The sequence below is a fragment of the Magnolia sinica genome, chromosome 13 (genome assembly GCF_029962835.1).
Source record: "Magnolia sinica isolate HGM2019 chromosome 13, MsV1, whole genome shotgun sequence".
NCBI classification, from domain to species: domain Eukaryota; kingdom Viridiplantae; phylum Streptophyta; class Magnoliopsida; order Magnoliales; family Magnoliaceae; genus Magnolia; species Magnolia sinica.
In genome coordinates, this window is record NC_080585.1 from 20,078,185 (window position 1) to 20,150,273 (window position 72,089).

At 38.2% G+C, this 72,089-nt stretch overlaps 1 protein-coding gene and 1 long non-coding RNA gene across 6 annotated transcripts; one reads left to right on the top strand and one right to left on the bottom strand.

Annotated features, from left to right (window-relative positions):
* Positions 1-293: 293 nt before the first annotated feature.
* On the top strand, positions 294-27,670 carry LOC131223134 (putative L-ascorbate peroxidase 6). Of its 4 annotated transcripts, XM_058218444.1 has the most exons (11): positions 295-508; positions 761-869; positions 4,794-4,921; positions 7,201-7,271; positions 10,022-10,064; positions 10,158-10,254; positions 10,512-10,595; positions 21,622-21,744; positions 25,474-25,545; positions 27,295-27,422; positions 27,524-27,670. In XM_058218444.1, the coding sequence occupies exons 1-10, from the start codon at positions 334-336 to the stop codon at positions 27,395-27,397; spliced, it is 1,005 nt and encodes a 334-aa protein (XP_058074427.1). In that variant the 5' UTR covers positions 295-333; the 3' UTR covers positions 27,398-27,422; positions 27,524-27,670. The 4 variants fall into 4 exon arrangements, with proteins under 4 accessions (XP_058074429.1, XP_058074427.1, XP_058074426.1 ...); XM_058218443.1 differs by having other exon boundaries at positions 27,295-27,670; XM_058218445.1 differs by having other exon boundaries at positions 296-508; positions 21,622-21,743; positions 25,479-25,545; positions 27,295-27,670.
* Positions 7,185-7,632, bottom strand: LOC131223135 (uncharacterized). Of its 2 annotated transcripts, none has more exons than XR_009160304.1 (3): positions 7,447-7,632; positions 7,321-7,416; positions 7,185-7,290 (listed from the first exon to the last, which is right to left on the bottom strand). It is a non-coding gene; the product is annotated as an uncharacterized LOC131223135 (long non-coding RNA). The 2 variants fall into 2 exon arrangements; XR_009160305.1 differs by having other exon boundaries at positions 7,196-7,296; positions 7,329-7,416.
* Positions 27,671-72,089: the final 44,419 nt, after the last annotated feature.

Here is a 72,089-nt window from a genome sequence, read left to right on the forward strand (position 1 = left end):
CGCCACAATCACAAATATAAAATTATTTGAACAATCCAACCCGTGATTAGTGGACACACTGGTTTGTTGAAACCGGACCATCGGATTTTTTTTTTTATAACCATCCAATAAATGTCTCCCAATCCGACGGCAAGATAATTAAATAGGCGTTCTTTCGGTCATCTAAAATTGGAACATGATACGGATGGTTTAATTTGACTTAATTTCATGCCAGGTATGCAATAATAAGTGACTGCGCATCATCCATCACACTCTGCCAGAGTATCAAACTTTTTCTCTTAATCATCCGTTATAAGATAACGTGAATCGCTTCTGTCCGTCCGTCCGTAGGAGATGACGATGCGTTTCGATACTTCCCTTCTCAGCTCCCTCCATCCCTCAGTCTCTCCCTCCCGCCATTTCAAATCTCCCGCCAACAGCACAAAATCCCCTCCTACGCAATTCAAATCCCGCGGGAAAATAACGGTCCGCTCTTCTTCATCAGCTACTACACCCAGCCAAAATCCAGGTAAGACGGAGAATTCCCTCTCCTGAAAACCCTTCCTCTTTTAAACGCTCGTTTCTTGTAAATCCGTAGCCTTCGATCCGAACTCGCGTCTCAAAACTCGAATTCTTTTGGCTGCGCTGCAACAAATATCATGATATTTCATGATTAATCAGTCTAATTTGGTGTATACTATCATGAAATTTTATGATATTTGTTACAACCAAACGCAGCCTTTATCTCCAAATCTTTAATTTTTAATTATTTGGGCTGCAGATAATAATAGCTTGGCCACTTTTTATGGGAGGAGAGGACTTATCTCTACGGCAGCGCTGCTTCCATTTCTTCTCGAAATGTCGGAGGGATTTGGTGTGAATTTACAAGGGTACGTTTTGCCGCATTTTATTTCCTTTATTATTTTTATGATTTTAATGCTGCATACTTTTCTTTAATCACTGTCGTGATTGCCTACAGTCAGTGGTGGGTTCGCTTAGGGGTCGTTTGGATGGTGGTAAATGGTTTACATTGTAAATGATATTCTAGTAAGGGCCTGTTTGGATTCGTGTATTGTATTGTATTTGGGTACTGTTCATGTATACATTGGACGATTGTCAGAATACATCCTTATCACCATGCCATTATTCAATGTTTGGATAGGAGGTATTGTGCGGGCAAGTATACAATATCTTTTACAAATCAATGTTTGGATACGAGGGCGTATTGTCAACTACAGCTTATCCATGATATATTGATATGATACGAGTGATAATGATGATCTAAAACGTAAAGAGGATGCTAATTTCAAAAGCATGCGGCAGCCCTGACCATCCACACGCACGTGCCACCTTAGAACACGTACGCCAGATCAGAATCAGATCTTTCCATCATGTGGTCTACACTACACGGTTTAGATTTTCTGGCCATTTCACACCTCAGGCGTGCCATATCTGACATCACACACAGCAAATGGACGGCCGGAATATGTTGTAACCGTCCGTTTACTGTCCAGTGTGACCCATCTGAGGAATAAAGCAGCCTGCCGATGAAAAGCTCTGATCGTAAACCTGCGTTCCATATTAGCACGTGTTCCTTCGTGTATAAAGTATGTGGGCAGCATCCCCAGCCGTGTGGCATTAGCAAACTTCTCTGAAGTTAGTAGAATGTCGTCCAGGTTTCCAGTTCGTACGAGTGGAGCCATCATCCAGTGATCCAAACTGTTCAAAGGATAAAATCCTCGAGAAGGTAAACCCCTCAAAATGTCGGTCCTACATGGATGGCTGAAAAATAATCCACTGTATAGATTCAACTAATAGAAGGCCTATGCCCATCATGAAAATCTAGAATTGCCCAATCTGAGAGAAATTAGTGTACACATAATCTGTGTTGAGGCCAGTCAGATCGACGGTTTGGATCATTGAAAAATGGGCCCCTACTGGTACAAACTGGAAGATTGGTGCATCTGACTTACCCAAAAGTGAGTGGTGGGGCTGGAAACATTCAACGAGCTCCTGTTCCTTCTAAACCTCGTGATCTTCACCTTTGGATTCTCATATCTCTCACCAAAAGAAGAAGATGACGATGGAGATGAGGACAACACAACAAAACCATCTACATCACCGTTCATCATCCCTGGCCCACCCTTCACCTTCCCCATCCTCTTCCCCCAGAAGTATGCAATGTAAGGGCCTGTTTGAAAGTCGTCCGTGTTTACAACGCAATGATGACGTTGTACAAATGGCAGCAGACAGCATTGACAGTACAATACTGGCAGTCAGAAATTCTGGCTCCGCCATGTATTCGCGCGCTTCGTATACCAAGGTCGGCTAATCTTAATCAAACATTGCTAATGTCACATCAGACCCGTTAATATAATGCAATACACCCCTAACCGCGAATCCAAACAGGCCCTTAAATCACTTAAAGGCTGTAAATGATTTACAACCTGTCTGTTTGGCTTTAAGTTGTAAATGAATTATTAGTAAATCATTTACCGTGTTTGGATAGCCTGTAAATGGTAAATGAAATCTGCTTTATAGGCTTTCATTCAAAAAAATAGAGCCGTTAACATCTCCTCATTTACTAGTAAATGAAAACTCGCCTTTTTGCTGGTAAATGAGAAGGGGGCTTTGCTAGCAAATCATTTACAAGTAGTTTCTAGCAAATTAGTGCATCCAAACACAAGTAGTAAATGATTTGCTAGTAAATCATTTACTACTTGCCCCATTTACCACCATCCAAATGACCCCTTAAGCAGTTAAGCTGCGACATTATTTTCCATGTTGTTGTGTCAAGTGTGCACGACATCCAAGTCATTGTCAAAGGTGGGCCTCACCAGGCAGACCATCGTTTACAATGATTAGGCTGGTCAAATCATGTATGGTAACGATGGATGGTTGGAATTGGATCTTCCAATGATATTATTCAACATAACTTGTGGCACACCTGATAATTGGGTGGCCTGATTTTCACTCCTGGCGACCTTCATGGTAATATCCACCTTATGCACGGCTTGGATCTCGTATGTACTTAACATGCTGGCACATGTGATGAATTTGAGCTTAGGCTAACCTACTGCCCATGTGGCATGTACCACAAATCTGAACTGTACTAAATAGTTGGACCCACTGTGAATGGGTCACATGCCCACCATCAGATTGATTAGACCACTGAATTTTCATTAATGGACCCTTTTTTTTTTTTGTCGAATTTGGACTGATCGCTACTTTTTTTTTGTACCATTCATTAGATATAATCCAATCAGTACTTTTTTTTTTTTTTCTTCTTTTTTCCAATCTGTATACAGTGTGTCCCACTGCTTGAGCAGTTGGGATTTGCAGTAGATGCCATGTGTACGGTAGTGAAGAGTCCCTGAGATTGTAGTTGTTTTATAATGCCCCATATCTTAGCATTCTCCTTTTTAGGGTCTTATTTTGTTTTGCCTTTACTTCTCTTTATTATTCTTATCGTAAGATTATATGGGGGTGAAGTGGAATGCTATTACCCCGCATGCACCAAGAAATTCTATGAAGTTCCTCCTTACTGTACATGTGGCAAACACGTATAATGACTAGGACTCTTTATATGGTGGCACTACATGGATGTGCTATAATCGAAGAACTGTTGTGATCGGACAGCTCTGACCTCCCTGTTGTTCAGAGTTTTGCCTGTTGCATATTTCTGTGTTTTGAGTGAATTTCAGGCGATTGATTCGATGGCCAAATATCCATATCCCTGATTTTTGAGAGTATGCCTCATCCATGTGGTGTGTCATAAAATCAACAGTCAAGGTCACCATAAACTAGTGTCATGTGTACAATAAAGATGATTTAGCACTCACATCATGGAACTCCATGACATGTAATGCACAGTAGCATTCCTCAGGGCTGAAATATGAGGTATTACACAATGCACAGTGCTAGAGTTTCTACTCCAGCATGCTTGAGTTCTTATTTTGACTAATGTGGCCATTGGTTCATGACCCAAGTCAGTGATATGATAGGTCCACTACGGATGGTATATGCACAAATCCCCAGATTGGAAGATCCTGATCATTGAATCTTTGGCCATTTTGGGTTAGATGTGGATGGTTGCTGTATTTTCTTTTTGAACTATCAATTTTCGTTAAAAAAAATATTGCAAGGGTTATGATTTTCCCATCTGAGAAATTTCACTGCCTGGGCCATCAAGTGGGTCCAATTGTATCAACACTTTGAATCACTGAAGCATGAGACCCCACTTCTAAAAACTGAAAAGCCAAGCATACTGTAGAAACTCTTGGTGGAGCATTGTATGATAGTACCTCATGAGATATTCTCATTTGCTTCATCCAAGGTGGTTCAGGCATGCAGTTTTGGCTATGCATTTGTATGGGTGTCGGCGTGTTAGGTCTGGACTGGGAACTTTTTCAGTGTGAAGTTCACCTAGTACTTTAATATCCCAATGTCTTTCACATGTTCAATGACTTTATAGGATTGATGATCATGCGGAGACTTAAAGAGCTTTGTTTACCAACTCATGTCCAACTGTCGATCACAATGCAAGACAGAAATAGTATGGATTCATCTTCGGTGTATGCTAGCAATAGAGAGCGGTCAAGGCAACCTTAGATACTCCAATGTCTGTAATTTGATCTGTTGTTAGATATTCACAATCAAGTCAACAAAGCTGTTTTATAGCTTTATACATTTGAAACACAGTATACATGTTTGGCATTGGACGTGCATTTTGCTGGTTTATTTTATAGTTGTCTCAGGTTCAAGACTTCATGTGACATAAACTGACATTTCTTTTTCTTGATGGATGTTGGAAGGGTAGATGCCAGTGAATCTTCAACCATTCAAAGCGAGATTAGGAAGGTATTGTCCAAGGCCAAGGCTCCTGGCGTGCTTCGCCTGGTTTTTCATGATGCAGGAACATTTGATATGGATGAGAATTTAGGTACTGTTTTAGAGGCATTGCCGTTGGGACGTGTTATAACAGTAGAATCGGATACTTTGGACAGTTGAGAAGTCGTTGACAATGACCATGACTACATGTGCCACCATACTTGGCTGATATTGTGACAATGAAAGATACCAACAAGCCAAAACTCATTTGGCTATTTTACAGTTGGTTTAACTTGTTCACCCATTTGATTAGTCAGGACTCAAGAATGGGGTTTTCTTAGTTGCTCTTCGACTGGCCAAATGCCGCATTCCTTTCTTAGAATGGGTGAAGTTATTTTGCTTCCGGGCTCTTTAATTTGATAATCCCCTTTAGTAGACCAGATTATATATCACAATGTAAAACATTTTGGGTACTCAAAGTCAAATACTTACCCAGGGAGGGAGGGAGGGAGGGAGCACTGTTATATATCCTTCATACTCATCCTATTTTCGGGCCCTTCATCCTCAATCAATCTTCTCTTTTTTACCGTGGCTTCACTGGTCTTTCTTACAATGACCAAACCATCTCAATCTACTCTTCATCATTTTATCTCTTATTGGGATTGCTCCTATGTTCCTTCCTAGTCTTCCCACACTTCCTATCAACATTCTCACTTCTGCAACACTCAAATCTCTACTCATGGTGCCATTTGACTATCCAACACTCTGCCCCATATAACAAAGCTGGTTGAATATCTGTCTTGTAAAATTCAAGTTTCATAAGCATATGGTGATCATACAACACTCTAGAGGCAATGATGATACATTAGCTTTCTAGGTTCTTAGGTTTTTAGGTTTTTCTGTTTGTCTTCTTTTCTTTCTTTTTTCTTTTTTTCCTGTTGTCTTTTGCTGTAGCAGTTTTAGGGTGTCATTTTGTTTTTTTGGGTTGAATTTTCTGGTTCTTGTTTGCGTTTTCTTCCTTTCAATAATATTTCACCTTTCAAAAAAATAAAATGATGATGATACATTATCATATTTATCTCGAAGTATGATTTCATAAAGACACTTACAATTGCATTAAGAGACTCATACCTTGATCCATTTCTGGCAATAACTCTACTAGCACATTCATATTTTCATATATTGTACTACATTTATTCCTATGCTTATATTCCTCTGCATTCACATTTTTACAACATTGATATTATACATGTTATTTTAAAATCTACCAAGCATAACTTGTATGTATAATGGCTACCAGAAATTACAAAGTATCCACAGTCCAGTTTCGAGGTTGCCCTTTTCTTTTCTCCCTTTGGTTTTCCTTCTCTCCATTTTTTTACCTATCCTTTGATGGAAAAAATCACAATGGCCAACCTGATTTTGGAGTCGACTACCTGAGCCATTTGTCATAGGCATGGAGGGTAATGTAGGGACTTGGCCATTTTTTGTTCTACTTGTACATATAGAGAGGCTTGTACCTGGTAGAAGAGTGTAGAGACGCCTGGAATGATCTAGAGTCTTGCAGTGTTGTGTGGAGAATTTTAGAGTATAGAATGTGGTAGAGTTGTGTAGAGATCTGCAGAAGGTTTTAGAATTCTCTAGTTAGTTTTAGTAGCTTGGAGAAGTTTGGAAGAGTGTAGAGGTTTTCTAGAGTGTTCTTGGCCATTGGACAAATGCCACATGGCATAATCTATGCCATTGATGTAAAGAATCTAGAGGGTCTTAGGTCTATATGATGGGGAGTCCCCGTTACCTGGGACTCAAGTTGTAATCTTCTCTCCATAGTCTAATACAATCTTTTCCCATTTCACTCTCTTGTGTTCTCTTGCACTCTTTCATCCTAGTTAGTTCTTGGTGTCTAGAACTTAGTAGTGCAAGCAGAGAATGGGCTTTAGATCTTAGTAGTGCAAGTGGAAAATAGGCTAAATCGAGTAGCGTTGGGACATTGCACAAGTTCCACACGGTGAGAGTGCTATGGAGTTAGCAAATTTATGACACTACTTTTTTTGCTTCTATTGATTTAATCACATAAAATGATCAATCAGCTTCTTTTGATTTCCTTTCCTCGAATGGGAAATTATCCATAATCTTTAAAAAAAATAAATCTTAAGTACTACTTTAGTAAAAAAACTTATTGATATTAAGCTCTGGTTTTTTCAGAATAGATTGTCATCAGCCACATTTCTGTTAACTCAAAGACTCATTAATGTTTTGAAAAAAGAATGTGAATTGTGCTTTTGAGCAAACACATTTCATTTGAAGCACATACACTTCTTTTTCCATAACAGTATGTCGATTTCCTTTTCTAATTTCTTCTGTATTCTCTTTGCTCAATTTTTTTGCTTGTAGGTGGTATGAATGGTTCCATAGTTTATGAACTTGACAGACCTGAAAATGCGGGCCTTAGTAAATCTGTGAAGGCATGCTGTCTCTCTCTCTCTCTCTCTCTCTCTCTCTCTCTCTACATACATAGATACATACATATATACATACTTACATGTCATTCATAGTTTATGAACTTGATGGACCTGAAAAAATCTGTGAAGGCATGCTCTCTCTCTCTCTCTCTCTCTCTCTCTCTCTCTCTCTCTCTACATACATACGTACATACGTACATACATACATGTCATTCATAGTTTATGAACTTGATAGGCCTGAAAATGCCGGCCTTTGTAAATTGCAGAAAGCATGCTCTCTCTACATATATACATGCCTACGTAGGTACGCATACACATACATACACACATGTATATACATATTTGTGTGTGCGCGCCTTGATGACAATGTTGACACTACTGGAAGTTCTATAGTGTTGAGCAAATGGGCCCGCCAGCCTAGAGCCCAAAAAACACGCTGATCCAAAACTCAGGTGGGCTACACCAGAGGGTACAATATAAAATCATGTCTAAAAAAAAATCTAATATCACATGGTTTAGTCCACTTGAGTCTTTTAAACCCTTGATTTCTGGTGTCTCACTTCATCCTAGTGCCATGCGTTTGATGAATGGATTAGATGGCACATATACATTATGGTGGGCCACACAATCAATCTCAAAGGGTTTATTGGTTGGGCATCCCCTTCCAACTCTCCCCTATGGTGTGGCCTACTTGAGTTCCATTTGGAGCAATTTTTTGAGCTCCAGGTAGAACCTGAGGGTGTGCACTCAATGAGTGGAGTGGATCTCTAAAACACATCATGGTGGGGGCCGTGGGGCCTACTTTTCTCCAACTACGGCGACTTCCCATAGTGCCGATAGTATATACGTGTGTGGTGTGTGCAATCATATACATGGTACTGGTACCACCATTGTTAATGGTAGTACCAAGCTATTGTAGGTCCACATGATGTGTGCATCACATCCACCTTGTTAATGGTAGTACCAAGCTATTGTAGGTCCACATGATGTGTGCATCACATCCACCTTGTCCATTAAGTGTGCCCTTTGATTTTAGGACATGGGGAAAAAAATCAGCCCAATCAATTTCCACATTGGCAGAAATAGTTGGGAGGGGACACTCACCCATTAAAATCTTCCAGATTTATTGTGGGGCGGCCACTTTGGTATCTATATACCATTGATCCATGCATTAGACGCTCCCCACCAGAATGAGTGGCCACCTTGAAAATTAGGCCATTTCAAAGCTCGGGTGGGTTGTTCCACGTGAATTTAGAGATTTTAGGCATGACTTTGCATTGTTCCCTGTGGTGTGGTCCACATGAGTTTTGGATCAACCTAATTTTTAGGCTCTATGGTGAACATGAGGTGCAGCATGGACATGATGGACATGGTGGATTTAATGCACACATCACGTGCTCCACGATAGCCCGGTATGACCACAAATTGTCATGCACTTGTGGGTAGTGATGTATTCACAAGAAATTGGTACCACCACTAGCAGTGATACTGGGTAATGGCCCACGTGCTGACATCCAACCTGTCCAACAGGTGCCCCTTACATGATGATCAAATGCCCCAGAAGTTAAATCAATCTAACCATCGCATGGGTCACACCATAGAAAACTATGTAAAACTCCACTACAACCTCCAAATTCAAATTGCAGGGTGTACCTGATTGTTAGATTGGCCTGATTTTGGGCAGCCATCATCAATTGTGGGGCGCTCTTGTTGAATGGGTTAGATGCCATACGCATGACACCTGGACCCTACCACTAGTTGACCCCAGCTCGAACTCGGCTCGGCTCGGTTCGGTCAGCAGCTCGGGCCAGTTCGAGCCGAGTTCGAGCCAAAATTGAGCCTTTGCAGCATTTTCACAAACACATGCAGTGCACTTTCAGTTTCTCACTGTTTGTACAACAACAGTAGCTGTTTACAAGTATTTCATCAAACACCTTATAAGCAACATCAAAATCAAGGAAAAATGGTATTTGTTTCATATACATACCTTCCTTGCCACTAGTCGACACTTCGTTGAGTCATTTCATGAAACACTTGGTGAGCAACATCAATATCAAAGTAACCGAGTCACCGAACTAGTTCGATCCGAGTTCAATTTGAGTTGGAGTTCGATCCGAGTTGAGTCGAGCTCGGGCAAGCTCGAACTCAGTTTGAAATTTTTTCGAGCTAAAAAAATCAGCTCGACTCGACTCAAACTCAGCTTCGAACTAAGTCGAATCGATCTTTTTCGAGTCAAGTCGAGCGAGCTAACCGAGCTAACTTGATTCGTGTACACCCCTACCTACCACTTAAATTTGGATTTAAAAAAAAAATTGGTGGTACATTCTTTCCAATGGTGTGGCCTACCTGATGATTAGATTGACTTTGATTTTGAGTTGGGTACAGAACAAACCCATCGGAAAGGTTGGATGTCGCACAACCACGACATGGGGCCCACAATAGCCCCCGTACCATGTGAGTGTTCTCCCTGTGCGTGCTCATGTGTAAGCATTCTCCTTGTTTGTTTGTGTGTGTGTGTGTGTGTGTCTATATTCATTTGTTTGTATGCATGTGTATGTGTGGGAGCATGCATGCAAGTTTCCATTTGTATTAATACCTGCATTCTAGGTTTCTTTAAGTGCCTAGGATCTTTGCTATGTAAGTGATTTTACCTCTTTGATTTATCATTCATCATCTCTTCAACCTGATTCTCATGTGTCAAAATTTTATATCGTTCATCAGCTAACTCCTCAATGGATGCATTTGTTATTTAGATTCTAGAGAAAGCGAAGGGTGAAGTGGATAAAATCCAACCAGGTATCTGATGTAAACCTTAACCATGGAAGGGTCCTACATTTTATGGATATATCACGTCTTGCCTCTACATGTTCTTTGATTTTCTCCTATCAGTATCCTGGGCCGACATGATTGCGGTGGCTGGAGCTGAAGCAGTTTCGGTTTGTGGGGGGCCCATCATTCCCATTCAGTTAGGAAGGCTAGATTCAATGTAAGATCGCCCCAACCATTTGGTTTATTTAAAATTTAAAAAAGAGTGTTTGAGGCAAGTCTTTCCCAAGTCATTCATGTTTTTGATAAGATTTTTTGAAATCTTGATTGAGTTCTCCGAGCTTTTGGCCGAGGCATGTTAAAACTCAGCAGAGTCAAATAGGCAGTTGAGTTCGTAAACAAATATCTAAACAATGTTATTCAACAAAACTCACATGTTTGGATTTTAGAAATTGATTGTGTTTGTGCATTATGCAGGGTGCCAGATCCAAAAGACAAACTTCCCCTGGAATCTCTAGATGCTTCTGGTCTAAAGAAAAGCTTTCTAAAAAAAGGCTTCCGGTGAATTTTTTGGCATGGCACTCATAATTGCATTTTTCCTCAAGTGCTTGCTTGTTTATGTATGTCACTTCTCATACATGTGCTAGACATTTAGCCATGGAAAAATCTAATTGAAGTGCAGCCCACCAACTTCTTATCTACTGTGCAACACTCAAATTGAACAGGTGGCACATTGGTCTGCACACTCAAATTGAACAGGTGGCACATTGGTCCATGATGGACCACTTCTACTAAATCATGCACATTCGAAGATCATACCCATCGAATTGGTAGACCTTTTACCATTCAATGTTGACCATTGCCAATATTCTTTCTTAATCCATTTTTAGGTCACAAATGGGAAAGTAAGATCATCCAATCACTAGGGTTTTTCTATTGTGGCCATTACATGGTGGGACAGACATGATGAACTATCTAAATCATGCTTTCCTTAGTAAATGGTGGTGGAGATTTGTGGAAGAGCCCGGTTCATTGTGGAGGGATGTGATTGCAAGAACAGATTATGAATCCATAGGGTGTTTCCTAGCCATGCATTGAAGATCAATGGTTGGAAGTGTGAAAAGCAATTGGCAAGTTGGGAAGGTGATACGAAGGAGTTAATAGAGACATCCTTAGCAGAGTTGAGTCAAATATTCGAGAATGACAATCTTTTCTCAGTTGGGAAGGGTGACAAATTAGTTTATGAAAGGATGTTTGCTTGGATGGGTCTTCTCTTATAGTGGTGGTTTGGGCTCTATGCTTGTTAGTGCTCAAGAAGGATGAAAAAATTCAAAGAGTGCTATGAGGTGGTTGGGGGCATAGCGGTTTGGGGAATCACATTGAGAAGGAACCGTTCTGAAGAGGAGTTGTTTTGTATGCAATTCTTCTTAATAGACTTTGCCAAGTCTTTCTTCTGGGCCTTGCATGCATGGGAGGAAGTCTCTCCTCTTGTGTGCTAGAGTGTGGGATTCTCCCAATTCCCATGCCCTAGAGTCAAGGTGTTTGCATGGGTTGCTATGGCAAACAAATATTCACTTTGGATAACTTAAAGAAGTAGAACATGGCTTTCCCCAATATGGGTGATAGAAGAGGAAGGTGTGAAATGATTTGTTGATTCATCGGAATATGGTGAAGGAAATGTGGAACTAGGGAGAACAATTGGACCCATGAATATCATACTATAGTGGTAGACTATAACATATGATACTACTTCTCTAAGGTATATTTGACATGCAAATGTAGTTTATTCCAATATATAGAATGCATTATCTTAATATTTCAAACAAAATATTTTAATGTACTATCTTAATAAGAATAAGCAGGCTCGAGTCTGCGATTTAACAGTCCAAGAGGGGTTTTTTATTGGACCTAGAATTACCTTTCTTTTAGAATTTTTGAACCAAATAAAGTTGACTTGGGCAAATTACAAGGTAAACTGTCAAGCTTGAGAACATGAAACGGAAAGAAATGGATCATTGTTTTAATTGTACCTATAAGCATTAACATCTTCTTGCTGCTTGTGTTACTTGCATGTGGACATGGATGTTGTTGGATATGGAGAAGTTGACCTGCCTTATATGGCAGCACATTTATGCAAACATATTAATATGGACATTATATTTAAGAATACTTAAAAATAGGACAAGCAGAGTAAATAGATAAAAATCTAGGAAAAGTTATTGGGAGCTTGTGTAATGACAAGTATGTCTGTGTTAAAACCATTTGATACCACTAAAAAAAAAAAAACTATAGATGCCAATTTCCTTGTTCTTAGAGATAATGTGTGTGCGCATTGTATTATTAGTGTGTGAGCTGTTTATTTTGGTGCTCCCTTGGGACACCATATTTTTTGTATTAGGATTCTCTCTTAATAAAAGAAGATTAGATAGAGGACTAATTTATGTTCACTTTCTCCCAAACCTCTTCTTCTCTTTCTTCTACATGCTATTAGAGCTAGGGTTTCATCAACCCTAGATCTAGTTACCTTGCCCCCTTCCCTTCTTCCCTCTCTTCATATTTCCCTCTCTTCTTTTGCTTTTTCTTTCTTTTGCTTGAAGAGGCTCAAACACTGACCCCTCTTAGGCGTCCTTATTAGCTGAACCCAAAATTGTCACAACCACACTGGCTGATAGGGCTTGTAGGCACCACCGACAACCATTAAACAATGTAGCCACACTACCGGCTCATATGGTGAGGTTTTGTGGATTGTTAGATGATTTCGTTTATTTTATTTATCTCTTTGAATTAGTTTTGTTTGAGATTGTATTGGAATGGGTGATTAGAAGACTGTCATGAATGTGGGGTTGGGGAATGAAGAATGTCACCCGGCATTGGTGATTACAACTGTAAATTGGATGTGAAAAACTACTTGAAATGGTTGCAATCGGTCATGATGTTTATTGGTAGTAAGAGAAAGTTGGACTATATAACTAGGAATAATAGGGAACCGCTGGTAGATGTTCCACCCCATGGCGATTGGGGAAGTGATAATCTAACTGTTATGTCGCGGTTGCTCCACGCCAATGTTGAGACTCAAATATTGCATGTTTATCCTCTGAATTGCACTAGTTTCTTCTGCATTCAAATGTTAATTTGATATACTAAACTATGTTTTCCACATGCGAGGTGGTTTCGGAACGAAGAAAACGTATGTGCTCAAATTGGTGGAATTAAAGCTCAAAGGAAGTCAAGATGAAGAACTGAAGATTTGGAGGCTGTTCATGATGATATCAAGTGCCAAAGGTCTAAGGAAATCAAGGATCGAGACAATGGAAGTGAAGGAAATCAAGTTGCAAAGAATGGAAGAAATCTGTAGAGTTTCGATCGATCGAACATGTGTCGAGTTGTTTCGAGTGAAGGTTCGATTGATCGTGAATTGTTCGAATTAATTCCAAAACTTGTTGGACTATTTTTTGAGATGTTCGATCGATCGAGGATGGAGTTCAAGTGATCGACACAGGATCTAAAATTCAAAAAGTTGTTGTTGGACAGTTTTGGGACTCTCGAGTGATGGGTTCAATCGATCTATTAATCGACGACAATGTGTGCGACTGCGTAATTCAAAGTCGGTTAGTGATTTTTGTGAGGTGGTGTGTAAGATGGCTTGTAAATCATATAAATAGGGGCTCATAGAACGTATTTAGGCATCTTCTAGGGTTTGAGGAGATAGAAAGCTCGGATGAAGCGCCGACAACGTCCTTTCACTTCGATTTATTCATGAGTTCTAGTAGATCTTTTTGCATTTGTTTTGTTTTTAAGTTAATTATATTTAGTTAATCTCTTAGTTAAGACTAAGGGGTGAAGCTTCTAGTTTAATTGCTATGTTTTAGTTTATGGATTCATACTTTGGGATTTGAATAATGATAATTAATTGAAATAGTTTTGAATTTAATTTTAAGCTTTTGTGTTGTTCCCTCTTTGATTCATTGTCTACTCCGGTTACATTGGATGCTTGGAAGTGCAATTACAATAATTGTTTAGAGAAAGAATCAATCTATAAAATTCATTTATCTATTGTAGACTCCGAGCACAATAGATGTTTTGAATTCCCCGCGATTGATGTCCGAGGGCTTCATGAGAGAATCGTTCAATTGAAATCATACCTTGTTGGATGTTGTAATTAGTTTAACTGTTTGATCTTCTGATTAGAACGAATTGGAATTCGACTCTAGTTGAGTTATAGAAGATGAATCGGATGAACTATGCATTGTGATTGCTAGAAGAGGATCCCTGGATCCTTAGTGTTTATTTTTATTGTTTTTACCCTTAACCTATTCGTTAGATTAAAAACCCAGACAAGCCGTTTAGTTTCATACTAGTTCTAATTGTGTTTCACATTCCTTGTGGATCGACCTCGGTCTCACTAAGTTATTACTACATCGCAGCCCTGCACTTGGGGTTGTCAACCCTTGGGTTTGATCAACCCAATATCAACTGTGGATTGATGTTTCCGAAGACTGCCAATGAGATGGGATGCAGTTGCCAGAACACATTCCTGAGATGATGAACTTGCTTGTATCTACTGGTTGTGCTGCGGAATTAAGAATATGCAGCAATGAGAGTCTTTTGCGGAAGAGTATTATGCTTCTTTTCGGCAAAAATAGGAAGAGTTGGATCAATATCAGGTGACTGTTTCCACACTTGAAGTACTTTGTGAGCAAGAAAAGCAATGATGAGTATTCAAGTTCTTTTTCCGGTTTTCAGGTGGTAGGGTATATTTGGAGGATGTGCAGAGTTCGTTGGTTCCAGAGATATCTGCCTTTCTAGTTGGGTCCAAATCATCATGAGGAGGAAATCTAGAAAAGGGGAAACTATGATTAGCTTCTTGAAACAATGATAAGGACAAGCTTATCTGTATGTATTGTGATTGGCGTCAACATACTCACAAACAATGTTTCGATCTTCACCCTCATTTTCATTATATAATCCCAAGAATACATCTAATTCTGCTGAGATTGAGGGGGAGTAGACTTCTATTGGCCCAAATTCTAGTGACATGACTATTAGTCAGTTTATTTTGTGATCTTTGTCGATCAGCAATGAGATATGAGCATGAATTGACAATTTGAATCCATCCATGGCTTTCTGGGGAAATCTCCAACTTCGAAAATTTCAAAACAATTGCTATGGTCAATGTTGGCTTCTCAAACAGGTATTTGAGAGGATCCATACGAGCCAAGAGTTTGACTACATGGGCCAATTTCCAACACTTGTTACTACTTGTGATTAGATAGTCTTGATTTTGCTCCCCAATTGATCATTTCAAGACATACATTTGGCCAATCTCTTATCATTTGATATCCACAGTTTGAATGGCAATTTTGGACCCATATTATCAAGGGAATTTTAGATATTTAATAGTAGCTTAGGTTTTTGCTTTTTCTTATTTCTGAAAGATAATTGGGGAATCCTCCACTTGATTGATCAAGTCCTATCATAAAATTGCATTGGATATACAATAATTAAGGCCCGATTGAATTTACTCGAGTAATTTGATGTTCTTAAATTGTTTCTTTATGGAAAAAAATACATAAAATTCAGTGAAATTTTTTTTGGTTAAACTAACTATATTCGATGCGTCATTTATAAAAATTTGGATTATTAACCCACTTATCACTTATGTACTAATAAACTTGTATGTTGAATTCTGATGAACCAAACAATGGAAATTAGTACTTTCCTCTGTGGTTATGAACTATTTTGCATTTCAATGCCGAACGATCTTTGAATTTCTATTCAATCTCCCTTTAACCCGTGAGATAAAACTAAAATAAAAACTATCTATAATCATTAAACACTATACCATCCCATGTTTCATAGGGTTGTCTACAAGTTGGGTTGTAGAGTACTTGTACCTATAGGTTGATCGTTGTTCAGGTTTTGCTAGGTGGATACTTTTGGATAAGGCTCTTTTTCTTTTTGATGTCCCCGACCTAGATCCAATCTGATGCAGGACATGAAAATTAACTATGATATGCGAGATTTCAGGCTTAAGATCACGTTAGTTCAGAAACAATTACACAAATTTTATATCCCACATGAAAGTCCAAACATTCAATTAAGGGGAATCTATGCGGGTCTAGGCCTACACATGATAGGGCTGGATCAATAAAAATTATAAACCAAACAATACTCAAAGATAAGAAATAATCATCCACGCATGCATAGTAATCAGTCCCTAATCCAAGGGATTCAGAAATTCTAATTTGGGGAACTCTAAGGTAAGAAAATTGGCGAATAATTTAGGGAAAACGTAATTTAGGGCTAGGATTCATGAAAAATGGCTATGATAGGATAAAAGAAGATAAAAACCTGAGCCAAAAGACGATCCCGCGTGTGGACAGAAACAATGGCCAAACGGACGTGCGTGTGATCCTGGCCGCACGTGTGTAGGGGCCACTATTTAGAAAAAGGCCACCTTGGCCCTGGTTGGCCAGGGATGGTCTCCAGAACCTCCAAATCTCAGCTCGATCCGATGTACGGTTTGTGCATGGTGCTCCGCTGAAGTTTCAACTCGCTTGCGGGCCGAAATCTGGAAACTTGCTGTAATGAAGAAATTTGATGCAACAAAAGGACGAATTCGAAGTACGGATGGTGGGGGAAGATGGAAAAAAAAAGATGATGGATAATGGGGGTGAATCGGGATCGATGTGGCTTCGCACCACGGTAGTTAGCTCTTCGAAAAGGGAGGGCTTCGCACCCACTTTTGAATTCTTCCACAACTCACGAAGAGAGCAGAAAAATAAAGTAGGAATTTTTTTTATTAACTTCAATGAATGAAAATAACTACAAGGGGTGCCTATTTATAGGGAGAACCCTATACCCAAAAACTCGAACCATGTGCGACACCTATTACTTGGCGATGAAGTAAGCTAAAATAAAAACCAAACGAGGAAATCTAAAGCGTTCACGATGTTTTAAATAATAACAATAAGCAAAACTTAAAATATAAAACCAATCCGACGAGTGGGCCACGATCATGAGATCCCATGGTGGGCTTTTCTTAACTATCGGACCACTTTTTTGAACCAAAACTTGACTTCTAGTTAGGAGGCCCTCCCTGGACGTCGTTATCGAGCCAGATCGATGGTGGGGTCCTCCTTCTATGTACGTACGTGCGTAGGGGGGCGGCGTGAGTGCGCGTGTGCGCGTGATGTCCCCATCAATTCTCCCCGGCTGCAAAGATTTTTCCGCTGGCGAAATAAAACTCTTGAACCGCTCCAGAATGTCAGGATCAAGTCTCTGAAGCTCCTCAGTGAGCCACGTGCTGTCTGAAGTTGGACGTGACTTCCATTTAACCACGTGCTTCTGAAACCTGCTGTCCAACGTTGAAACTATCTGATGGTCCAGGATATCCTCTATTTCCTTTTTTGGTGTGTGAAGGTTAGGTATGAGAGATAAAAGCTGGGAAAATGAGTCGGGAAGGATAGGTATGAGAGGTAGAGGTTGGGAAGATGGGTCGGGACGGGTAAGTATGAGAGGTAGAGGCTGGAAACATGGGTCGGGATGGGTAGGTATGGGACGTAGAGGCTGGAAAAATGGGTTGGGAAGGGTAGACATGGGAGGTAAAGGCTGGAAAAATGGGTCGGGACGGGTAGATATGGGACGTAGAGGCTGGGAAAATGGGTCGGGAAGGGTATGTATGAGAGGTAGAAGCTGGGAAGAAAGGTTAGGAAAAGTAGATATGGGAGGTAGAGGCTGAAAAAATGGGTTGGGAAGGGGCCATGGTTCAAGGGATAAATATAGGGAATCAGGATGGGTGGGCAAAGGGCCGGATAAAGTATCAGTGGTCCCTTGAAAAGTAACTAAATCCTCCACATCGGATGTGAAACTAATTCCCATGGAAGGTGAAAGATCTACCTCATACACATTGAGACCGTTTCGTTTTATAATTTTGACGGGTCCAGCGCTACACGCGTGTAACTTACGAACGACCCTCGAAGGATACCGCTTGGGCCTGATGCAGACCATCACAGAGTCTCCGATATTGAATCCTTTGAAACATTTATATTGGTCTGTAGAAAATGTGCAATGTTCATTATTAGTCATGATCTTCTGCCTGATTTCTTGATGCCATGAATGAATGTGATGCGCAAAAGACTCTGCAGACTCTAACGGCCTATTGGACAGTGACATAGGGACAAGATCAATAAGTTTCTTAGGTTTATAATCAGTAACGACTTCATGAGGACTTAGACCTGTGGACTTATCGACAAAATTATTCAACGTAAACTCGGTTGTAGGTATTACGGTGTCCCATGTTTTGGTGTGCTCTATATCCCTCCTAGGGGACTCATCCGGTAGATCATCAGGACAAACATCATGAAACTCATCCACTACCGGAATGACCTCAGTGGGTAACTCTACACTAACATCTGGTGCACTTTCTCTAGTCACAAGGCTGCACATGTTGTACCCCTCAAAATAGTGGTCTTGATGTCCCTCATGAGGTGGGTACAAGGGTGCACGCCCATAACTGATTCCTTGGCCAACTCCATTCATTGGTCTATCCTTTAGGCCACGTGCCTGAGATTGGACATCTACCCCAATGGTGGGGTTTGTCCTGGTGATGGTCTTTAATCGGGCAATGCATTCATCAAGATGCTCAAAGCATTGGTCCATTTCCAAGCGCTTAATTATAAACTCCAACTTCTGGGGCAACTTGTTTAAGGACTCTTGCAATTGTTCCATGTTTAGTGTAGGGTGCCAACTAAAATTCAGCAATATAGTTGTCAAAATATAAGAGATTTTTTTTTTTTTTTTTTTTTTTTTTTAAATTTTTAAAAAGAATCAACCTAGTTTCTAAAAAACGAAAAAAGGAAAGTTTCTAAAGAAACAAATTAGGAAAGCTTCTAAAAAAAACAAATTAGAAAAGTTTCTAAAAAAAACAACCTAGTTTCTAAAGAAAAAGAAAAAAAGGAAAGTTGCTAAAAATAGAAAGTAAGTTAGTTTCTAAAAAAGAAAAAGGAAAGTAAATTAGTTTCTAAAAAAGAAAAAGGAAAGGAAATTAGTTTCTAAAAATAGATTAAGAAAGTTTCTAAAAAATTAGTTTATAAAAAAGCAGAAAAGGAAAGTTTCTAAAATTAGAAATAGAAAACTAAGTTAATTTCTAAAATAATTCAAATAAGGGGATAACAGAAAATTTCAGCAGCTTATTTCAGGGTTTATGGACCTCTAAACAGCTATATATGATAAGAATTGATGCGTAATGGACATAAACAACCAAACCTTAAACATGTAATGAATTCCCCTACAAGAACCCTAGGCTCTGATACCAAATTTGATGCAGGACATGAAAATTAACTATGATATGCGAGATTTCAGGCTTAAGATCATGTTAGTTCAGAAACAATTACACAAATTTCATATCCCACATGAAAGTCCAAACATTCAATTAAGGGGAATCTATGCGGGTCTAGGCCTACACATGATAGGGCTGGATCAATAAAAATTATAAACCAAACAATACTCAAAGATAAGAAATAATCATCCACGCATGCATAGTAATCAGTCCCTAATCCAAGGGATTCAGAAATTCCAATTCGGGGAACCCTAGGGTAAGAAAATTGGCAAATAATTTAGGGAAAACGTAATCTAGGGCTAGGATTCATGAAAAATGGCTATTATAGGATAAAAAAGGATAAAAACCTGAGCCAAAAGATGATCCCGCGTGTGGACAGAAACAATGGCCAAATGGACGTGCGTGTGATCCCAGCCGCACGTATGTAGGGCCCACTATTCAGAAAAAGGCCACCTTGGCCCTGGTTGGCCAGAGATGGTCTCCAAAACTCCCAAATCTCAGCTCGATCCGATGTACGGTTTGTGCATGGTGCTCCGCCGAAGTTTCAACTCGTCTGCAGGCCGAAATCTGGAAACTTGCTGTAATGAAGAAATTTGATGCAACAAAAGGACGAATTCGAAGTACGGATGGTGGGGGAAGATGGAAAAAAAGATGATGGAGAATGGGGGTGAATCGGGATCGATGTGGCTTCGCACCACGGTAGTTAGCCCGTCGAAAAGGGAGGGCTTCGCACCCACTTTTGAATTCTTCCACAACTCACGAAGAGAGCAGAAAAATAAAGCAGGAATTTTTTTTATTAACTTCAATGAATGAAAAGAACTACAAGGGGTGCCTATTTATAGGGAGAACCCTATACCCAAAAACTCGCACCATGTGCGACACCTATTATTTGGCGATGAAGTAAACTAAAATAAAAACCAAACAAGGAAATCTAAAGCGTTCACAATGTTTTAAATAATAACAATAAGAAAAACTTAAAATATAAAATCAATCCGACGAGTGGGCCACGATCATGAGATCTCATGGTGGGCTTTTCTTGACTATCGGACCACTTTTTTGAACCAAAACTTGACTTTTAGTTAGGAGGCCCTCCCTGGACGTCGTCATCGAGCCAGATCGATGGTTGGGTCCTCCTTCTACGTACATACGTGCGTAGGGGGGGCGGCGTGAGTGCGCGTGATGTCCCCATCACAATCGGGTCTTTGGACCTTGGTTTTGGGTTGGGTCCAGGTCAAATAAGGGCATTTACATGGTCATGATGGATGGGTTGAATCTAGTGCTATCGATGGGCATTGGCCTGGGCCTAGCAAATGCAAAATTTTGAATAGGCCTGACCCATGGTGTTAAAAAATGGTTACGTTACAGCTGTAATGGCTATCACGTTATGGTAATGGTGGTGCCCATTATGTGATACAGGGCCGTAATGCTTGATTAAAAAAGAAAAAGGCCCGTAATGGCCATTATGGGCCTGTAACAGGCCAATATGTTTTTTTCTTTTAAAAAAATTGACCGTTACAAGGCCATAATGACTGTTATGGCCCATATTGTAACAGCTGTACAATTAAAAATCCAGGCCTCAGACAAACCTAGGCCTGGCCTGTTGACAAACCTAGTTAAATTGCACACACGTGCCCTTTGAAACATGCCTAGTGTGTGAAACAGGATCTCTTACATGTGTGTGGTTTAGCAAACCTCATTCCATTGCTAATACATGATATTACTAATAAAGTTAGTGGGCCCGACCCATTCTTTACTGGATCCAAGATGGTGGACCTGACCTGGTTGTAATTAGTCCCAATTTGTAACTGGGACCAGAGTGTTGGACCTGTATCTGACCATATCTCTGAATGGGTCTGAACAATTGGACCCAGACCTTTTAAATCAGTTCAGATCTGGTATGGTCCATCGGGTGTCTATAGGTCCGGATACTTGTTGACAGCCCTAATGTTGTTTAAGTGCATCTTATGATTCATGCTTGACATTTTCCAAATAGTATTCTTGTTGAAGCATGCATTATATTCTATAGGACACAAATCTAATCACAATATTTGATTCATATATGCCCACTGGTCACATCATTTCTTGTATTAATTCCATAATGTTTTTCAGCTAGTTTTCTGAAATCTGTATATAATTGAAACATGCCTGCTCTTGCATTTATTATATCTGAAGATACATTGTCATAATGATCCTTTTGCATGTTTTATTTCAATAGAAAATTACTCAATATAAGATTTACACATGCAGCACCCAAGAACTTGTTGCGTTATCTGGTGCGCATACTCTTGGAGGTAAAGGTTTTGGAAATCCCACTGTTTTTGACAGCTCGTATTTCAAAGTACTTCTGGAGAAACCATGGACGTCATCAGGTGAATAGCTTGGATTTTATTTTTTTTTTCTTGCACCAGAGCATCTAACTTCAAAGATTTTCAACATCAGATAGTTTTTCTCCTACATATATATTTCTGACATTTGTATTCTATACGACACCAACATGGACACTTACTGTCAATGTCAGACAGCATGTGGTGTGCACCTGTCAATGTCGGACACCATGTTCGCAAAGCAACCCCAACAATGAAGCAGGCTACTACTTGCGTGCATGTCTTCACTGCTTGCAAGAAGTACCGGCAATGCTTGCTTTCCCCTCTTTAGCATCTCTAATGTTGAGATTCAAAGAGTGTCTGACACATCTTGTGATCAGAACCATTGATCTGGTGGGATGCTACTTCATGGGCCGTAGCCCAAACATCTGCAGGCTATAAACCTATGTTAGCCATCACATCAATCGTATGCATATGGATGGATTAAAAAAGGTTGTGTAGGAAAATGAGTGAGGTGTACATTCAACGGGCAAAGCCAGGCAGCTATGACTTTCCATTCACAATCATTCTTGGGCTCTCGCCTTAGATGATTGCTTCATGTTCGGTGATGATGCTCGAGATTCTCAAACAACCTTTTCTTTCATTCTCATCAACCATGCCTAGCAAAACTTGTGCTGTTAATGTTAGTTCGTAGAGTGTAAGATGTACCCATTCATGCAGAGATATATTAAGCAAATATAAATGTTATATGGATAATACCGGAAAAGGAAGACGGAAAGATACATGAAGGCATCTTCCAAACAAGGAATTATAGGATACACAACCCAAGGCTTTGTGCAATTTATGCAGGTTTTCAAGACAAGTGCAACCCATGCTTTGCTTTGTGTTTGAAGTATTGGTATTGCACCATATATCGCACCCTTGGAATACAATAATATTGCGTAAACATTAGGAAATATCAATCTGTATTGCATAATGTATCTTGGTCTGAGGGAAACATTGGAAAACTTTGGGAAAGTGGTGAATTTTTCAGTGAAACTTTAGGAGATGTTAAAGGACACATGATTACATGCTTGGAACTCAAAAAATTACAAAAGAAAAGATAAAACTATGTATAAAAATTACAAAAGAAAGATAAAACTATGTATAATTGTAGTTTCCCGTTGTTTAGGAGACGTTGTGCTAAGTTTGAGTTGCATCTTCTTCTAAGTACTGGTGTAATAAGGGTAAACTGCAAGGAATTAGATAGAGCAAATGGCCCACAAATGAAAGGATAGAATGTGGTGTATTAGATGGTTCATTGGGAGAAATAGTCGAAAGCAAAAACAGAATAGACTATAGAGGCCTGAGTATTAAGAGCCTTAACGATAGGTACGTACAAGAACACAATTTTATAAGGAAGAAGACATGACAAGAAAGTTATATTACAAGTGATCAAAGTATCAAAAGTCACTTTCATCAGTCAAAAATACTAAGAAGATGAGGTGTGATGTAGAGAAGATTAATTGAGAGAAACCAATTTCATTAAGTTCTCTTAGTGGAGGGTACAAGAGGGAAAATATCGCATCCAATTTCATTAAGTTCTCTTAGTGGAGAGTTCAAGAGGGAAAATATTGCATATATCGTGGGTAATATTTGCATAAATCGTGGGAAATATTGCTAATGATCGCAGTTATCACGGGAATATCAAGAAATATTGCAGATATTGTGATATATTGGCATGTACCAACAATAGTATCTATGAACTAAATTGGCAAGAAGAAGAGAGAGATGAAAGAGGAGGAGAAAGAAAGTGAGGAAGGGTTACAGTTGGATATCTCCACACGTACACATGCTCCTTCATTTGACGGTGTAGAGGACTCAGAAGAATGATGATCTTCTAACAGATTAGGAGGATTTGTGGAAGTCATTCTTATATGCATTCATTTTCCATGTATGGAATGTCTGGAGTAAACCTGCACGGGTTGATTTGCATATTACATAGGTATCTCTCCAACACCAGTAATAGTAATGTCTGGTACGAGGGGAAGAGTAGTAGTGGAACTCTCTTTAATCTATAAAGACTTTCCTCCCCCAGAAAAATATGGAGTTTGTTTAGAAAAATGTGACATCAACTGACACATACCGTCTATAAGAAACAAGATTCTAACATTTGTATCCTCGTTGGGTATGAGAATATCCAAGAAAGATACACTTGATAGCCCTTGGTCCAAACTAATCATGAACATGATCAAGTTGATGCACGAAATACACAACCAAATATTTTTGGAGGAATAGAAAAGATAGGAACATGAGGACACAAGACAGAGTGGATTTTTCATCTAAGATAGACGAAGGCATCATATTTATTAGGTAGCAAGTAGTTGACACCGCATCACTCTAAAATATTTTAGGAACCTTCATATTCAATAACAATGCTCTAGCAACTTTAAGTGATGGTTTTTACATTTAGCTTCCCTCTTTTGCTGTGGTGTGTGTGCATATGACGTTTGGTGAATAATGCCATGGGATGTAGAACACACACCTCAGAATTGAATTGCATTTGAACTTTTATATGAAATTCTTTAGAGCAAGAAAATACTTCTGATCGATATTTCATGAACTATAATTATGTCATTCTAGAGTAATCATCCATAAAGATAACAAAATACTCGAAAGTGGACAAACTAGTAAGATGAACTGGACCCCAAATATCAGAATGTACTAAATAAAAAGGTTTATCACTTCTTTAGGGATTTTGATATTCAAAAACACAAAACAAAGAAATCAATATACTATTTACAATGGATTCGAATGTCATTTTTTCTAACATGATTCTACACTTAAGAAAGGTACAAAAGAACAAGATTATTAAAGGACCCTTGTATGTTTTTTAAGGTAATTTTTTCGAAAGACAACAAAAGAAAACAATGGAAATAGACAAGAATCCTTTAATATCATGATATGTATACCACATATCTTTTTTCAATTGATAATATCATGATATGTATTACTTTTTTGGTACATCTTGATGGGAAATGGATGATTAGTGAGTTTTAAATATTTTTTGATTTACTTATATTTTTTCATTTGTTTTTTATATGTATATTTTTAAAATCAGAAAAAATCTTACGATTTATGATACAATTTGCGATTCAATACGATTCAACCCCTTTTATGATTTGTGATATGATAACAATTTTGACAACATTGCTTGATAGGACAATTATAACCTTCCAATTTGTGGCCTACATTTTAGAAAGTTAAGAATAGAAATACAACAACAGTCCACAACTGAATGGCTATGATCTCCTAATCTGGGAGACTTTTGGGGCATGGTCTATCCACTCTAAGGATGCAACAAAATAATGGGCTTGATTACTGAAGCGTGGGCCTTTGCTTATCAGAATTAAAACTGTGTAATACAATTCCTCCAAAATAGCCATGCTGACTCGAATTTGGATAATATTTTAATTTAGCTTCTTTTTTTTTTTTTTTTCTCTTGTTATTAGCTATTATATCCATTTTACTCTGTAACTCTATGAACTTTTATTTAATTCAATATTCGATAGTCTAATGCATTGATATTTATTTAATTGAAGATTATGAATAAGCTGTGCACATCTTGGCATGTTATTGGGTCTGTCATGGTAGTCATGTTTGATGCTTTACAAATATTGGATGCTAAGATGCTTATTGCTGTCTAAAGTTAACTAGGTTCCATCTTTAATGCATGGTTATATGTCCATTTCTTTATTTTAAGCCTTTTTTTAATTGCATTTACCTATTCTTTCCATGCAGCTGGCATGTCGAACATGATTGGGCTTCCATCAGATCATGCACTTGTGGAGGACGATGAATGCTTAAGGTTCTCAATTTGTTCTTTTCCTTTGAATAGGATATTTCCTATCCTAATTTTTGGGTTATGATCATAGTAAATATTAAAGAAAAGGATTGTTTTTTTTTAAAGCCACATAAATTGCTTCTTTTGAAAATTGTTCGAGAAAAACTCACTAAATATAGATACAAGATATTTAGACATTTCTCAATATTTCAAAAATACTTTTTGAAGAGGAAAGTAGTTTCGGTGCACACGATTGGAATAGTCAATTTGCCAATTGAGACATCTCTGTTGTACATTTGACATATTGTACAATGATCAGTAACATTGATCTTGTGGCTGTCCTTTGGATGGATCAGATGTCTCAATAATCATATCTTCCAATCAGTGGGCTGCAAATGGACAGTCAACATGGTCGATAAAAAGGTGAGCAACAGTTCTAAATTGACAGGCTAAACCCATTATCAATCAGATTGTTACTATTAGGTATGGTCCATCCACATGATGGGCACCAGGCTGGTGATCCAGATTCCATACACATTTGCCAAGTATATGATGATGGGTCTGCACTTCATGGAATCTCCGTGGTGTTTCTCCATTCCAGAATCATTTCATAGTGTTTTATATTTTAAGCAATACTCTCTTAAGTTTTTGACCCGAAGTGGCTAAATCCTAACAAAGCTGGCTAAGAAAACCTCTCAATGCCTTTTCTCTTTGTTGGAAAAGGAAGATAAAGAACACAGAATTAAAAGTTTTACTTTTCTACTTCTCCTGCCATCATTTATTTATCAAATACCTTGTGAATTTCAGATTGGTTATCGAATCACACTTCAATTACATTTTTTTTTTTCTTCCTTTGAAAAACAATTTTGCATTTTATTTTTGTATAAAAGCCTGCTTTTTTGCTAAACAATAACCCCCCCTGAATTTACTGTATTTGTAAAAACCCTACACCTTTTGCAGTGTTGTCATAAAAAAACCACTGCCATTAGGTTTTTAATTAACCCTGGTTGGTTTATGTGTGAGAAGTTGATCTTACCCCTACTTTAAAACAAGAGTTTTACTCATTCCACACGTGTAGGATCCGTGTGTGATAAGCTTTCTTTAGATCTTCTGGCGTAAAGTCAGGCCATTTCACACCTCAGGTGGGCTTGGCATTTTGAAACAAACGAATGTCTACAAAAAAAAAAAAATAAAATCAATTACGTGGGGGGCCCATCAGATCAATGATCAGATCTCAAGTGTACCATTGGTTCCAAAGGTCATTTGAAACGGTTATTGTAACACATATTAAATGATTGAAGGGGAAAAAATAGTCATTTGCTATCAAAAAGCAACACTATCTACATGTTGCGACATCATCAATTGATGGAATTTAACCACAGGGGCAAGTTTGCACAAATACATGAAAGGAAAGGGGGTTTATACAAAAAACTCTCTCTAGTGTTGATATGTGAGGTTGTTTTGTTCAAATTTCCTTGTTGAGACTTGAAAAAAATAATTTCTCAACTGCTTGTATAAGTCAAATGAATTTATTTTTACACATACGGCAATTCTTTTGTTTTCAAGTCCATTCCATCTTAAATCTGATCTTTTCACATACTGATTTGCCATGAGTTACATGTATTGATCCATCTGTATGACTTTATTTTCAGCCCCAACCTCATTAATCCTGATTTATGTAATTATTCAAAACAAAATCCTACTTACATTGGGTGTCAGATGTTTGTTTGGTTAATGCGCCCCACATGACAGAACTTATATTCATTTCTACAGGTGGATTAGAATATACGCAGATGATCAGGCAAAGTTCTTCAAGGATTTCAAGAGTGCCTACATAAAACTTGTAAATACCGGCGCCGTATGGAGAAAAATATGACTAGAAATCCATTATAGATGCTGTGGTATGTAATCCTTCTTATCCACGACCATACAAATATCATTATTGCTGTGGTCATTGCCAATCATCATCTTTGTAATCGGCCATTGTTATGGGATTTTGCAGAAAGCTGCATTCATGTTCAAACTTCTTTGTGATATACAATCTCAAACAGCTTGTGGTTATCCCAGTTCATAAGGAGTTTCAACACCTGGTCAAGGTTTTGAATGCCCATAGGTGGTGAAATCCCACTACGGTGTGTGGGGGTGTGTTTTTTTTTTTTTTTTTTTTTTTTTTTAAAAAAAAAAAAAAAAAAAAAAAACCCTAACAAAACAACACAAAGTGACAGGTCCCATACAATTGTGTTTTTCTTTTTCTTTTTTTTTTTTCCAAGTAATGAAAATCTATCATTGTTTCTTCTTCATTATTGAAAGTTAAAAGAGTAAAAATATTTTACAATCTAGAGTTTTTGTCATCCTGGAGCTTTGTTAGAGAGGTGGAAAAACAGAAATATCAAATACATGAACTAAGATCAAGGGCTTGCTAAGCCCCACAGCATTCAGCCCTCTGCACACATCCTGCACAGCCACATGTGCCAACTTGGATGTGTTGGACACCTGATCCATTATCAGGTGGGACCCACCATGTGGACAATTTGGCCAAAAACACACTGTTCAGTCATCAGGTATACCACACGCGTATGTTCGCATTGCGTGTGGCCTACGTGATGATCAGATTCACTTCTTTTTTTTTTTTCATGTATGGTATCAACATGATGGGGTCTACTTCCAAGTGGGCCATAAACCAAAATATTCCTCCGAAATACCTGTGCTCTGCGGTATCGACATTTTAACTGATTGGGCCACACTGTGGTAGTCTGATCATGGGAATAATGCATTGTGAATGCTGCCCAGGCAAAGGTGAAAACCCACATTTGCAGGTCTCAGATGGCCCACCTTCAACCCATGATCTCCATCTGACTACAGCAGATGGGTCTTTACGCAATTGTCGTCTTAGGCATGGCCCATTTCCTTTCAGCCGTTGGATGCTGACTGATCTCTAGAACACGCCACGGGACAAATGCATTTAAGTGTTAGATGGTTATTGGTTGGGAGTTGAATAAAACATCCAAGATGCTGCAATAACAAGATTCCTAGAGAATATTTCTTTCTTTATCACATGAGACAATCAGGTGGGCCATCATCACGTTTGTGAGACAGAGACCAGTCGTGTTGCATCTGGGTCTGATAGATACTTCTCAGATTACAAAATTGCCGTTTGCATTACCTTTATATATCCTCTTTCATTTGTTTTGATATCATGTATTTTTTTACCCAAGATTCCAAGACCTGGTGAATTTTTTGAAATGGAAGGATAAACAACTACCTGGAGAAATGTTCACATACAACCTTGCATGTTAGATTTCACATACAACATTTTATTTTCGGTGGATTTGTTATTTCAGTGGAACATCCGAGCTGTGAAAAGATGGGCCATACCATGAAGATCACCTGGAGCGAAAATTGGAAGAATTGGCCCTGTTAGGTGGGCCACACGGTTATGTTGAATCAGACCATTGGTTCTCCGTTGATTTTGTTGGTGTGGACCGCCTGATGACTGGGCCATCCTGGTTTTCACCACAGGTGGTCTTTATGATCCTGCCCACCTTTCTCATGGTTTGGATGTCATACATAGTTACACATTGGTGAGAAAGAAAATGACGCGTGTGAAAGTTCACATGCAATCCAGGGACATGGATGAAGAGGGATGTTTTAATAATCGATTGTATGGCAGGTTGCCATGCATACCTGCACAGGACCGTTGGAGATCCAAAGTGTCAGTGGATTTCAATCTCTTCCATCTTTTCTCACGGAATCCCACGCTCTTTCGGGGGTTGTTATGCGTGGAACGACTCGCATGGGACATCTGATCTGAGCAAAAGGTTTGCTCCACAATAATGATGATCTACACACCTAGAAATTAATTTGGTCCACTCATCAGGTTTGCTCCACAATAATGATGATCTACACGCCTAGAAATTAATTTGGTCCACTCATCATGTGGGCCATCCCTTGAGATTTTTCATCCATGTTGTAGCCATTTCTCATGAGAACCAATTACAACAAGTTATGTGTGATATATACGGATAGATTCACATAGAATTTTTTGACAATACAGCCGGAGCACACCAAACGACGCCACATTATTGTTTAAACGGCCGATGGAAGAGCAATCACAAGGAAGCAATTATAGGACAAATAGTAGAAGAAGAAACATATGAAGCCATAAAATATTAAGCAGTTATATAGTAACCGTTAGATCATGAGGAAGATCTAAATGGTCGGTTTAATGTTATAAATAGTAAATGAATTTAACAAAGCAATGGGTCTCATACCAACCTAATTAAAATCAAACATTATCTTTCAATTATTCTTTCAATTACGAGTCAATTACTTGCATTAGTATAATCACTTTACTTTTTTACAAAAGTAAATTATATTCCTTAGTGTAATCATTTATTTCTAGTATGTTATTTACCTTCTGTAGTGTAATCTGTAGCAATTATCAAGTAGCTGGTAATGTTAGCTATAATTTGAGTCTACACTCGTATTTTGTATTCAATTATACTTATTCTTAGCGATCGTTTGTAAGAATCACTTCCTCATTTCTCTATATCTGTATTGGAAAGTATTTTCATATAGAAGACAAATGTATAATCCATCATTATCATCAAAGGACGAACGCCACCCTCTAAATATCATCTGATCTTGTTTATACATGGAGCGAGTGATTGAATAGGCGACCAATTTAATCATATCTCAATCATACACCACATGTCTACGTATCTCGGCGCTTGGGGTTCATAGTTGTTTGGTTTGAATTGAGCGGCAATTTCAATTATGGCACGCCCACATCCAAGAGCCGAAAACCAAGTAGCAATAGAGATCAATGAAATTTTGATGGCCGGATTTAAAGAACATGTGCGGTCCACCTTTTGCATGGCATGGATGTCCTATACATGTAACACATTTGCAGAAATACAAGGCTGCATGCTAGCACATCATGAAGGAGATGTAGGTGATCGTGTCTGTCTCTTTTGGGCTTTTAACTACAAAAATCATCAAGAATATGATTTCAACAAACATGCCTTAGACTTTCCAAAAGTCACATAACGTTCATGTGAGGAGTGAAATAATCGTATCATCCTTTCTTCTTCTTCTTCTTTTAAGTGGAATCAAGCACTGCAGGGCCCATTTTCTCTAAGACATCTAATCCTTCCAATTGGTTCATCCCACCATGATGATCATACCAACAAAAAATCAGGGAGATCTAATAATCATGTGAGCCATGCCCAAGGTGAGTGATACCATTTTTTAAAAAAAGAAGTATTTAGCACCCAAAACCTCCAAATTCACTAGTGGCCCATCTGACCTGATTTTTTGGCATGTCCGATCATGAGGGTGGGTGAACCTGTTAGATGGGTTGCATGTCTTCACACCCGGCCCACAGTACTCCACTTCTTTTTAGGAAAAAAAAAAAAAAAAAATCTCAATTGGAGTCCAAAAAGCACATTGCGGGACTCCCAATAATCAAAGTACTTTTTAATTATTGAGGAACTTTGCAGTTAAAAAACTACCTTCCCCCTCCAGTGAGGAAAAGCTAAAGGCAAATGACTAGGGGAAAATTTTCAATGGCAGTTAATTTCCTATGTGGGTGAAACTTTATTAGTGGACATGGAAAGGGTTAAGTAAAAACTTTGTGGAATCGGATTGTGTACTGAGTAACACAGTATGCTAAGAGGTACTGAGTTGACGTGTTACTGTCACAGGCTTATTGGCTCTAAGACGTGGGGACACTTCCCTCCTCCAAGGAATCGGATTGCATGCTGAGTTAGTGAGTTACTCAGTACACTCTTATGGTGCTGAGTAAACTCTGTTGGCCCCACCGTGAATGCATGCGATTTATCCATGCCATCCATCCGTGTTTCCAGCTCATCTATGGGGTTGATACCAAAATTGAAGTGTATCCAAAGCTCAAGTGGACTATACCACAGGAAACTGTGGGAATAATGATTTCGACCATTGAAACCTTGCTAGTCCCCACAGTGATGTTTATTGGCCATCCAACCTGTTCATAAGATCACAAAAACATGGATGAATGGAAAACATAAATATAAGCTTGATCCCAAACTTCTGTGGCCCTCAAGAAATTTTCAACAGTAGACGTTTAATTTACACTGTTTCCTTAGTGTGGTACATTCGAGATTTGGACATGCTTCGTTTTTGGGATTAAGTCCTAAATTTATAGGGTAAAATGGATGAAAGGAGGGGATAAAATATATAAATCACAGTGGACCTCATAGAGTTTCCTCGGTACGCTAAACTCAGTAGGGAATCCACTTCCACGCCAAAACAAATGCCGCTAGCTTATCTTCTTTTCTCCCTCTTCCTTGCAAGGAGGCAAGGTAGAAGGATCTATTGCTCCTCTGAAATCGGATTGCACTGAGTTATCTAGTACGCTATTATTGTACTGAGTAAACCCAGTTGGCCCCACCTTGAATGTATGTGGTCTATCCACGCTGTCCATCCGTTTTTCCATCTAAGTTAAGGGGTTTAGCCTAAAATTCAAGCATATCCAAAGATCAAGTGGATCATACCACAAGAAATTGTGGGGATAATGATTTCCAGCGTTGAAACCTTGATAGGCCCCACAGTGATGTTTATTTATCATCCAACCTGTTAATAAGATCATACAAACATGGATGAACTGAAAACACAAATATATTCTTGATCCAAAACTTCCATGGCCCCCAAGAAATTTTCAATGGTAGAAGTTTAATTTAACTGTTTCCTATAGTGTGATTCATTTGAACAGATGGAGCTGATAAAATACATAAATCATGGTGGACCTCACAGAGTTTACCCAGTACGGTAAGCGTAAATCCGGTTCCTGCTCGTCCATTCCAGTAGAAATTGGACTGCTTACCAAGCATATCCAAAGATCAAGTCTATCCACTCTGTCCATTAGTTTTTACAGCTAATTTAAGATGTTCAGCTCAAAATTTAAGCATATCTAAAGATCAAGTGGATTATACTGCAGGAAACAGTAGAAGTAATGATTTCCACCGTTGAAACCCTGCTACGCCCTACAGTGATTTTTATTTGTCATCCAACCTGTTCAAGATATCATGAAGACATGGATGAAGGGAAAACAAAGATATAAGCTTGATCCAAAACTTTTGTGGCCCTAAGAATTTTTCAACATTAGACATTCAATTCACACTGTTTCTGTGATGTGGTCCATTTGAACTGTATATATGATTCATTTTTGGGCTCAAGCATTGAAATTATATAATAAAATAGATGAACAAAGTGGATAAGATACATAAATCATGGTGAACGTCACAAAATTTAATCAGCAGGCTAAGCCTAATGAGTTAGCCGGTATGCAATGTAAGTGGATTGCATCCTACTAATCCATCCGGGCAGAGATCTATGGGTCCACTGATTTAAGGATTTTACCCACGCCGTTAATAAGTTTTCTCAGATAATTTTATTGCATGATCTAGAAAATCAAGCAGATTTAAATCTCCAATGGACCACACCAAAGGAAGCAGTGGTGATAATGACATCCACCATTGAAACCTCTCTAAGGGCCACTATGATGTTTCAACAGTGGAAATTATTATTCCTAATGTTTCCTATTCCATGGTCCACTTGAGCATTGGAAATGATTCAATTTTGGTCTCAATCATTAAAATGCGCTTGAAAAATGGATGGACAGCATGAATAGACTACATCCATTTACAGTGGGCACAATAGAGTTTACTCACTACCATTGAAATCTCTCTAAGCAGCAGTAGATCCTTCTGCTTTTCCTTCGTATGCCGAAGAGAGAGAAAAAGAGAGAAGCTAACGGCGTTTGTTTTGTCGTTTGGAGGAAGAAGGGGGCCCCACATCTTAGAGCCAATTAGCTCGTGACACGTCAACTCAGTACCCCTTAGTGTACTGAGTTACTCAGTACACAATCCAATTCCAAACTTTGTGCTATTTAAATAATCAATGAAATTATATTCAAAACAAGGGAACTTTGATACTTTGGCAAAGTATGACGGTTGATACTTAGACACTATGACATTATTCCCGTACTGTAGCTTATAAATGAATTTAGGATCCCTTGGGTTTTCCAATTACAAGGTTAATTGGTTGAAAATGGGTAATGAGTACTTACTTGTAATTGTTTGACAATATTACTTATATTTGACTGCAGTGATTACATTATAGCATTGTTTATTTTACAGAGGCATTATTATAAACATGAGCCTTTCGGTATGAAAAAAATACAATACTTTTAATTTCCCTTACCTGTTTACTTTACATGTAAATTTGACTATATGTTTTTGTGTCATAATTCTCTCCTACCAAACAGTATAAAAAGATGATGATAGCTCATTTACTTTGAGTTACACTGGAAATTGAAAAACCAAACACACCTATATTTCTCTTCTTGGCCGTCTATTTGTAGTGCACAAATCAAATGCTAAGAATCATCCCATTAAGGAGATATCTGGGTCACGGTCCATCCATGGTAGGACCCTAGGTCCAAATCATTTGGATTACCAAACCATAGGCCCTATGTTCAATTTGAGGCTCTCTTAATCTGGGTCATGGTCCATCCATGACCGGATTAGGCGAGACCCCCAATATCACTAAGATGGTCTAGTCCTTACCGTGGGACCCAACTTGATGTATTTATTCTGTATACACGTTCTCCATCCGTTTTTCATATCATTTTAGGGTATTATGTAAAAAATGAAGTAGATCCAATATTAGGTGGACCATACCCTAGGAAACAGTGGTGATTGATCATTAATGGGCCACAAAAGTTTTGGATCAAGCTGATATTTGTTTTTGCCAACTAGCCGTATGTGAGCTTATGAATAGATTGGATGGTAAATGAACACCACAAAAGCATTAAGGCACGCCCTAAGAAATTTTTAATTGTAGTGCTTTCAATCACCACTATTTCCTAGAGTATGGTCCACCTGAGATTTGGATCTTCTTAATTTTTTGGATTATGCCTTAAAATGATCTAGAAAAATGGATGGTTGGTGTGGATACGGAATACATACATCAAGGTGAGCCCCGGGATAAGGGCCGCATTGTCTTGGGTGAGGCTCCAGTCTCACCTAATCCACACCCCTCTTAATCCACTTTACCAAAGAAAGAATGAGGAAAATTGAGGAGAAAAACTTGGATGCTCTGACAGAGTGTGATTCTTGATACTTTGGCACTGAAAAATAGTACACTTGGTATACATGTAACTCAAATCAGACCATCCTAAGTTGTTGCGCATGATCAGATGAACAGTAAACAAAAAAGTATACTGATTTGATGCCAATCTATGTATTGTTGGACATTTAGAGCCGTTTGGATGCCACTAAATAAGTTACTTTTTTTTTTTTTTTTTACTTACAACAATACATAAGTAACATATTTGGGATAAGTAAGTTTGGTTTAAGACCAATTATAGCTTTTTTACTTATAGTTATTTAATTACTTCAGCTTAATAAGTAGAAACTAAGATAAGTTGTTTGAGGCATAACTGCATAAGTAGGTTATCTTAAGTAACTTATTATCCAAACGCCCCCTTAATGGGCGGTTGAAGTGAAAAATATCGTATGATCTATATTGTGTAATCAGTGGACATGTGTCCACTAATCAGAATGTGGAATTTGATGAGGACATCCAACCATTTAGATTCTACCAGCAGAGGAGGATAGTGACACAACCTTCTTTGTGGCTAGACAAGTGTTATATGGGATCCGCGGTGTCCAGATTGGATCCCTAATTATATTAGAAGACCTCACATGCATGGTTTGTGCATCTTTTAAGATATCACATTAAGAATATGCACATGGGCTGCATATTGTGGAATTCTAGACCATTGGATTAAGTGCACATGTTGATTGGACCGTTGCATCACACGTATCGAGATATTTACCCATCTTTTATTGTGGCCCACCTTGATGAGGACTTATTGGTCTTATTTTTTATTTATCACTTTATTAAGATTTAGTTTATTTGCATTTTTATTTTGTTTTATATATTAAAGGGCATATTTTAGATATTAGGATTTATTTTAAAAAAATCTTTCCTGAAAGCATCTTTTTATTAAAAAAAAAATGAAAATTTCTATGTTATTGTTTCTCAATTACTTTAAAGTTTTTATTTTTTCTTTATGTGATTTAAAGGATGCTTCTTGTGATTTGGAGATTAGGATTGATAAGATACCATTCCTATTTGACGGAGGTGTGGGGCTTCCACTTATCTCCTATAGTTTTTATTTTTCTCTATCAAATAGTTATTTCTTTCAAGTTTTTATCTTTTCATCTTCAGCTTTTTCTTAAAGTCCAACAAAATCTATTCATTTCTTCCTCTATACATATTCTCACATAAATACAACCCTTGAAACCTCAAAGCCCAACTGAAATAGCCCATACGTGTGATCGTACGACCACACATATGATCCCCTATAGAAGCCCAACTGAAATAGCCCATACGTGTGATCGGACGACCACACATATAAACCCCTATAGATAGTCATACGGCCCACCTTTCGTCCATTTAATTCCTTCTTGCTTCCACATTAAAATCCCTTTGAATTCCATACCTTAATACCGACCTAAACCCTATATTTTGAAGTATCCAAATTTCTCTAAATTACCTAAACCCTAAATTCTCAATTTTAATTATTGAACTTAAATTCTAAACCTCCAACCATCAAAATTTCTAATTCCCTTCTATTAAAATCTGAAGCCTCAGTTCATCTTACCAATTAAGCAACCTAAGTAGTGTTAGTTTTTTTCTTTTTTAAAATAAACTAATTCTTATGCAACTTGAACGTTCCTACATTTATAAGATTCAATCTTTTAGTATGTATCGGTCATGCATTGTGTAGTTTGATATATGTGGCTTGAATTTCTCATAGTTACACGCTTGATTCTTGATATATTTGATGATTTAGTGTAAATCATGAATTTTAATTATTTATATTAAGTTACTAATTGATCTCGCTTAATTATTTAATCACATGCATGCGTCCTGCATTAGAATTGTTCAACACAATTTTTAGTTGATGACCTATTGAAAGTGGTCTCCAAATCTATACCGTTTAATTTGAGTTAAACAAAAGAACTGTGCAACGTGTACAACTTCTGAGTGGGTGAGTATCGCATATTACACCCCACCAGAGTATCAAATGACTCCCGGAACGTCGGATGGCTTGACAACCAATATGTCCTTGGTCAGTTTTTTTTTTTTTTTGGTTTTAATGTGCTGTGGTCGAGCATTGTGGGTCCATCTTGGTTTACCTATGACAATCCAGACCATCCAAAAGGTGCAACCAACGCTCATGATCAAATGTACCAAAAATTAGGCTGATCCGATTATCAGATGGACCACGCTGGAATTGGAGAATTTTGAGAGGTGTGTTTTGTTGTTTTCTACGATGTGACCTGCTTAATAATTGGATCAGCCTGATTATTTTGGAAGCGGTTTGGAGCTGGTGTATTGACGTCAGCAAGTTTTGTGGGTCCCATCATGAGGTATGTGTTATATCCAAACCGTCTATCCATTTTGCAAGATCGTCTTAAGGCTTGAGAAGAAAAATAAGACAGATTTAACAATCAAGTGGACCACACTTCAAAAAGCAGCGGGGGATTGAACCTCTGCCATTGAAACCATTTTGGGGTTCACAGAAGTTTTGGATCAATATGAAATTTGTTTTTCCTCTTTATCCATGTCTTTGTGACCTTATGAATAGATTGGATGGAAAATAAACGTTACAGTGGGCCTAAGAAAATTTTAACGGAGAAAATCATTATCTCCGCTGATATCTGTGGTGTGGTCCAATTGATCTTTGGATATGATTCATTTTTAAAAAAAATAATACTCTAAAATAATCTCAAAAAATGGATGAACGGTGTGGATATAATAAATACATCATTGTGGGGCCCATGTAACTTTGATCTCCTTTGAACCGTTCGTACAACCCGGAGCTCTCGTCTTCGCACGACACGTACCTACACCAGCTATATAACTGGTGTGTGGTACACCAGCCAATCCGCTTCCGATTATTTTATTGTTGATAATGATAGTGGGGTCCACTTATTTGATGGGTCAGATGTCATAAATACATACATGGGCCTGCCCATTCTCAGCTTTACTGCCTTTTCTAGAAGAAAATAAATGAAGGGTGTTTTGGTCATTGTGCCATCCAACCTTAAGGTCGAAGAAAATAAATGAAGGGCGTTTTGGTCATTGTGCCATCCAACCTTAAGGTAGATTGGCCTTCTGAAAATTCAAAATCGCAGAGACCCTCTTCCATATATTCAGGTTTCTCTGTGTATATATATATTTTTTTCATAAAATCCCAATCAATCAATAGGGTTGCTTTCAAATATTAGAATCTTCTTTCAATGCAAAAAGGATAGAAAGAGAGATATCATTCAATGAAAAAAGTGATCAAGAAAGAGAGTTTGATATGGATGTTGATATTGAGATTGGTATGTGGAGAAATCTCCCTTACCTGAAATAATAAAGGAAAGAAAAAGAAAGAGATGTAAGTGTAGATATCACCGAAGCTGTCTTTAATAATTGTATTCTTCTTTCTCAAAACCAATGCCATCTCACCTTAACACTCAATTGATAGGATTCTATGCTATCAGAGTCCTCATCAAAGTAGGCTTTTGTGGTCTCCAAATTTTCTTGAAGAAAGCCAAAGATGTCAGAGGGAACCTCAGGAGCATCACGCCTTGTATGTATTTATGTTTGTATGTATGTGTAGGGGAGTTATTTGATACTCTGGCAGTGTGGTTGATACTCAGGTGCTCAGAAATTGTATACATGGAGTACCTTAACTCAAATTAAGATACCCACATTGGGAGTCTCATTGCAGATTGGTTTTCATCCAAATGTCTGCTTAATTGAACGATCCTAACCTTTGATTTATTATTATTATTTTTCATTTTCCAATTCGGATCCTGATTTATTTTTATTTTTGACGGTTTATAAAGGGCTTACCGGTTGGACAATAAGAAAATCAGATGGGTGTAAGATTAGGTCCACAATCCAACTAAGATAGGATGCATGTGGTGGATGATTCCTTAGGGGAGTGTTTGGATCATGTCAAATCACATCAACCATCACATTCCACCGTAGTGTGGAGGCTTTGTCATCCATGCTTTATACAACAAGAGAGTAACATTCGTATACCTGCAGTTAGGGGGCTTGAGATTTTTTATTTTTATTTCAAAAAAAAAAAATTATATTAAGGTATATTTAATAGAAAGGAAAACAAAGGAAAAGTATAATAATTATTCAAGAATAATTTTTAGTATTATTCAAATGTGGATTCCTATGACTTTCAATTTCATCGGTGTTGTTTGAAAAGCCATTGAAAATCTCATAATCAACTACCATCGTTCGTCTCATTTCTTATGCACTAGTATTTGATTATGGAAAAAGGATAGTGATGGGGAATTTTCTATTTTCGACCATAACTTGTTTAGCAGAGGTAGAAGGAAAGATGGTATCCGTCACTTCACCTTCTCTTCAACTCCTATCAAGGCCTAGCCCACCTATGTTTCCTGCTGCCTCAAAATTGACAACTCCAATTCCAATCTTGCTAATGCTGCCTAATTTACTTTTAGCATATGTATAATTTCTCATCTCTTGCGTAGTATCCATGACATGTTTCGGACTCAAAGTCTTGTTCTTTATATGTTGGCCTTCTTGGGTGATGAAGCAATATAGATCAAATCAAACAAATAAAAGAGAATGAAAAATACAAGCAAATACAAATAACAAATGAGATTTTACATGAAAAATTTTTGTGGAAAAAACTACGGCACAAAGCGACAATTAATCCACTATAATCAGAAGAAGGTTACAAGAGATGAAACAATTTACTGTAGAAACCCTAGTTTTTCCTTAAAACCCTTAAGTATTCATGCTAGGCTCTAAAACCCATGATTTGGCTCTAGTGTTCTAACTCTAATTGTAATTAGGATAGTATTTATACACTCTCATACAATATTAGAAAATAAAAATCGCACTTACACATTTCGTTGATCGGACTGTGGGACCTTTGGTTGAATCGAAACAAACCAACTTGTAAACCCTCGATTGAACTGAAAACATACAAATTTGGACAATATGCAATCCAAAAATTCACCCTTAATTCAGTTAAACTGACCGGACACTAGTTGAACCAAAGACAAAACTTCTCTGCATTAGATTAAAGACACTCGATGCATAGGTCGTGATGGAGCAACAGCTAAAGACAATTCCCAGCTTAAGTGCCACTTTTTTAGGAAATTAGCACCATGTAAATGGTGAGCCCCGGCATAAAGATCACTTATCTTGAAAATCAGGCTGGTGTGCACATTAGGTGGGCCACACCTATATGTTCAAGCAAATTAACCATTGACCATCCTTCTACCTTGAGGCTGTGGCATGCCTGATGAGGCTTTCTCCAGGTGATATTGATGATGGGACCCATCATTTACATGGATGGAACACGTACTACATGAGTGACACAAGCTGGAGAGACGATGGTGCATGCTAAGCTAACATGCATCCAGATGTAGGTGATCAGTTCTCATTGGGATAATCTAAAAGCCTGATGGTGACATGCATGAATCAAGGTATATTTTAGGATTATAAATTTTGATAAGGTGCATCGATGAGGAACAATGTAGACTTTTGTGTTGACATTTTTCACCCCAAAATACCTCAGACGTGATTTAAAAAATAAAAAAAAACCTAGAGTGGAGTATTGTGGGCCCACATGGTGGGGTGCATGGGTTGCACATGTTGGATGTTATACATATACCTCATATGCTCAAAATTTTCGATTCCACATTTGTAGATAAGGAAAGAAAAAAATATCCATCTTGTCATAATCTAAGTGCTTCCCAGCCGTAGGCCCCGCGAAGCCTTGCCGAGCTTGACTCACAAGCTCGTTATGGACAAGTCATCCAACTACCTAAGTATAGCAAGTTGTTTGGAAGAGCAGGGAGAGTACGTAGTGCTTGTTTGGATTGTAAATTACATAAGTAATATTATATTATAAAAGCAATATAATTATAATTTTACAATGTTTCTTTAGGCATGTTATTTGGCAATCATATAGAAATATGATAGGAGATAGGTAAAAGTGTTTCTAATCGTTATAATTTTATTTTATAATGCAGTGAAAATTTTCTATCCAAACATATACATTCGTGTATTTTTTCCTATGATTTGATATTAAAGTAATGTATAAGTGTCATCATTACCATTTTATCATACTAATCAAAATAGAGGAATTTCGGTCAAATTACTTATTTTTAAGAGACATGTATTATAATTTGTCATTTGTACACATTACTCTTTCATCATTTATTACTGATATAATTTGTAATCATTATACTTTTATAGTTTATTATTGATATAATTTGCAATCCAAACAAGCTCTAGGAGAATTCAAGGCAAAAGCACTTATATTACACACAAACCTTTACAAACTTCTAAGGTGCATTCCAAATTAAGAGCCATTCTCCTTATTTACCAACAGAAAACTTTTGAATATTTTACATGGGTGGCTAATATGATGTCATGTAATAATCAATAAATGCTTTAGAAATCTTCTAAATTATTTTAGAATGCTTTTGGTTATGAAAAAAAAAAATAAGAGAGAGCCTTAGAATGTTTTAGAGATTTCAACACAATTTTAATCTTCTAAAAGTTCTCACTCATGCAAATAACCCCATTGAGTACAAAGAGAGCCAAATAAGGATAATTCCATGACTTGGGACATGGAGAGGTCCTAGCCATGGCAATTTGCTTCATACCACCATTGGTGGTCCACAAAAATCATCCTGATATCATCATTCAGACAACCAATTGCTGTTTATTTTGTCCCTAGCCAAGAATCAGATGGGTAGTATTGTCAGATTAAGTGTCCTTTATGATCATGAGCCATCCATGATGGGCCTAGATGGGGAAGTTTCAATATCAGAACTATTTTTTCGTTGCTCTGTATACATTGCTCATTTTTCTTGATTGAAGAACTATAGTTGAATTGCCCAGTGAAATTAAGACATCTCTGTGACTCTATGGTAGCCTATTCCCAAATCATATGCTAAGGCAGTTGAGATTTTATCTCAAATGGATTCGATTAATTTAAATAACAGAATAGAGTTTTGTACATGCATTTTTCCATTCAAATTAAAAAAATGTTTTGAATTTTGTTTTCCCTCAAAAATTTTGTTTTAAAAAGTAAATTTACTATTTTGAAAATATTTAGTCACATATTACTTGTAGAGAAAGAATTGGAGATGTTTATAAGCTTTGAGTTTTCTAATATTCATACTTGGAGAATAGAGTGAGAAGAAGGTTAGCTTGCATATTCCAGCACAAACAAGCACACACATTTATGTACACACGACATGGATAGTGGGTTGTGAGACTGTGGCTACAGAGGTGCTAGTGATGCACTTTGCACCATTACACCAATTAGTCGAAAGAGAGCATTCCTTATACCTATAGGCCGACAGATATGACTGTCCAATTGGTAGACAGATTTCGATCATTTCAATATTTCAGTTGGCCGAATTTTACCGTTCTACCTTTCGGTCATGAGAAGCAGTTATTTGTCTTTTTGAGTTAAGTCACATCTATTTATAAAAGACATTATTGTTGAGTTGCATCTCTTTTTAAAAGATATCACGGTTTTGTATAGTTCCAGGCACATCTTTAAGAAGTGCCTTTTTGTGAAAACAATGGACTCTTCATTCTCTATAAAACTCCATGTAAATCGATAATTATACACACATATAGTGCTTGGCTTTTCTCAAAACAATCTACCAAAATTATAATTGTACACTGAGTTTTTTTTTTTTTTTTGTGAAATCTTTATGATTGTTGTATGCAAATTCACGAAAGTTTTTTTGACGCAGGGATGAACGTGATGAGGATAACTACTACGAATCCACGGAGCTTCTCTGGACTCCTCACAGAGACTTCTCAAATCCACAAGGAAAGAAAGCAGAAAATAGAAATAAATTCTAAAAAATTCGAAATTGATTAATTGATGAATAAAAACGAGTTCACAACCCTTTAAATAGGGGTACCAAGCAATGGGAAAGAAATTAGAATCAAACTACAACTCAAACTCTTAGAATCCACGACTTACTATAAATAGTAAACTTACTATTTATAGACGGTCGTGATGTCTACTAGTGCGCAAGGTTTTCGGCCAAAAATAGTAAGTGTCCTATTTGGCTTCAACAAACCGTTCTCCTAATTATTCTAAGCTCTTTTCACGTTGGGCGCAACTCTTAAAACCCGACGGATGAAGAGTTATAATCAAACTAAAACTTACTATTTATAATAAAAACGAAATTAAAACGGGGAAACGACCATCGATCCAGGGGTTTTTCGCAATTCCGGGCTGCGTAACCCGGCGTAGCGGGGTTGGTTGGCTTCAGTAGCTCGTTCTACCCCAAAATCATATATTTTACGTCAGATAACTCATTCCGGATTGCAAGATACGCTCGATTTAAGGTTCGATGGTCTGGATCACTTCTGTCGTCGACCGGGCCTTTTCTGATCCATCTTGGCCATGTAACTGTCCGCGACCCGCTCTACATCAGTCTCCTCCACTTCAAAAGAACTCGTCCTCGAGTTCTCGTCATGCTCTGGTTCATGATACTCGGTTAGGTCCGTGACATTGAAAGTCCGTGAGATTGCCATGTCATCTGGGAGATCAACAATATAAGCGTTACCATTGATCTTTCGGATGATTGTTACCCGTCCAATCTTCTTATTTTTCAACTTATTATACGTCCCGGTCAGAAATCTCTCTTTGCATAAATGGACCATAACGCGGTCGCCTACCTCGAACACTTTTTGTCGCCGATGCTTGTCCGCTTGTTCCTTGTACTTCTCGTTCGAGGCATGTAGCTTGGTCTGCACTTCTGCATGGATGCTCATAATCTTGTCTGCCATATGTTCTGCTGCAATGCTCGTGCTTGGGTGCTTGGGCAGAGAGACCAAGTTAAGTGTGTGGCGAGGCACTCGTCCGTAAATAATCTGGAACGATAATCTCCCTGTCGAGCGGTTCACCATATTGTTGAATGCAAACTCTGCTTGAGACAAGGCCAAATCCCACTGCTTCGGTTTTTCTCCTGAAATACAGCGAAGGAGGTTTCTCAACGTGTGATTCACAACTTCGGTCTGCCCATCAGTCTGTGAGTGGTAAGCACTACTGAATTGAAGTCGTGTATCGAATCGATTCCATAAAGTCCGCCAAAAGTGGCTAATGAACTTCGTGTCACGATCGGAAGTAATGGTCTTGGGGATCCCGTGTAGCCGAACGACCTCCCTAAAAAATAAATTCGCCACGTGTGTTGCATCGAGGGTCTTCTTGTATGGGATAAAGTGCGTCATCTTTGAGAAACGATCTACCACCACGAACATCGAATCCATGCCGCGTTGTGTTCGTGGGAGACCAAGCACGAAGTCCATTGATAAATCCTCCCAAGGACCGTTAGGCACAGGTAACGGGGTGTAGAGGCCCGTATTCTGAGATTGCCCCTTGGAGGTCTGACAAATATGACAATGTTGTACGGCTTTTCCCACATCGCGTACTAACTGCGGCCAGTAATACCGCTCTTCCACAAGAGCTCGCGTCTTGTCTCGCCTCAGGTGTCCACCAAGGCCACCTCCATGTAGCTCCCGAATAATCTGCTCCCTCAGAGAACTTTGAGGGATGCACAATCGATTCCCTTTGAAGAGAAAATCGTCCTGTATATGAAGGTCACTGGGGTGACCTTCTTGACACTTCATCCAAGAATCTTTGAAGTCTTCATCCTCGGCATACAGCTCCTTGAGACAGTCGAAGCCGACTACCTCGTTGCTCATTGTAACTAGTAGTGATGCACGACGGCTAAGTGCATCAGCCACCTTGTTCAGCTGCCCTGACTTGTGCTTCAGAACGAACGTGAATTCCTGTAAAACGCAACCCATCTAGCATGCACACGATTCACGTTAGTCTAACTATTAATAAACTTTAATGCTTGATGGTTAGTGTACAAAACAAACTCTCTTTGAATCAGATAATGCTGCCAATGTCGCAGTGCCTGAACAACTGCGTACAACTCAAGCTCATAAGTTGACTACTTCTTTCGGGCTTCGCTGAGCTTCTCGCTGTAGAAGGCTACCGGCCTGCCTTCCTGTGATAATACTCTTCCAATTCCGACGTATGAAGTGTCACACTCAACCTCAAACAATTTGTCGAAATTAGGAAGCACCAAGACCGGTGTTGTAGACAAACGATGCTTGATCTCATGAAAGCTCTTATCAGCTTTATCGGTCCACTGGAACGGTCCTTTTTTCATGCAATCTGTTATAGGCGCGACTATGGTGCTAAAATCTCGTACAAATCGACGATAGAAAGTCGCCAACCCATGAAAACTCCTCACCTCATGAATGTTTGTCGGGATTGGCCATTCCCTAATAGCTCGCACATTTTCATCGTCCACACGAATGCCGGTGAATGTTACAACAAATCCTAGAAACAATAGGCTGTCAGTTAAAAAACTACACTTCTTCAAGTTGAGGTACAACTTGTTAAGTTGTAGAACCTCTAGCACCTGCCTGAGATGTTTCTTGTGCTCCGCCTCATCCTGGCTATATATCAATATGTCATCAAAATATACTACCACAAATCGGCCAGTGAACGGTTTTAGAACTTGATTCATCAAACGCATAAAAGTACTTGGTGCGTTCGATAGGCCGAAGGGCATGACCAGCCACTCATACAACCCTTCCTTGGTCTTGAATGCCGTTTTCCACTCATCACCGGGTCGAATACGAATCTGATGGTACCTGCTCCTTAGATCTAGCTTAGAGAACACCTTGGCCCCTTCTAACATATCGAGCATGTCGTCCAACCGTGGTATTGGGAACCGATATTTGATGGTAATTTTGTTGATTGCTCGGCTGTCGACACACATGCGCCAGCTTCCATCTTTTTTTAGCGTTAATAATGCTGGTACGGCACATGGGCTCATGCTCTCTCTCAAGAGACCCTTACGGATCAATTCCTCCACTTGCCCCTGAAGTATCTCACACTCCTTCGGACTCATCCGATAATGAGGGTGGTTGGGCAGGCTAGCCTTAGGGACGAGGTCTATGTGATGTTGGATGTCCCTCATGGGAGGCAATCTATCAGGTAAATCCTCAGGCCAGACTTCTTTGAATTCGTTTAGCAACAGTCTTAAACTTGGAGGGATGTTTGAGGGTTCCTCTTCCTCGCCCTTTAATACTACAGCGTATACCTCGCCGGTTTCCTTAGATTCTTCCATAAAATCCCAAATGGTTAAGAGGAAACTCCCCTCCACTTTAGAGGCTTCAGGGTGGTTCTCTGGTGCCATAGGGGCAAGGATTATTTTTCAACTATCCTTGACGAATACGTAAACATTATCTCGTCCCCGATGGGTCGCATCACGGTCCGACTGCCAGGGTCGACCGAGTAACATATGACAAGCTTCCATATCGACCACGTCACAAAGTATTTGATCTTTATAATTTTTGCCAATTGAAAACGAGATAGTACATTGTTCAGTTACTTTGGTCTCATTCACCTTTTTTATCCAGCCAATTGAGTATGGGGAAGAATGTTTTATCGTTGGTAGCCGCAACTTGTCCACCATCACTCTTGAGATGATGTTCTCGCTACTACCACTGTCTATGATCACATCACAGACCTTTCAATTGACGGTGCACCGAGTACGAAATATATTGTGTCGTTGTGGATGTAATTCCTTTCGTGGGGCATACAGCAATCGCCTCACAACTAGAAATTCGCCACGATCCTCGCCTGTCATTTCATCGCCACCTGCTATTTCTTCAGTGATTTGTTCATGTTCATCAAAGCGATGGTCTTCTTCTGCGGCCTCATTTTCAGTGCCCCCTTCGTTTATAGTCAAGTGTGCTGCAGGACGTTGAGGATAAGTATTTGATAAGTGGCCTGGTTGGCCACAGCGGTAGCAATTGTTCGACCTTGGCCGAGCATAAGGATTTGGAATCCTACTCGGATTCGCTGTTGTAGGTGCTGCACATTGAGGCCTGGATGAGCCGCTCCCCGTATCACGGTTTGCGGTTGTAGGAAGTTGAGGTACTGGGTCTTTTTCTCGTGGCAGCACTGGATTCTGCGTGGGACCCGTCATGGGGGGTCGAGTTGAAGGATATGGACGAGCAGGAGCTCTTGCAAGTTGTGTTTCTGCCCTACCCGCCAATTGAACTGCTTCATCCACAGTCCCGACTGGGTACATCTGAACTCGGTCCTGAATTGTCGGTCGCAACCTACCTATAAATCGTGCCACCTTCTGTGACTCAGATTCTGATAGATCGTTTCGTGTAGCCAGCCGTTGGAATTCTTCAGTGTAATCTGTGACTGTTCGATTTCCTTGCCTGCAATTTTGATATTGCTGGAATAATATCTGCTCATAATCACTGGGGAGAAATCGAGATCGAAGAAGACGTCTCATCCGTGGCCATGATGAGATATGCGCCTTGTTCTGGCGAGCTCGTGAGAGTTGTAATTGTTCCCACCATACAGAAGCACTAGATTTTAATTTAAACGCTACCAATTTTACCCTCTTATGATCTGGCACGTCCATATAATCAAAATATCTCTCTACTTCGGCTAGTCAATCGAGAAAATCTTTTATACGTAATAAACCATTAAAACTAGGAAGTTCAGCCTTACCTCGATAGTCTCTTTCAGCACGATCTAGATGATCACCTCCATGGATTGGTCGTCGGGCAAAACCCTCATTAAGGTCATCGTCGCTAGAACTTGAATCATCTGGTGTAGCCCTACGGTTTGCCACTGGTAGTGCTCTACGAAAATCGGGGTTGTGTCGTACAGCAACCATGGGTGGTGGAGCACCGCCTAGGGCTCGGGGCGGAAGTAGCGCATCCACAAGACGGTCGAGAGTTGCCTGCAGCCCTTGCATGGTCAACTGACTCTCCCGGTGGAAAGCTTCCATTCTTTCCGAAAGATAACGAATCCCTGGATCACCGTCCACAGGATTTTGATTCATACCTTCGTTGTTTGCCATCGGCCCGAGGGGAATCCTCGCTCTGATACCAATTGACGCAGGGATGAATGTGATGAGGATAACTACTCCGAATCCACGGAGCTTCTCTGGACTCCTCACAGAGACTTCTCGAATCCACGAGGAAAGAAAGCAGAAAATAAAAATAAATTCTAATAAATTCGAAATTGATTAATTGATGAATAAAAATGAGTTCACAACCATTTAAATAGGGGTACCAAGCAATGGGAAAGAAATTAGAATCAAACTACAACTCAAACTCTTAGAATCCGCGACTTACTATAAATAGTAAACTTACTATTTATAGACGGTCGTGATAGACGGTCGCGATGTCTACTAGTGCGCAAGGTTTTCAGCCAAAAATAGTAAGTGTCCTATTTGGCTTCACCAAACCGTTCTCCTAATTATTCTAAGCTCTTTTCACGTTGGGCGCAACTCCTAAAGCCCGACGGATGAAGAGTTATAATCAAACTAAAACTTACTATTTATAGTAAAATAGAAATTAAAATAGGGAAACGACCATGGATCTAGCGGTATTTTGCAAATCCGGCTTGGGTAACCCAGCGTAGCAAGATTGGTTGGCTAAAGTAGCTCGTTCTACCCCAAAATCATATATTTTAGATTTGATAACTCATTCTGGATTGCAAGATACACCCAATTTAAGGTCCAATGGTCTGGATCACTTCTGTCGTCGACCGGGTCTTTTCTGATCCATCTTGGCCATGTAACTGTCCGCGACCCGCTCTATAACATTTTTGTATCCTAAAAATGGTTTGCTAGAAACCCAGCAACAATTTCATACAAATGAAAATGGGTGAATAACACTTTAAAAAAGCATATAAGATATTCCGCCATTGCTAATTTCGAACAAAGGCAGGTGTATCAAGACTACCAGCCTAATGTACTTTAGCCATGGATGGCCTATTGTTCAAAAGCCATACTAAGACAATCCCATTCACCAATTTCTCTCACTTCTCAGGTTGCATGGCAACGGCCAAGCATGTTCATTTCTACCATCCATTTTAAGGTCACGTGGATTGGACGTCTACAAAAATCTAAATGTATATATTTTAATTTTGAACAATGAGCCATCAACAATGGACCACTGTAGCCCTAGCTTAGAAATGTCACTACAACAATTCGGACTTTTTACGACGAGTTAAGTTATCACTAAATATCCCAAACTCGTCACAAAATCCTTTTTGTGATAAGTGTTGTTCGTTGTCAATTTTGTTGCAAATATGACATCACAAATTCTATTTAGCAACACCCTGATCCATAGCTAAGTGGTAGACTAAGTGAAAGATACCTCGTTTCAACACTGAGGTCTTGGTATCGATCTCTAGTGGGGGTGGCTAACAGTGAAGTGTCAACTAACAATGGGGTATACCAACCAGCTAACAGAAAAAAAAAAAAATCTCTTTAGCAACAAAAATACCAACTTGTTGCCAATGAGTTATTTATTTACGACAACCTAATAACATATTGCAAAATATAGTTAATTAGCTACAAGTTGACATGTCACTATTGTATATCATAAAATATCGTTAAACATGAAACTTGTCGCGAATAAAGACATTTGTGATAAGTCTTCATCGTCTCTAATAACTCCAAACTCGTCGCAAAAACTTTTTTTCGACGTGTTGCTTGTTGCCAATTTCATTGTAAATGACTTAATTATTTGTAATGACTTAATAAATTGTCGCTAAATAGATCTTATTTGCGACGAGTTTACACGTCGCTATTACATATCATAAAACGTCCCTAAACACGAAATTCATTGCGAATAAAGACATTTTGTGATGAATCTACTTATTGCTAAAAAAAAAAAAAAACCTAAAGTCATCGCCAAAGCTTTATGGCGACGAGTGTTGATCGTCGTCAATTTCGTCGCAAATATGATATCACAAATTATATTTAGTGACAAAAACAGAAAGTCTTCACCAATAATTTAATTATTTACTACGACCTAACAACTTGTTGCAAAATATTAGACGTTTTGCGACGAGTCCACTTATTGTAAAAAAAATAATAATATAAATTTATTGCCAAAGCCTTGTGGCAATGAGTCGTCGCAAAATATTATATGTTTTATGACGAGTCTTTCATGTCATATAATTTCTCATGGAAAATTTATATGACAAGTTTTTGTGATAATAACTGCAGCTCGTTGCAAAAATGTTAACTATTGGCGATAATTTATAATGTTGTTACAAATATTCTATCATTTTGTAATGAAAATACATTCGTTGTAAAAAGTTTAATTTGATAATTTTCATAAGTTTAACTAGTCGTCACTAAAACAAACTGTTTGCAGCGACTTTTATGTCGTTGCAAAAAATAACGTTTTACGCCAATATTAAAATTTTCATACAAAGTGGACATTAGCGATAACAATTGAAACGCATTGTGAAACATCTTTGTCACCATGTAATAAAATTATGCGACAAGTTTTTGTGACGACAATTGCTACTTGTCGCAAAAATATTGACTATTGGTAACGATTTACAAATAAACTACATTTATTGTAAAAAGTCTAAGTTGGTATTTTTCGCAACGAGTTTAATTAATTATCGCTAAAACAAACTATTTGTAGGAACTTTTATGTTATTACAAAAAATAACGTTTTGCGACGATACTCAATTCATTGCACAATCTGGACATTAGTGACGACAATTGAAATGCATCACAAAAAGTCTTTGCCGCCATGTAATTTTCTATGGAAAAGCTCGTGCGATAAGTTTTTGCGACGACAATTATAACTTGTTGTAAAAATATTAACTATTGGCGATAATCTACAATGTTGTTGCAAATATTCTAAAATTTTGTAATGAAACCACATTCAGTGCAAAATGTCTAATTTATAAGTAGTCAATTTTTTGTCATTGCAAAATTTAACCTTTTGCGATAAAAGTAGACTCGTCGCTAAAAATGCGTCGCAAAAAGTCTAAATTGTTATAGTGCTCTTACACTTGTATGATAAATCCCCTCATACCATCCATGCAGTAGGAAAATAGTGAATCAGGACCAACCAGCAGCTGGTCTTCCCCACGGATGGCCCATGGTTAAAAAGCCAAATTGATCGGACAATTCTAGCTATTACTTTTTGAGGCAGGGATGAACGTGATGAGGATAACTACTCCGAATCCACGGAGCTTCTCTGGACTCCTCACAGAGACTTCTCGAATCCACGAGGAAAGAAAGCAGAAAATAAAAATAAATTCTAATAAATTCGAAATTGATTAATTCATGAATAAAAACGAGTTCACAACCCTTTAAATAAGGGTACCAAGCAATGGGAAAGAAATTAGAATCAAACTACAACTCAAACTCTTAGAATCCGCGACTTACTATAAATAGTAAACTTACTATTTATAGATGGTCGTGATAGACGGTCGCGATGTCTACTAGTGCGCAAGGTTTTCAGCCAAAAATAGTAAGTGTCCTATTTGGCTTCACCAAACCGTTCTCCTAATTATTCTAAGCTCTTTTCACGTTGGGCGCAACTCCTAAAGCCCGACGAATGAAGAGTTATAATCAAACTAAAACTTACTATTTATAGTAAAAACGAAATTAAAACAGGGAAACGACCATCGATCCAGGAGTTTTTCGCAATTCCGGGCTGCGCAATCTGGCGTAGCGGGGTTGGTTGGCTTCAGTAGCTCGTTCTACCCCAAAATCATATATTTTACGTCAGATAACTCATTCCGGATTGCAAGATACGCCCGATTTAAGGTTCAATGTTACGTCAGATAACTCATTCCGGATTGCAAGATACGCCCGATTTAAGGTTCGATGGTCTGGATCACTTCTGTCGTCGACCGGGTCTTTTCTGATCCATCTTGGCCATGTAACTGTCCGCAACCCACTCTACATCACTTTTCTTCGCAATTTCCCGCTGAATATCAGGTAATAGCCATTTTCTGGACATGGCTTACCTAGTGAACCAAGGCGCCCCTTTGCTGGCGAGGGCCAAAACAAGATCAGGGCCCATCACTTTTGGAGATTGTACATGTCTTCTAGTGATTGAAGTGAGAGGGCTGGAATTTCCCATCTCTTCCACCGACCGTTGAGTCTTTTTATCTTCTTGGAAATAGGGACCATGAAAACTGACGTTAATGAACTTGCTCCCATGGAATAATCATATTCGTATGCAAGTTTACAAGACGTGTTTCGACATGCGCGTCGCAACCCGAATCCGAACTATTTAGACCCGATTCCGAACCCAAAACGAACCCACCATGACCCGATGGGACATGCAAATCCGATGATATTCGGGTCCAGCACCACATGTATAACCCGCGTTACACAAAAGTGAAAGTTTATTTGAGGACGTCTCTCTGCATCCAATGCCCATCCACACTCGGGCTAACCCAGCCAATGGTGTAGATTATGAGGTCTGGTTTGATCTCAACCATAGACTGGCCAAATAACATCCATCAACGGAAAATGGTGGGACCCACAAGTGCCCAGTTGCGGTCCCACAAATTGAACGGTGGATCCAATTGTTTTGGTGCGTCGGACGAGCGGACCATAAGACATGCCCATCTGCTGATGCGCCATTATGCAAATGACGACTTATGCTCGTTGGGACGTTTGAGTGACACCTACAGCCGCTCCACACGGACGCGGATTCGGTACTACCCCCGCCTGTCCCGACCTCGAAACAGGCTGGGTCTCTGAGGGTCCTACCGTGATGTATGGATTTATCAACACCGTCAGTCTATTTTTTCATATAATTTTAGTATATAATCCAAAAAAATGAGGCAGATCCAAGGCTCAGGTGGACCACACAGTGAGGATTAAAAATACAACCATTAAAAACTTCTTGGGAGCCATTGAAGTCTTGGATAAGACGATATTTATATTTTACCTTCATAAAGGTCTATGTGATCTTATGAACAGATTGGATGGCAAAAAAACATCAATGTGGTCCCCAGGAAGGTTTCTATAGTGAGCGTCATTATCACCGCTGCATCATGTGGTGTGATCCACTTGAGAATTTGATCTACCTTATTTTTGGTCTTGAATACTAAAATTATATGGAAAAATGGATGGACGGTTTTGATGAATCCATACATCACGGTGGGGCCCTTAGAGCCCCAACCTGTTCTGAGCTCGGTACAGTCGGATAGCAAATAATCCGCGTCCGCTGCACACGTGCTAAATTAGCACACGTGCTGGTTCCGAGACGTTTGTCGGATAATGCACGGGACCTGTCCTAAAAATGAACCCCAACGGCTCATCAGGCGTTCATCACACGTAGGTTGAATGTAGATGGCCGGTAAATAAGTTTTATAGCCGTCCATTTCTTTCCACATTTTTCGCCCACGTGATACATGGACTGCTTAATCACCTTTGGACATTCCTATAAATGTCCCAATCTTTACCGCACGTGCCGCATCAGAACGTGGGGTGTGTTTGTGTTTGGCGATTGGAGTGGGAGCGTCCTAAGTTATCATTCCCAGTACGAGTGATATAACATCTAGCATCCATAAATATAATCCTCCCACGTGTTTCGTTCAATCCTCCTATGCCTCTGATAATTGAGAAACCGGATGCGTGCGTGTCCGACGGCACACGTGCCAACTGGGCATATGTGTGAGCAATCCTTACCAGTGAGTTGACTCAATGAGTTATATATAGTGCATCTGTGCGGGGCCGCCGGTGAGCAGTTTCGCGAGATGGGACTAATGCAGCCAGCATTGGCCCCGGCCCTTGGGTCACTAGATCGACTCGATGCACCCAGAACTCGAGACGAGTCACGCTGTGTATCATGGTGGGGCCCACACGAGAAAAACATATCCCTCGACTCAGGTTGTAACTCAAGTTGATGACATAATGCAACACTATCGTGGACCACATGGGACCCACTAATGAGAGCATATAATCAGGCCCATGGTGTACGACTTAGATGAGGGCCTTGCGACTCATTTGAGTTTACCTGAACCTGGTGGGACTTGGACTCAGTTGGACCCAATCTTGTTCGACCCAAGAAGTCATCTAGCCGATTCATCCTAACTCAAGCAAGCCACGACTCGACTCTAAACTAGACAAGTTAGTTTAGGTCATCCAGTCAATCAAGCTACAACCATATGTTAGGTGGAACTTTCTCTTAGCAATTAGAAATTAACAATGTTGTCGATGTCTTAAATCTGAAGACAATAGGTTCATCGATGACATCAACAAACAACTCAATGCCATAGAGCAGACTTCGATGCCATCAAAGGATGCTCGATACCATGAGGAAAATTCAAAAAATTCATGTTTTGTTGTTAGCATGTTAAGTGTTTTCTCGATACCATCGAAGGGGTTCAATGCTATTAACAGTTCATGGATGCCATCGAAGTCTCATCAAAGGTGCCATCGAAGTCTCATCAAAGGTACCATTGAGCGCGTGCAAAGAATTGCGTAAGTACAGGATTTATTTCTAATTTCAATTGTGATTCTCAAAGAGACTATATATTTGAGTGTATTTAGAATGTGGGATCAAGAGGTCTTTCTAATCCGTTCTTAGGGTTTTAAGGACATAACTTGGCTTGTAAAGGAGATTTGAGGCTTTTTCGAATAAGATAATCTTTATCTCTTGTAATTTTTGCTTTCCTAGTGCATCATTATCGCTTTGTGCTGGTTTTTTTTTTCGCAGGGGTCTTTTCACATTAAATTCGGTTTGTTTGTGTTTGAACTTGATTGACTGATTGGAGTGCTTTGCTTGATTCATCTTTTTGTACTTCTGTTGTTCCCCAACAATCAATACCATTGACAAGCTACTAAAAATTTATCATGACAACATTGCAATAGTCTTCTTTCCTTAAAAATAAAAATAAAATAATTATTGAGGTAGTACAAAGCAAATTGAGATCAAATACTATGCCATCAAAGAGAAGATTAAAAATCATTAGTGTTCATTGGTTATATAAACATTAAGTTCATGATTACAAATCCATTGACAAAAGAATTTTAATATCAAATTTATACATAACGGGATTTTGAGAAAATGGGAGATGCTTTTGAAGGCCTTATAAGATCCTTTTGAATTCATTATAAACATTATGATATATCATTAATGGCTGATTATGTTTTCGCTCATTTTCAACATGTACACATGGTTTTGTATGAATAAAAAATAATAAGAATAGCCTCTCCTACAAAATGATTATAATAGGCATTATACATAATTAGGCATAATCAACTTATGATTATTCCTATTAACTGTGACTAATAGGGTTGTTAGTATTGTAACATATGGGAGTATGTCAACCTTGGGGTATAACCATCATAATCACGCCAGTAATTTAATTTGATAAGGATTTATGCGTTATTAATTAAGTGAGACTGTGACTGGAATACTTTTCAAATATGCACACATGAGCGTTTCTCTAAATATTGAACCTGTAAGAGTTATTTTTAAAATTAAAACTTGCTTGGGAGCATGGAATCAAAATCCTAAAATCTTATATTTTTAGTTTTAACATCATGAATTTTTAAAATCCTGAATTTCACAAATAGTGTTTAGGAGCTTGGATTTTAGTTCTTGGATTCCTAAAATTATTTTTTCTATATTCACAAAATAATGAATATCATGAATTTAATGATCTCAAATATTTTTAATATGGCATACATGGGTTGCATATGTAGGTCATTGTATTAAGCCTATTCTAAGATAGCCTTGGCCCAACAATAATAATGTAATTCCAAGCTTTTGGTGGCTCACAAAAAAAGGCCATACAATTTCTTGATTAAAGAAAAAAATTATTTTTATTTTTTAGTAGTTATCATTTTTTTGCAGTGTTGCCCACAGAGTGATTGCATAGGCTTAATTATTATAAAATCTCATTGTCATAGTATGAATGTGAATACTTTAAAAAAATGAGGAGATAATAATTATGAAGGTTGGAAATTATCATAAAATTTTGAATTTTGCAAGCCATGTGTCTCCCTTCAAATTGAAAAATAGTAAAAAATCATGAATTTTGAACTACCTTAGAATTGAAATCTAATATTTTTCAAGGTTTATAAATCCTAGATTTTAATTACCGTTTGCTCAAATTTTAGAATTTTGATGGGTACTAAATAATAATAATAATAATTCAACTAAACAAGTTTTCTCAAATGTGCTTAGCACATGTGCCGAGTAGATCTTTATAGTGGCCTGCACACATGTAACTGCATACAACTACCTTGGCCTTAAATTTTTTGAAAAACTTAAGAGCTCTAAATTTCAAAGCTAAATCATAAAAGAAAACGAAAAAGCTATCATTTACAATGAACAATAGTCTATGAAAGACTTGATTTCTGTGATGAAATAGAGATTCAAGTTTATAAATAAGAGAAACTCTTTATTTTCTCCATCTAAACTCCAAACGTGAGAAGCTACCACCTCTAACCACACATTTGAGGGAGAAGGTGAACTAATGTCATGTACTATGTAGGGACAAATAGAGCAAAGATTGGAGTTGTTCATCATAAGCACAAGATATAAAGAAGTGTTGTGCATCATTGATCCATCATGGTTTAAGGTATATGGCTAACTTCTTTTTCTAGTTCATGGCTTGATTATTAATATCATAGCATATGTATTTATTTTCCAACCCTAACTATGGATTCATTACTGTCCATTAAATTCAAGAGAAAATGACTTGCTATTCTTCTCTGTTGGATTAATTATTGCATGGGGTTTGTTAATTCCACATGCTTGCATAGGAGGAATAATTAGCAATATATGGCAAATACCAACATGGCATTAAGTCCATCTAAACCATTCATCAGGTAATATTCAATGTGAAGATGCCTCGGTTAAAAACCAGGTTTGTTCCAACATAATGGGAGCCTTAATATTAGAAACAAATGGATGGCTGGGAAAGAAAGGAACAATTTCTTAAACCATCCACTTCATCTCATCACAGGATCAGACTATTTCTTAGACAATGATCTATGCTGTGGGACCCATCCAACAGATGGCTCGGACCCCACGTGACCCACATTGACACAGGTTGTGGCACGTGGATGGGCTACCATGCCATACACATGCATCCAGACTCAGGAAACCTCTAATTACAACTCAATTCAATAGACATCCAAACACACCTTATTACCAAATCATTTTCTTTGCAAGCACGTTTGCTCGAATACATCATGAGGTATTAATACATCTGAGCTTTCGCCATTGGAATTGAGTTCTTTTCAGTGACCAAACATATAAGATAGGGCTTCTCTTGGATGGAGGATGCTTGAAAAAACTCTGGGATTGAATAATTCAATCCTTAAATTATACAAAAGTTATGGTGATGGTCCATTTTCAAAGAAAAATAGCCAAATTTCTAAAGCTTAAAATAATCCAATAATCTTAAAGAGGTTTTTTTTTAATTATTTTTTTTTGTCAGTCCATCCATCATACAAGGTGAGACCCACTGCATGAATGGTTTTGATCCTTGGAAGACGACCTAAATTTGAAGGTATTATATTGTAATATATTAGGACTCGTTGAACGAATGTTTAAAGACTAATGTTGAACTAATCTATTTTTTAAGTGCAGAGTGTAATTAATTCGATTTCTATGTTTCTAAAAGCAAAAATTCATGCTTGAATAATGCTAGCGTTTATCAGTAAGTTGGAAGAATTTTATCTTGAAATTGAATTTGACAATTTTTTTAATTTTTTTTTTTTAAAATTTCCCATTTGTATGGATGAGAGTTTGGGACATGGGTCCCACATTGGTACCCACCTGATAAGCGGTCAATATTAAATAAAGATCAGTTTCACCTAAAATGGTCCTATGTTCTTCTTCTTAAGTAACCTGAATTGACATATTCTATTGATTGGTTGACTGAATCATCGAATCGACATATGGATCGTCAATTCCGCCAACTTCGACGGGAATTTGGACTCCAGTTTTCACCTGGGGCCTGTTTGGATGAGAGAATCCAAAGCCTGGACATAAAAAAAACTCCTTTTGAATCCTATTTACATGGAGATTCCAATTTCCCATAGGCTGTTTGTTTTGGTAGATCTAACATAGGAAAATCATTTTCATAACCCCTTCTACATAAAATGTGCTGACCAAAACGGTCACCTCATGTGCCTGTCAACATTGGAAAACTGCATTAGCACCTATAGACCCTGTTTGGAAAATGAAAATGTGAATTTGGTAAATCCATGAACTTGGATTTATATTGAATTTAGATTTGGCAAATTCTCAAGTCCTTTGTTTGGGAGCAAAACTACTAATCTATGAATTTAGGTAGCATTTATTGCAATGCAAGAGAATTAATTAAGAGGAGATACCTTTATTAAGGTTTTAGTTGCAGATGGAAAGGGTGGACCTAGCTGCATGTGGGCCCATCATGGTGTATGTATGATATATATTCCTTCAGTAGGGTTGAGCATCATGAAAATAGGGTGGTCCAAAAATGATGTCACATCATCATGTGGGCCGCATGACAGAAATCAATGGAGAACCACCTCAAAACCTTGAAAATTGACCTGGTGATCCACTTGATTGGATAAGCATGATTTTTGTGGCATCCCATTTTTACCGTGGAGATACCAAGTTAAACTAGTTGGATTTGGTAACTACATGGTGGGCCCACATTAATTGCATTAGTTGCTTTTTTGCTTTTTTAAGAGAGTCTCTCATATGGAGGATTTGCATAAGTTCTTAGCTTTTTTGGGAATTTGGGTTTGCCCCAAATCTATAGACTTGCAAAGGTGTGAATTTGGAAAGGGCATCTGGCAAACTCTCTTGAAAAAAATAAAAACGATTTTAAAAAAAAAATAAAAATGAAGTAGATAAAAGGAAAGATTAGAAATATATGAATTTCACAAATACCCCACCAAAAAAAAGTTCTTAAAGTATTCAATTTTCATATATTTTGAGGAAAACTATAGGATAGTTTGGTTTTCCAATTATAATAGTAAATGATTATTTACTTTTACATCACTTAAATTTTATTATAACGATGATTTTTCTATATTGTTCATTTTACTCGAAAATCATATAGTAAAAGTGGTACTTTTATATATGAAAATGCAATGATTAGATTTTACTTCACTAGCTTATTTTAGAAGTACATTTGACTCTCAATTTACAAGTCATAATTTTGTTTAACACATGTAAATAACAACGATGGCTCATTTATTTTGCATTGCATATGTGAAATAGAAAAACTAAGCAAGGTTGTCCCAGAAAGATGATTTATTAATTTTTACTCTTATTTAGATCCCATGTTCAAGTTAGCTAATTGTCATTTGGATTGGTAGAATAGGCCAAGTTTGTCTATGGGTTAGGTCAGGCAGCCATATTAGTTAAGTAGGTGAGGCTCTGATTGTGGGCTTGTCTCAATATATGTGTTGTATATCCATATAATTACCAAATCATTTTGGGGAATGGTAACAAAAATGAGTAGATTCAAATCTTAAGTAGATCACACCACAAAAAATAGTGGTGATGGAAAGTTCACAACTAAAAACCTCCTAAAGCCGACTATAATTTTATTTATTTGACTTCCAACTTATTGGTAAATTCATACCTACATGGATGAAGGAAAAACACAAATAATCTAAACTTTAATTTATGGCCTTAAAAAAGTTTTTATTGGTAAGAATTCAATTCCTACTATATGGTCCACTTGAGATTTGGAGATGCTGCTTTTCTTTTTGACCATGCCTTAAAATAAATGGGAAAAATGAATGTACGGTGTAAATATGCAACGCATACGTCAAGGTAGGCCTACCGTGAAGGCCTCGTCCACTAATCCGTCTCTCAATTTTGCTAACTGAAAATATCGTAGAATCAACTAATGATGTAGACCGCACATTTAGTGGGGTCACTGTGACCGGACCACACTAATATAATCCCTCGACCCTCTGATTTTGACTATCCCAACGACTACCCACGAAGTCGCAAATGGTAGTAACAAGGAATGGTAGCAATAATCAAGTTCAAACGGGCAATAGTCCGCCAATCCGACATCCAAGATCATCCAATCTATATGGTTTTTAGAGTCTGGACACTACATGAACGGTACTGATCACTGCACGTATATGCCCACGCGTCGCATTCTTTGCGAAGTTGACTAATGCAATGGCAGGGCTTACAAAATCATTTTATCGGGCTTTGCTAAGCGCACACGCATGAGCAATAAAGCTCATGTACACTTCCAACAGGTGCCAGCATGGCATGATGGTCCAAGATCCAATCCATCCATCAGAAAGGAACCACTGTATTCATACCCATTCCCATAGATCAGATCGATCCAATTTTCAAGTGGACCACATTTTGAAATAATTGTTCTTAGACATCCACTTGTTTCCATTGTTGAGTCCCATGCTGAGTGGACCATAATTTGTTAAAAGATATTTATAATGTCGTACCAACCTGATGGACGGGTTGGATCTCACATATGTGGCATATAAATGAACTTTATTGCACACGTGTGTGTTCTTAACAAAGCTCCGAGACACGAGTACAAGTCCCGTAGTATCCATGGGACGCGGGTTTCCTGGCTTTCGCATGAAGTTGTTCGCTGGGATGCTAGGTGGGGAAACGGATTGGCTACTCCCCCTGATACCAGCTCCGTGGCTGGTGGTCGGCGCTCTGTGGGCCCCATCATGATGTATATGTTTCATCCATTCCATTCATCCATTTTTAAAGATCACTTTATTTCTTGGTACCAAAAATTATAGGTATATAAATCTCAGGTTGACCACATCACATGAAAACAATATTGATTGAATACCAACCATTAAAATCCTCCTAAGGCCCACTATACTGTTTATTTGACATCCAATCTGTTGATTAGTTCATACAGGCCCAGATGAAGAGAAAAAAAAAAATCAACTTGATCTAAAACTTTTATGGCCCCTAAAATGTTTTTAATGGTCGACCCTCATTCAACACTGTTTCCTGTAATGTGGTCCACTTGAGATCTGAATATACCTCAATTTTGCATTCATAGCGTAAAATGATCTGTAAAAACAGATGGATGGCATGGATGAAACATATACATCATGGTTGGGCCCACATAGCACCGATCATCAGCCATTGGCTGGTGTCAGGGGGAGTAGCCAATCCGTTCCCGCTAGGTGGGGCCACTGTAATGTTTGTGAGAAATCCACTCCGTCCATCCGTGTTTTATTCAGGATCATTTTATGAAAAGAGACCAAAAATCAGGTGGATCTAAAACTCAAGGCGTCCATATGAGAGGAAACGGAGGGGATTTAGTGCCACCGTTGATAATTTTGTATGGCTACAAAAGTTCTTATAAACGGTTTGAATGGCATATAAACATCAAGCTAGAGCCTGGGAAGGTCTCAACGGTAGGAAACTCTTTCCCTAGTTTTTTCTTTTTACGGGGGCCTTAGACTTTTGGGTCCACCTGATTTTTGGTCTATTATCTTGAAATGATCCGGAAAAAGCAGTTGGACAGAGTGGATTTATCACAAACATGAGGAACTTCCTGAAAGAGCCTTTTTGGTGTAGATCCGCGTCCGTATACATGCCCCCACATGTACCAGCATGGCACAGAAGTGAAATATCCAATCCACCCATCAGGTGGACCTCCCCGTGTAGATGTTACTGCCCAAAGATAGAGGCAATTCACTCAGTAGGGAACCCATAATATTAAAAATAAGGGGACGGATTAGAAAACTTAGGGCAACTTTCTCACAACACTACCTTCGTTCAGTTAATTGTGGCCCACCTGAAAAATGGACCAACCTGATTGACGGTATATGGAATCTACATAAGTGTTAATTTCAGATGGATGGCTTTGACGTTGCACCTTCCTGCCATGCTGGCATATCTTGTGGCATGATTAACTGACTTGTACAGGCGTTTGGGCTTATCAAAGCTCATGTTATGGCTGCAAAAGGGATATATGGTAGGCTAGTTCCATCGATTTTGTGATCTGAACCGTTCATCTAGTGGGCCCACCATGAAAGGACCACCCTAGAAATTTTCATCTAATGGGACCATCTGAATTGTCCGATCTCTACGGGTATGATTTGTCAAATCCGTAGGACCGTCTGAACCATCCAGGGTAGGACCGTCTGGATGTAATGACTCCGTAAGCAGGGCTGAGACGTATCAACGACTACCGAACTTATTTGTTTTGTTTTTACCGTATTTCTTTCCTTGGAAGAAAAGAGGTCCTGTAGGGAGCCGATTAGGTGAGGCCCGGGTAACCGAATAACAGCTAATGAGAGAGGGCCTGACCGTAGGGCCAACCTTGATGTATGTTTGTAAATATCCACACCGTCCATCAGTTTTTCGATATCATTTTAGTACATATTCTAAAAAATGAAGCAGATTCAAATCTCAACTAGACCACACCATATGAGACAGTAGTCATTGAATGCCTACCATTAAAAAAATCCCTAGGGCCCACTTTAATGTTTACTCTCCATCCATCCTATTGATAAGATCACACATACCCGAATGAAGGGAAAAACACAAATATCAGCTTGATTCAAAAATTTTGTGGCCCACGAGAAGTTTTTAATGGTGGGCATTCAATCACTACAATGTGGTCCACTTGAGATTTGGATTTGCTTCATTTTTGAAACCATGCTATAAAATAATCAGGAAAAACTGATTGACAGCGTGGATATACAACACATATATCAAGGTGGGCCCTACTGGCAGGGCCTTATCCTCTTAACCCGTAACTCGGGCCTCCCTAACCCGTTCCCCTGACCGTCCCCTGTTCTACAATACCGTGTTTTCGGCGAAATCGGATTGCGTACTGAGTTACTCAGTACGCTCTCATGGTACTGAGTAAATTCAGTTGGGCCCACTTTGAATGTATGTGGTCTATCTACACCGTCCATCCGTTTTTCCATCTAAATTAAGGGGTTGATCCTAAAATTGAAGCATATCCAAAGATCAAGTGGATCATACCACAGGAAAGAGTGGGGATAATGATTTCCACCGTTGAAACCTTTCTAGGCCCCACATTGATGTTTATATGTCATCCAACCTGTTAATAAGATCATACACACATGGATGAAGGTAAAACACAAATATAAGCTTGATCCCAAACTTCTGTGGCCCCCAAGAATTTTTCAACGGTAGACGTTCAATTCAACCTTGATGTATGCCCCCAATACCTGTTCATAATTCATTCTGTACCACTCATCAGGTAGGCAAACTCTGTGCAAAAAGAACGAAGGGACTAGAATTAACCGTCCGCAGAAGACGTGTACATGTGCCCCACACAACGAGTTGTGTGGTCTGATTTTATTTTATTTTTCATCTGGTGACTGATCAGACCAGATGGCATCTTATGAACCGCTCAGATGTCACACACATTTGCCAAGATGAAATGATTGCCGTGGATAAAGGTGCGTGTGGAGAAGGGTGCATGTGCGACTATCAAAATTCTCTGTAATTAACGAGAGATAAATGTCCACGTATAACATTGTATCGGGTCTTTAAAATACATAGGTCTTTTCCCGACAGCGTGTTACTTTCTTATAACATCCAAGCCGTTGAAATGGTGTGGCGCATGATAAAGACCACGTGGGGTTTTTGGTCCAGATAGCCTGCACCGTGACGTTGTTGCAGCGATAACTCGTTAGGTCCTAACTTAAGCTTTTTAGCTCTTTGGTCACTTTTTCCATTCTTTTTAAGATAAAACTGCCCATCTACAACAACTGCTCTTCATACAACGTTAACTTATCTCAAAAGGAGGAATTTTTTTTTAAAAGAGCGTGGCCCACCAAAAACTCTCTTTTGGCTCACTCATTGACTGAACTGATCCATTTATTTTAATCTTCCGAAAGATACGAATTTGGAGAAGGTTGTTTCAGTTTTCTATTTTAAGTTGCTTCTGGCCCACAAGTACATTAACGTGGTACATTAATTTAAATTGTTTCCTCCAACGTGATCCATTTGTGATGAGTTTTGTTTTTAAACTTGAGTCGATGACATGAAATTAAAACTCCTTATATGTGGACGGGATGAATTTTCTTTTAAAAAAATTCAGTGATTCATATATAAGATATGAATGGATTCAAAATGTGGGGCCCTTGCTGCACAAGGGCCATTTAGTTTTTCCTCGTCTTTTTTTTTTTTCATTTCTTGGAACCACACAAAGCTTCAATAGTTGGTATAGTTGTACAGTCAGACACTGTAATATTCGGGTGATGAGGAAAAAGTCTAGGCAAGCTTCAATGAAAGTTCGACAAAGTTTTTTTTTTTTTAACACGCGCGCACACACACCACCACACACTCACGCCATAGTGGGATTTCACCACCTATGGGTACTCGAACCGTCAACCAGGTGTTGAAACTCATTGAGAGTCTACCACCCGAGTAAGAGCAAGGACCCAAGTCCAACAAAGCTTAGAACACACTTCGAGCACTAAATCAAGGTTATGTTTTTTTTTTTTTTTTGTACGTTTCTTACCACAATATTCAATGTAGAAGCTATGGTGTAAAAATGATTTTTTTTTTTTTTTTTTTTGTATTGGGTTCTCTCTCTCTCTCTCTCTCTCTCTCTCTCTCTCTCTCTCTCTCTTTAAAATTAATTAATTTATTTTTTATATATGAATGGTAAGATTTGTGGTGGGTCTTCTTGTTGTATGAATGGTGGGAGTTGTTGTTGTAAGCTTTTTGCTGTATGAATGGTGAGAGTTGTTATGGTTTTTTTTTTATTTTTTTAATTTTTTGGTATGAAAGATGGAAATTATTATGGGTTTTTTGTTGTATTAACAGTGGTCCACTGATAATCACCGTATGTCGCTGATATTCACTATGGATCGTCGATATTAACAATGACCCATTGATATTCACTATGGATCGTCAATATTGACAGTGGCTCACTGATATTAACTGTAGACCACTAATATTAACGGTGGAAATCACTGTTGACTATTGATATTAATAGTGGAAATCACTATGGACAGCTGATATTAAAAATAACCTGCTAATATTCACTGCGGACTGCTGATATAACAGTGGAATTTGTTGTGGACCACTGATATTAACAGTGGTCTACTAATATTCACTTCAGACCATTGATATTAACAGTGGCCTACCGATATTCACTTCAGACCATTGATATTAATAATGGAATTCACTGTGGGCCATTGATATTCACTATGAATCACTGATATTAACTGCGGACCGCTGATATTTATCACGGGCCACTAATATTAATAGTGGAATTCACTACGAATCACCGATATTAATTATGGACTAAAGAAAACGGCTCCGAGATGAAAGACTACCACTATCTTTATTGATGGCCACAAAGGTCTCAAAACAAATGAACGAATCAACTCAACGAGCTTTTTTCTTATTTTTATGGGACCGAGGGCCTTCTTTTTGTTTTTTTGGGACCGAAACTCCCTTCAAAGCTTCTTAGGTTTCCTCTGACGACAAGAGCCCATCATATGAGAAGGAGCATTTTTGTCCTCTAAAAAATAAAAAAGTGCTTTCAATGCTTAAAAAACTTTAGTTTAGAAAGGTAAGCTCCTGCCACAACCACGTCATATCATAGTATAGGGCTATTGGGACCAATAATCCATGTAAGTGGGAGTGGATTAGAAATTTAGATGAGACCTAGACTTACCCCAGACGGTGCAACCCTTAATGTGGGCCCACCTTGATGTATGTATTCTGTATCCATGCCATCCATTCATTTTTTTTTTCATATCATTTTAGGGAATTATCTTAAAAAGGAAGCAGATACAGTTATTAGGTGGACAGTTTCATAGGAAACAATTGTGATTGGCCATTAAATGGCCACAAAAGATTTAGATCAATCTAATATATATTTTTTTTCCATTCATCCAGGCTTGTGTATCCTTATCAACATATTGGATGGAAAATAAACACTATGGAAATATTAAGGTGCGCCCTGAGAAGTTTATAATGTTGGAAAAAATAAAAATAAAAAAATTTCAAAAATAAAAGTTATTTTTAGAAAGTAAATAAATATATTAATTATTTAAACTTTTCATAAATAGTGTGTATAGCCAGTCGGTAAGAGAAGGGGTTTTTGCTTATGCAACCAGGGTTCAAATCTCCTCGAGGACGGTGCGAAGCACCATCCGCGCACGCGCGCGGGTGGAGTGGGCTGTAGGGTTGCTTGGGCACTTTATTAGGTGCACTTAGTACTTCGCACGTTCGTATCGTCGCAATGAGCAAAAAGATAGTCTTTTTGGCACATGGTTCAAACTTTTTTGGCCATGGTAGAATTGGAATTGAACAAGGGTTTATCCTGATAATTTTATGACCTTTGTTGATTAAGAGTAATTGTGATATGATTGTACATGCGGCACTTATGCCATGTGTCGCTTATGTGGATTCAATTTTTCCTGTTGGATAACTGCTCCAGTCTGAATGGGTACAGAAATAACTGTCATATGGCATAGAGTCATGTCCTTTCATGAAAAGGCAATTATTTGATATGAATGGGTATGAATTTCTTGAAGAGGCTCTTTAGCACCTCTTCAGGAAGAAATCCATAACCTTTCAGTTGATATAAATCCTGGATACTATAATCCAGAAAGAGAGACTCTTAATTCTTAACATTATATCATCTTCTTGCAATTACTCTCGATCTAATCTCTTACTGAGTTTTTTCTGAACGTCTTAAGCAATATTGGTGTCAAAACTAGAGATCTGTTCAACACTTAAATGTGCAAATTTTCATCTTGAAAATTAGATTGAGAGTTCATTGTATCCTGAAGACAATTTGCAGATTTCCTTCGTTTGCACTTGCTGGAATTTTCAGAAAAAAGGGCAGCAAATCTGTCTTGAGAAATCGACTATTCAAGTCGAGCCTTGAACCCGATAGATCTGATCGTTTTCTTCTATCCTCCGTTGTGTATTGGTTTTCTAAAATTCAAGACAGATTTAACTCTAGTCACAATAGAGGCAATTCATTACATTCAAGTTATGAACCAAGACTTTGTACGGCTGGATCGTTTCGACGGTCAATTCTTCTCAAGATGGCAGCAGAAGATGCTTTTCTTTCTGACAACTCTGAAGTTATCTTACATCCTAGATGATGATCTGCCTTCTTTGACCGAGCCAAAAGACGATGACTCAAAACAAGTGAAAGCAGAACGGAAGAAAAGGAAGGAAGACAATTTTCTATGCAAAGGTCATATCTTAAACGCCCTTTCTAATTCCCTCTATAACTCATACCGTAAAATATCCTCTACTAAAGATCTGTAGACAAAATTAGATGAAAAATATAAAACTGAAGAGATTAGTACTCAGAAATTTCTGATTGACAATTATGTTCACTTCAAGTTTAAAAATGATCAGCTAATTCTCTCCCAAGTAACTGAATTATAGAACTTGGTTGATGAATTGAAGATTGGTGGTATAGATCTTCCTGAAGAATTCCTAGTCGGTGTAGTAATTGCAAAATTACCCTCATCATGGTTTGATTATAAAAAGAAACTAAAACATGATGAGAGGAAGTACAATCTTGAAGGGCTTCAACGACATCTTCGTATAGAAGAAAAGTCAAGAAACCGAGATAAGAAAGAAAGTACTTCGGAAAATCATTCAAAAGCAAATATAGTAGAAGATGACAAGCTAAAAATTTAGAACTCCAAATCTATTCCCCCAAAGAAAGATACAGAGTTTAAGAAAAAAGGAAAGAAAAAGGGCAAGTGTCACTTCTGCAATAAGCCAGGACACTACATAAAGGAATGTCGACACAGGAAGAAACAACTGAAAGCTCAGGCTAACATGACAAAAGATCAACTTGTAGCAATGGTTACTGAAGCTAACATAGTAATATCCGATGGTGGATAGTGGCTAGATATTGGTGCAATCATTCACATATCGAAGGACCGAAACATCTTCAGGACCTATGAAGATATTACAACTGGACAAGAAGTGAAGATGGGTAATAACGTTCGTGCGAACGTTGTTGGAAAAGGAACAATCGAGCTTCAGTTTACATCAGGCAAAAGACTGACACTAACAAATGTATTGCATGTACCTGACATGTCTAAAAATCTACTGTCAGGCGATCTTCTCAATAAGAGAGGATTCAAAATAGTGATTGAGTCTAATAAGTTGGTTATCACTAAGAATGGTGTGTTTGTTGGCAAAAGATATTCATGTAATGGTATAATTAAACTAAATATTAATAATAATAATAATGATGTTTCTGTTTATGTAGTGGATTCAGTATCTTTATGGCATGCTAGAATAGGTCATGTTAATTATCATTCAATGAAAAGAATGATGATCATGAGACTTATACCAAAATATGAAATACAACAAGAAGGGAAATGTGATGTGTGTGCCCATTCTAAAATAACCAGAAAATCATTTGTGATTGACATGAGAAAATCACAACCCTTGGAGTTAATTCATTCCGATATCTGTGATTTAAATAATACCTTAACTCGTGGAGGAAAAATGTATTTTATTACATTTATCGATGACTTCACTAGATTTTTCTATGTATACTTGATAAAATCTAAAGATGAAACCTTTGAAAAGTTTAAGCTTTATAAGGCTGAAGTGAAAAATCAGTTGAATATAAAGATTAAAGCCCTCAGAAGCGATAGAGGGGGTGAGTACTCTTCTAATGAATTCAACGCATTCTGTGAATCAAAGGGTATAATCCATGAATTTACGGCACCTTACACATCTCAGTAAAATGTTCTAACGGAACGCAAAAATAAGACATTAGTTGAGATGATCAACTGTATGATATTAAATTCTGGATTACCACTAAATTTGGGGAGGGGGGGAAGCGTTGTTAACAACAAACCGTATTCTAAATGCTATCCCACACAAGAAATTAGATATCTCCCCATATGAATTATGGAAAAAGAAGAAACCATATCTTCATTACTTCAAAGTATGGGGAAGTATAGCAGACGTCAGGATTATTAATTCTAAGAGAGTAAAGTTAGGTCCTAGAGGAATCAGGTGTGCTTTTGTGGGTTATGACATTCATAGTCCCATATATAGATTCCTGGTTCTAGAACAAACTTCTTTTGCTGACAAAAACACAATTATAGAGTCTAGGAATGCTATATTTTTTGAAAATACAATATACAAAAATTATATGAATAATCATACAAAAAGGTATGTTGATGAAAATATAATAGAACCAATGAACGAAGAGCCTAACAACTTTCATAATAAATCTAATACTCATCTAGAAGGAAATGAACCAAGGAAATTGAAAAAGGCAATAAAAGAAACATCTTTTGGCCCAGATTTCTATATGTTCCTTATAGAAGGCGATAGAAATGAAATACGAAAGGAGATTACTCTACCACTAAGTATTGAAAGTGATCCATCAATGCTTAGTGAAGCTCTCTCATCTCCTAATGCACAGTTTTAGAGGGAAGCCATAGACGATGAAATGGATTCTATAGTCTCAAATAACACTTGGTGTTTGACCGATCTTCCACCAGGTTCAAAGCCTATAGGAAGTAAGTGAATTTTTAAAAGAAAGTTCAATCCTGATGAAACCATAAATTAGTTTAAAGCTCGATTGGTAGCCAAAGGATTTAAACAAAAGAAATGATCGATTTTTTCGATACATATGCTCTTGTTGCTCGAATATCTACTATTACGACTTTAATTGCTCTTGCAGCAATACACCACCTAGTAATCCATCAAATGGATGTCAAAACGGCATTCTTAAATGGTGATCTAGATGAGGAAGTCTATATGGAACAACCTGAAGGGTTTGTTTAACCCGGGCAAGAGAAGAAAATGTGTAAACTGGTCAAATCTCCCTATGGGCTCAAGCAAGCTCTTAAACAATGGCATGAGAAGTTTGATCAAGTAGTACAATCTAATGGTTTTAGAGTAAACCAAGCAGATAAGTGCATATATATTAAAGGTCAAATCATTATCTGCCTATACGTAGATGATATGCTAATATTTGGACCAAATGAGGACTATGTGAAAGAAATTAAAAAGTTTCTAAGTAACAACTTCGACATGAAGGATATGGGCAAAGCCGATGTAATATTAGGCATTAAGATTTTAATATTTATAATCTTAATGATGAAATAACCTTAACACAATCTCATTACCTAGAGAAAGTGTTAAAGAAGTTTAATCATTATGATAGTAAATCGGTTTCAGCCCCATTTGATCCAAGTATTAAATTGGTTAAAAATACTGGTAGATGTAAAGCACAACAAGAATATGTGAGTGCTATTGGGAGTTTAATGTATGCAATGAATTGCACTAGACCCGATATAGCATTCACAGTAGGAATGCTAAGCAGGTATACCAGTAATCCAGGACAAGTACACTGGAATGCGATTTCGAGAGTTTTAAAGTATCTAAGAGGAACTATAGACTATGGACTGCATTATAAATTATATCCCGTTATACTTGAAGGCTACAATGATGCAAGCTGGAATGCAGATAGCATAGAATCTAAATCTACAAGTGGCTGAATATTCACTCTTGGAGGAGGGGTAATATCATGGGTATCTAAGAAATAAATGTGCATATCTCACTCTATAATGGAAAGTGAGTTTATTGCACTTGGTGCTGCTTGTAAAGAAGGTGAATGACTAAGATACCTACTGTTGGAAATCCCGTATTTGTCAAAACCTACTCCTGCCATTTCTATCTTTTGTGATAGTCAGGCTACTCTTTGTCATGCAATGAGTAAGACTTATAATGGTAAGTCTAGAAATGTAGGTCTAAGGCATAACTTTGTTAAAGGATTGCTCAGAAATGAAGTAATCACAGTGGAATATGTTAAATCCATCCTGAACTTAGCAGATCCCTTAACAAAAGCTTTATCAAGAGATCAAATAAGAAGAACCACTAAAGGAATGTGACTAAGATCCATAAAGATGTAACTTTCACTCTTGATGGCAACCCTACTTATGTTTTGAAATATAGGCTAGGTTTAAAGGGACAAACAAGTCAAGTATGTGACTGAAATATACACTAGAAAAAGAAATTTTGAGCCTCATTCCTAAAAAGTCCAGTGTTTGATTTCTGTATTTCATTAGAGGCTGAGTACTAATTCTTAATAGATTTATAAGCAGACTTTGCTGAGATGAAGTAAAATCATCTTTGATAGATCTACTTATATGAGTAGAGAAGTGAGGCCGCTTTCGAAGAGATTGGGATCGTATCTAGAATACTCATGAAATAAGGATACGCACAAGGCCAGAAATGTGCGAACTTTTAAGATCTCCAGTTATATATGAATAGATGTGTGTTATGTGTCCGGTGAGTCATATAAGGTCCTTAGTTCAAGACTAATGGGTCACTAAATACCTGACATAACTTTGATATGTATACACTAAAGTAAATGTTCAAATCCAAAAGATACATTTACTTATGCACCTATTTATACTGATATGACATTCGTTCAAGAATGATTTTATTTTTGAAATTGTGGGGGATTGTTGTGTTTTTAAGAATTAAAAAAAAATTTAAAAATAAAAGTTATTTTTAGAAAGTAAATAAATATATTAATTATTTAAACTTTCCATAAATAGTGTGTATAGCCAGTCGGTAAGAGAAGGGGTTTTTGCTTATGCAACCAGGGTTCAAATCTCCTCGAGGATGGTGCGAAGCACCGTCCACGTACGCTCGCGTGTGGCGTGAGCTGTAGGGCTGCTTGGGCGCTTTATTAGGCGCACTTAGCACTTCGCATCGTCGCAATGAGCAAAAAGATAGTCTTTTTGGCACATGGTTCAAACTTTTTTGGCCATGGTAGAATTGGAATTGAACGAGAGTTTATCCTGATGATTTTATGACCTTTGTTAATTAAGAGTAATTGTGACATGATTGTACATGTGGCACTTATGCCATGTGTCGCTTATGTGGATTCATTTTTTCCTGTTGGATAACTACTCCAGTCTGAATGGGTACAAAAATAACTGCCATATAACATAAAATCATGTCCTTTCATGGAAAGGCAATTATTTGCTGTGAATGGGTATGAATTTCTTGAAGAGGCTCTTTAGCACCTCTTCAGGAAGAAATCCATAACCTTCCAGTTGATATAACTCCTGGATACTATAATCCAGAAATAGAGACTCTTAATTCTTAACATTATATCATCTTCTGTGCAATTACTTTCGATCTAATCTCTTACTGAGTTTTTTCTGAACGTCTTAAGGCATATCGGTGTCAAAACTAGAGATCTGTTCAACACTTAAATGTGCAAATTTTCGTGTTGAAAATTAGATTGAGAGTTCATTGTATCCTGAAGACAATTTGCAGATTTCCTTCGTTTGCACTTGCTGGAATTTCCAAAAAAAATGGCAGCAAATTTGTCTTGAGAAATTGACCATTCAAGTCGAGCCTTAAACCCGATAGATCTGATCGTTTTCTTCTATCCTCCGTTGTGTAATGGTTTTCTAACATATAATGATAGGGTGTTCAATCACCACTGTTTCCTATGGTTTGATCTACCTGATTATTGGATCTACTTTGATTTTGGTATAATGCTCTAAAATGATGTGGAAATACAAATAAACAGTGTGGATACGGGATACATAGATCAAGGTAGGACCCAACAGTAAGGGCCACTTCAT

Coding starts and splice junctions, on each gene's coding strand:
- LOC131223134 (XM_058218443.1), top strand. CDS start 334: ATGACGATGCGTTTCGATACTTCCCTTCTCAGCTCCCTCCATCCCTCA. Junction 10,065..10,157: donor AGTGGATAAAATCCAACCAG/GTATCTGATGTA, acceptor TTCTCCTATCAG/TATCCTGGGCCGACATGATT. Junction 25,546..27,294: donor GAGGACGATGAATGCTTAAG/GTTCTCAATTTG, acceptor TCATTTCTACAG/GTGGATTAGAATATACGCAG.